We start from the raw sequence: 71,929 nt of genomic DNA, 5'->3' as shown, positions 1-71,929 counted from the left end.
GCTTTATATGTAAAAGGTTTGGCTGATAGGAAGCCGATGAACAAGATATTGGTGGACAGAGGTGCTTCTATCAATCTCATGCCTTACACCACTTTTTGTAAGCTTAGCAAGGGACCAGGAGATCTGATTGAGACTGACATGATGCTTAAAGACTTTGGGGGTAATGCGTCTAAGACCCGAGGGGCAATGAATGTCGAACTAACAATCGAGAGTAAGACTCTGCTCACCACATTCTTCATCATCGATGGAAAAGGGTTGAACAGTTTGCTCCTTGGTCGTGATTGGATTCATGCAAACTATTGTGTACCATCGACCATGCATCAGTGTTTGATTCAATGGCATGGAGATGATGTTGAATTGGTTTGCACTGATGAGTCTATAAGTATCGCAACAATCGATCCAGTCTTTTCGGAGCTAATAGACTTCGAATGCTTTTCTAGCAATAATGAAAGACAACAACCGATCTAAGTAGTCAGCTTTGAAAATTTGTTTTAATGGATAATCCAATAGATGGTACAGATGGCAAACTAGGACATGGCTTCATGTCGGCCGATGAATTAGAAGAAGTAGATATTGGTTCTAGAGATAGACCTAGGCCGACGTATGTAAGTGCCAAGTTGGATCCTAAGTATAAGCGAGAGTTAGTTGATTTATTAAAGAAATTTAAAGACTATTTTGCTTGGGAATATTATGAGATGCCTAGCCTAGATCGATCAATTGTTGAACATCGGTTGCCAATCAAACCTGGATATCGACCGTTTAAACAGGCTCAAAGGAGATTTAACCCGAACGTGCTTGATGATATAAAAAAGGAGAATGAAAGGTTACTGGAAGCAAAGTTTATCCGACCTTGCTGATATGCAGAGTGGATATGGAATGTTGTCCCTATGTATAAGAAGAATGGAAAATTAAGAGTTTGTATCGATTTCAGGGAACTGAACAAAGCCACACCCATGGATGGTTATCCGATGCCGATAGTTAATATGTTAGTAGATGCAGCAGCCGGGCGTAAGGTTATTAGCTTTATGGACAGCAATGCAAGGTATAACCAAATTTTCATGGCTGAGGAAGACATAGCAAAGATCGCTTTCAGGTGCCCCAGTGCAATTGGTTTATTCGAGTGGGTTGTGATGACCTTTGGTCTAAAGAATGCTGGTGCAACTTATCAAAGGACGATGAATTATATTTTTCATAAGTTGATCGGTAAGATTGTTGAAATCTATATCGATGATGTGATGATAAAATCCAAAGGGTACAAAGAGCATCTTGCTGATTTGTGGGAGACTCTGGAATGCACAAGAAAATAAGGTCTAAAGATGAATCCTAATAAATATGCTTTTGGAGTGTCAGCTGGATAATTCTTAGGTTTTATGGTCCATGAGAGAGGAATCAAAGTTGGTTAAAAAGCATAAAAGCAATTGATGAGGCAGTTCCCCTGACTACTAAAATAGAGTTACAATCTCTGCTTGGTAAGATTAATTTCATCAGAAGATTTATTTTGAATTTATCGAAAAGAATTCTGTCGTTTTCTCCCTTGTTGAAGTTGAAAAATTGTCAAGAATTCAAGTGGGGTCCCTTCTCAGCAAGGTAAGCCTTTTAAGTTGTACATATCGGCTGATGATAAGGCGATTGGATCGGCCTTGATGCAAAAGTTTGAAGAAAAAGAGCGAGTTGTTTTCTATCTGAGTAGAAGGCTCCTGGATCTAGAGACAAGATATTCTCGCACCAAAAAGTTATGCTTGTGCTTATATTTCTCTTGCACTAAGTTGCAACACTACTTATTATCGACTGAATGTACGGTTGTTTCCAAGGCTGATGTGATTAAGCACATGTTATCAATGCCAATACTGAATGGGAGAGTCGAAATAGCTGATTACCTTAGAAATCTGTCACAGAAAGTTTCTAGAAAGCTAAGATATAAATCGACTAAGTATGTTTTATTGGATGATCAGCTGTATTACAAAATAGTCGATAGAGTATTGCTCAAATGCCTAAATTGAGAGGAAGCTAAGGTGTTGATGGGTGAGGTGCATGAAGGGATATGTGGAGCTCATCAATCGGCTTATAAGATGAAGTGGATTATTCATAGAACTAGATATTTCTGGCCAACAATATTGGAAGACTGTTTTGAATATTACAAGGGGTGCCAGGACTGTCAACGTTTTGGTAATGTCCAGAAATCGCCTGCATCGGCCATGAATCCAATAATCAAGCCATGGCCGTTTCGAGGTTGGGGAATTGATTTAATTAGCCAGTTTTTTTCACCCTCAAGTAAAGGACATAAGTTCATATTGGTAGCAACAAATTACTTTACTAAATGGGTTGAGACAATTCCTTTGAAGACAGTAACCTCAAAGAACATGGTTGATTTTATCAAGGAGCACATTGTGTATCATTTTGGGATTCCTCAAACTATAACTACCGATCAAGGGACAATGTTCACATCAGAAGAGTTCAGAGATTTTGCTACCAGTATGGGAATCAAGCTACTAAATTCTTCTCCTTACTATACTTAGACTAATTGATAGGCAGAGGCGTCCAATCAGATTATAATTAAGCTGATCAAGAAAAAGATTGAGGAACAGCCAAGGAAGTGGCATTCAACGCTTAATGAGGCACTATGGGCATATAGGATGGCCTGTCATGGATCAATTAAAACATCACCTTATGAACTTGTGTATAGCCATAATGCAGTTCTTCCTTGGGAAGTTCAGATTGGATCAAGGCGTGTTATATTGCAAAATGATTTATCAGCCGAAGTCTACAAGAATCTTATGATAGATAACTTAGAGGACTTGAGTTGCCGTCGGCTGCGTGCTCTTGAAAATATCGAAGCCAATAAACTAAGGGTTGCAAAATATTACAATAAAAAAGTCAAGATTAAGCAATTTTCTGAAGGAGACTTGGTCTGAAAAGTGAAATTGCCGATCGGGTCAAAGGACAGTAAGTTTGGCAAATAGTCACCTAATTGGGAAGGACCTTATCGGATCAAACGTTGGGCGCCTGGTAATGCTTATATTTTGGAAACATTAAAAGGAGAGAAAGAATTTGGCAGAGCAATCAATGGGAAATATCTAGAGAAATATTACCCTAGCGTTTGGATTAATACTTGATAACCGATTTGTAAGGTCGTCAGCTCTAATAGCCGATATCAGAAAGGTATCGCCTCTAGTGCAAAAAATAAACCCAAAGGGGTAAAAGCCAGTATGATATGTATTGCCTATAGGAGCAAAGCAAACATAGACAAAGTGATGCATATAATATGAAGTACGAAGCAAAGGAAAATCACTCAAGATGGGGGAATTGTTTGCTAAATATCACCTATTACAAGCTACGGGCCGAAAAAACACTTTGCTTACTATATCATCGGCCTAGGTGTTGAAAGCTACATAGTTGGCAACGTTGAAGAAATCATCGACTAGGCGTTCATGATCCCCGGGGTGTTCGGTGGCTGGAAAACAATGGGGAAGAAGTCAAAGATCATGGCCAGAGCGGGCTTGTGCAGCAGCCAACGCCATGGCAACACCATGACGAACGCCACAAAGAGCGACCTCCTTGACACGGTTCGGGATGTCATGCAAGCGAACCACCGGAACGGCGCCCCTGGCATTGACAAATCTCGTTGCGTGCTCTGCAGCTGATCGAAGGCTTTTCAACTGAGCAGTTAGATCTAAAAGATTTAAGGAAGGAATGATCAGAAATCTTGAAAGCAAAATTAAGAAGAGACAGAAAATTGTGGTAGACGTCTCACCTATGATTCTGGCTTTAGCCCTGGCCAACCTTTCCCCCACTGGGTTGCCCTCAGGGGGTGATCAGCCTTGAATCATGGCCAGAGCCGATTCTGTAAGGGAGAGGTAGCTGGCTAGATTCTGATCAGTCCGATCGATGGAGGCCAGCAGATCATTATTGTTGATCTGCCTCCTCGGATAGTGGGGGAGCTAGCGGCGAATTGGTGTGGAAGATGACCCCAAAGGCTAAGCAGAGTTGGCCCTCTGCTCTGAAATGATTGGAGCATCTTGAGTTGCACCCTCTTGACGATGAAGGCACTGACGCGATGATGCAGATCCATTTAGGGCCTCCTCAGCAGACCACTTGTTATTCTCCATGATATCAAACCTACAGAAAAGCAAGAACTACACTAAAGATGCAAGAGATTTGAGACAAAGCGGGTTGTTTTTCGATCCATAGCCGTGGCCCGTATATATAGCCTGGGAAGGTGAGAAGATAGATTTCGCCGGGGGTATGGAATTGAAGTCAGATATGGAAACGGATCGACACTCTAGAAATTCAGGGGATGGATAACGAAGAAATAACAGAGTCGGACATATTGCTTCCCATAATCACAAAATATCGTGGGATGGATACGAAAGATTTACATTGACTAGCGATCAACCAACCATGTCTTCTTTGGATTGAAGTGACTCCGGATCCCCACAAGGCCAAAGGTCATCGTGAACTGAGTCACATCGACCCGTTGATAGACTTATGCTAGGAGAAGGGGAAAGACCACCCGCCTAACAGATGCCTAGCTGATTTCTCGGTGACTGAGAAATTGTGGGAAAGAAGCCTGTGGCTTTCCCGATGGGCGTTTGATGGAACAAACAAGGGGAAGGTGTCCACACATTTTATCCCTTGCAAACACTAGAACAGCTCTGCGAGCATGGAGAGAAGACTTAGGTGATATCACAAGAATTCTTCTAACCACAGTAGCTGATCCTCTTGCTCGACAGGGCGCTAAAATGAGCGACACAATCACCCTATGCACAAGAATTTTTCTAACCGCTCAAGATCTCTATGGCAAAAAGATAGACCATGGAGGGTCAGGCGGAGTCAGAGGCACTCGAGGAAGCAGATAGAAGAGAAACATAGCTGAATTATTGAATTACTCTTGCCAGAGTTGGATGGGCATTTTATAGTCAGACTAGAAAGATGGATCTAAGCGCCCGTGAAGCCATGATGCTCTCGTAAAAGTTTTTGAAGCATGGGCTCATGAGCTGACATAGACGGTGACAAACAGTAGACCCCAGATCAAGATTCTCTACCCGTGACTACGGACCTATCGGGGATACTAACGTGATAATTTTGGAATAAAATTACTTTTATCCCAAAATTGGGGGCATGTGTTTACACCAAAATTTGGAAGAAGAATAATAGGGACTCGAAGGCTTCCAAAATTGTGCCCATCAAGGAATTTATTGCATAAGGATCAATATCAGCTGATTTAGATACGACTCTAGAATCGGATCTCTTTGGATGACGTCAGCAGATAGCGGTGATGAGCTACGATTGGCGTCAGGAAACTACATATCGGACTCTATAAAAAGGGAAAGATTAGGGTCCAAGTTATCTTAAATTAGGAATATTTTCTTATATGCCAAAGATTGTAATGAGTCATGCTTGAGTAGGATTCATGCTTAGGCTCCGGGTATAAATATTGGACCCCGGCTATTATAAAGGACACACAATCAATCAAATACAAGTTTCTTACTTTTTTGGCTCCGGACACCCCTTAGGAGTAGGAGTAGAGTAGATCTCAGCGAGTTCTTTAGCGAACAGGGCTGCATCGGTTCGGCCGACCTCCGGCTTGTCTGTAAGTACCGTCATGGCTTATACTTCTATTCGTACGGCTGCATCGATCCTGTCGACCTCCACTGCGACTTTGGTATAAGCTAGTTATCAACTCTTGTTTAGTTCAAGTACGGCTGCCTCGACCCGGTCGACCTCCACTGCTCGAACTAGATCAAGGTCAAGTTATCGGCTCTATCTAAGGGTGGCATCCTTTGGATAGATTCATTAAGTTATCAATATTGCTTATTGCTTTCATTATTTATTCAATTATAGCAATATCACTTCGCTCGATTGGGATTGATCTAGATCGGCCTTATATCCTGTTTAACCCATCGTTTGTTAATCTAAACTGATCTAATCTGCATCTTAAACGATGAGTTACGTTTTATCGGCTGTTTTATATCAATCTTGATCGTGCATAGTGTGCGGTTAAGGCATGTCTGGTCTTGAATAGATCTATTGGCTAACAAAAACCGTTCCATAGCCCGTTATCATGGCCTGTGTGATTCTGCCTCATACCCCACTGTTAGCATCGTGGAGTGGGGATCGTTATTTGGTAGATCTGTTTCTGATAGGGTATGACTTTAACTGTGCGCTATGCCTGAATCGACTGTTTTAGCCGATATCAAGTGCTTTCACATATGCGGTTCACGCCACGAGACCGTTGAAGTAAAGATAGGTTGAAAGATGTGTTAGCCCCATGATCTAATTATTGTATTACGACCTGCATGATTCTACCTCATGCCCCACTGATATTAGTAATAAGTTAGGGTCGTCAAATCTATTATTGTTTCTATGGCCTGCATGATTCTGCCCCATGCCCCACTGGTCATAGCGATAGATGAGATCATGTTCATTAGATTCATCTTTATTAAATGGTTAAATGGTGATGAGTTGCTTCTTTATATAAAAGGGATTCGGTTACTTGCAGTCATTGGCTTAGCATAAACTGATTATTGTTGATATCTTACTGCCATTGACTAATATTTGTCTGAATAATGATATTCATCATGAATGATAACCGATTTTTCTTACACAACCGATTTATTCTTATGAGTACGCTGGAATCGACTATTTAGTCGATCTCCTTTCATATCGGCTCTCAGAGCCGCACATTCAGGACTGTCTGGCAACACCGGCACATTTTGCCTTAAATTACTGATTAGATTTCTCTCCTTGTCAATTGCATGGTCAAATTGACTAACACGTCTCGGGAGGAGTGCACAGGATCGACCATCCCTACGTTGAAGTTAGGCGGATCTCCAGCTCTATCGAGCAGACCCTTCCGGCTTGCTCGTGTGCCCTTGGCACGGAACGAAATTTCGTGCCGACAGATTCGTCAAGTTGTTTCATGTAGTTTAGTTGTTTTTGTGTGATTTCTTTTCAGTTGCTTGGTTGTTTTTCTTTTGAATGGCAAGGGGTTCTATTAAATTGAGAGAATAATTGCATAACTATTTATATCTAAGCCTCTAGACAATAAGAAAGATATACTGGAGTAAATCTAAATCCTCCTAGTGGCATTCTTCACCTCCAATGCATGTTTTTGGCGATTGCCAAGTTATGCTTTGTTGAAACTCAGCGATGTCAATGACCACAGTCGGAGCATCGCCCTCCAATCATCTACAACAACAGACTCTAAACCTTGGAAACACCACATGATCCAATGCCACAGGAACCTTCTGTGAGACTTCTAACACTTTGAAACGGCATAGGCCACCTCATCGTCGAAGATGATAATGGAACCATCAATCTAGCACCACTAGTACGAGCCATGCTAAAACTGAAAGTCTAGATAATTTTTTGGCCATCGCAAGGTCAGAATCCAACGATCCGGTGACACAAAGATGCAAACGAGAAACATGATCATCCCCACCAATCACATCAACCCTGTAAAAACAAAAACGCCATGAGAACACCCGGCTGGATGCCTAGATAGACATTCACACTAGAATTCTCTTCAAGAAACATGATCCAGCGAGGAAAATCGACGAAGATGATTCCATCCGGTAGCCCATGAGCCCGCTCCTCCTCACCACCAGCGAGGCTATCACACAGGAAGGAGGGGGAACCAGCGGTGGTGGTGCACAGGAGCCCAGGTTTCAACCCCTCATCACCGTTGGACGGTGATGGCCCTTTGGACACTTTTTTAGTTGCATGATTATGACTTTTTTTGGGACATAATCTTGTATTTTTCTTCTGGTATATCATAGAAACACACCTTTTGGGTGTTGTTAGCTTAAAATTTTGTTCTAAGTCAAACGTGGATAATTTGCCATGTTTATAGAAAAATGTACTAGCATCTAAAATATCAAATAAATGTGTTACTGAAATATATTTATGCTTTATCTAATGTATCCTCGTTCGTTTCGCTGAAAAAACAAGCCGAAATATTGTTCTAACTGATTTATTGTGAGAGAAAACACTATCCCTGCTAAAAAAACAAGCTGAAAAGTACGGATTATAAGAGAAACGAATAGGGTTGGAAAATGGGGGAAGTATTATATATATTTCATTAATATAAAATGCACATTGCGCTCCTGGAGTTACCATACTGATAGACGTGTAGTACAATAGTAGGAGTAGCTGATCACCTATACAGTATTGGTCCAACTCGATAGGACGATCCAGTATCCCAGTTCCCAGCTTGCCCATTTATGCCGCCTCCTCCTTTCCTCCATCATTTGATCAAGAGGTTTCTAGTAGAGAGCACAGCACCACAGAGCGAGCGAGCTAGAGAGAGAGAGAGATTATCTTTCGATTTCTCACCGGAGCTAGCTAGCTAGACCGATGGCGGTGAGCGGCGGAGGAGACGAGATGATGAGGGAGTCGTTGCTGGCTGCCGGCAACGGCAACGGGAACGGGAGCTTCAGCAAGGGCGAGGAGGACCTGGAGGAGATCCGGAGCGTGGGGTCGTTCCTGCGTCACGCGGCGGCGGAGAACCGGAAGCTCTGGTACCTGGCGGGCCCCGCCATCTTCACGTCCATCGCGCAGTACTCGCTCGGCGCCATCACCCTCGTCTTCGCCGGCCACCTCACCACGCTCGAGCTCGACGCCTTCTCCACCGAGAACAACGTCATCGCCGGCCTCGCCCTCGGCATCACGGTCTGTATACTTTCTACCCGCTGCAGATCCTCGCTCGATCCACCCATCCATCCAGTTCCAGACTGACTTACCAAAAGCCAAAACCACACACTCCTTCGACTCCAGAGTTGAGATACATCGATCGATGGTCAGTGGTCACCCGGCCCTATGGGCATCTGACACGATCGTCGGTGTGCCTCATCAATGCCAATCACATGCCGTCAAAAATACTTGCATTCAGGCAATATATTTGTGAAGTCAACGAAACAAGATCACTACTGCTAACCTAGAGCAGGCCAGGCACACAGCTACAACAAGGATAGTAAAAAAGACTCTGTTCAAAGAAATTTGCAAAGATGAAATTTTGTCATTAGATTTTTCTCCTATGCAAATCTCCTGAAAAGAGCATGCATGGCTGCTGCGCGTGTTGCGTTGGTGACGCAGCTGGGGATGGGGAGCGCGCTGGAGACGCTGTGCGGGCAGGCGTACGGCGCGAAGCAGCTGCACATGCTGGGCGTGTACCTGCAGCGGTCGTGGATCATCCTCAACGCCATGGCCGTGCTCATGCTCCCGCTCTACCTCTTCGCCACCCCGATCCTGCGCCTCTTCCACCAGGACGCCGAGATCGCCGACCTCGCGGGCCGCCTGGCGCTCTACATGATCCCGCAGCTCTTCGCCTACGCCTTCAACTTCCCCATCCAGAAGTTCCTGCAGGCGCAGAGCAAGGTGATGGCCATGGCGGCCGTGTCGGCGGTCGCGCTGGTGTTCCACGTCGCGCTCAGCTGGGTCCTCGTCGGGCCCATGCGGATGGGGCTCGTCGGCCTCGCCGTCGCGCTCAACGCGTCCTGGTGGCTCGTCGTGCTGGGCCAGCTCGCCTACATCCTCATGGGCTACTGCCCCGGCTCCTGGAACGGATTCGACTGGCTCGCCTTCTCCGACCTCTTCGGCTTCGCGCGCCTCTCCCTCGGCTCCGCCGTCATGCTCTGGTGCGTCGTACTACTCTACAAGATTATTGTCCTGCTTCTTTTCTTTTCTTTTCTTTTTAAAACGATGATATTGCTTCGAGCCTTTGACTGCTGACACGCACGTTTCTTCTCACGAACGCAGCCTGGAGTTCTGGTTCTACATGTTCCTGATCGTCATCGTCGGCAACCTGGAGAACGCTCAGGTGGCCGTTGCCGCAGTCTCCATCTGGTGAGTAGTTACGTGTTTCAGATGAAATGGTTGCTCTGCAGCTGCAGTTCTAACGCCTGCTCGGTCGCCGTGTTGCTTCTGCACTGCGTATATACGAATCACAGCACGAACCTGTTCGGGTGGCAGATCATGGTGTTCTTCGGATTCAACGCGGCCATCAGCGTGCGGGTGTCGAACGAGTTGGGTGCCGGGCGTCCCCGCGCGGCCAAGTTGGCGATCCTGGTGGTGCTCATGTCGTCGGTGGCCATCGGGCTGGCCTTCTTCATCCTCATCCTGGCCTTCCACGACGTGTACGGCGCGCCGTTCACGGAGAGCCCCGAGGTGGTGCGCGCCGTGGCCAGCCTCGGCGTCGTCTTCGCCTTCTCGCTGCTGCTCAACAGCGTGCAGCCGGTGCTGTCGGGCGTCGCCGTCGGCGCCGGCTGGCAGTGGCTGGTGGCGTACGTCAACCTCGGTTGCTACTACCTCGTCGGCATCCCCGTCGGGTACATGATCGCCTTCCCGCTGCGCGGCGGGGTGCAGGGGATGTGGGGCGGCATGCTCACGGGGGTCGGCCTGCAGACGCTCATCCTGGTCGCCATCACGCTGCGCACCAACTGGGACAAGGAGGCCAGCGAGGCGCACTCCAGGATACAGAAATGGGGTGGATCGTCGGCGGCGGCGGCAGCCAATGTTTCAGATGAGTGATAATGGAGGAAAGACGCGCGCCACATGTACAGCACGTATATCCAGATGCCATGCGAGCAGAATGGCATGGTTCAGTAAGCCTGAAGAATGCTTTGATTTTTGCTTGCTTGAGAGTTCGGGCACCTTCTTGGATTGTATGATTGTATTTGTATATCTCGTGCAGTGCAGGTGGTGGTTGTGCTTCGAGGTGATCTTGGATGTAATGCCAAAACCGACAGGTTGCTTGCGGCTCAAAGGAAAATGAATTAATCGGAGTACAAATTTGATATGATACCGAGGCAACACTTTTATTTTATTTTTTGTTTGTAAGTAAAGACGGATACCGTGACACTCCTACATTTTTATCATATTATTACTAGTAGCAAGTTAGCCCGTGCAATTTGCACCACTAGATACACTGCGCTATATTTTTTATACAAGTGTTATGCGTTAGTGTAAGATATTATTTCTCCATTCCCCTTTATTTTGTTTCTAACCGCTCCGCCTCAGGATTCGGTAATGTTTTGGTTCAGGTCGTCCGTTCGTCTGGACAGACCAACACCGCGTGCGTGCGACGGTCAAGAAAAAAAAAACGGTGCGCACCGTCACGGGTAGAAAGGGCCCACACTGGTCCTTTCTGCGGGCAGCGCATGGGAACGTGTGCGACCACTCTTTCACGCGTGGGGTGCATGCGGTGCGGGGCAGCGCATGGGAGCTTTTGCGGTTACACGTTCGGGGTGGGGTGCACGGGGCATGTGGGGGCCTTTGCATGTGCTGTGACCAGAGAGAGAAGGACCGACGGAGAGGAGTGCGGGGCCCACATACTCAGTGGCATTGAGCTCCATATGTTTCATGTGTTTAAATGTATATTTCATCTTGATGATACATGTATTTCATTTGGATATTGTATGTGTTTCATCTGGACGTTGCATATGTTGCAATGGCTATACATGCATGTAAGTATGTTGCAAGTGTATGTTTTCAAATTTTCATCTGTTTTAGACGTATGTTGCAAGTGTTTTATTTGGATGTTGCATATATTTCAGTGGCGATATACATATGTTGCAAGCGTCTATTTAAAATATTTTGTCTGTGTTCAGACGTATGTTGCAAGTATTTTATCTGGATGTTGCATATGTTGCAGTTGCTATACACATATGTTATTGCAAGCGTTATTGCAAATGTTTCACCTGCTTCAGACGTGTGTTGCAGAAGTGCTTCATGTTGCAATATTAGCAGACACAGAAAGTGAGAGCATGCTAAAGACGGTCCCCACGTGCGAGGCGAGTGAAGCGGGCGTGGGTGGTCCCCACCTGCATGTGCATCAACAGGCACGAGGCGGGCATTAGCTGGAACGAGGCACACAACCGCATTGTAGGCGCACCAGCATGCAGGGGTGGATGTGCAAGCGCAACAGTTACATGCAGGGGCGGATGTGCAGTGCAACAGTTGCATGCGGGGACGAACGTACATGCGGGGTAGGCGGGCAGGCTTAGTAGCATGCGTGACAGGCGGGACGGGTGCAGTAGTCGGGACAGGCGTGGGCGTCCGTACGGGGGCTAGCGTCCGGACGTCCGGGCGGTAGCCACGCTGTTTGGGATTGCTCTCCTCTAACTTTCGCAGCTCCGCTCCCAAACTACCAAGCCAAACAGGTCCAGCTCAAGAAACTCCGCTCTAAGAAAAGGTGGAGTTGAGGCCAACTCCACGTTTTGTTAGCTCCTCAAGGGGTAGTCCAGAAACCAGCCTTATGTATCTCTCTCGTGGAGTTAAGGGATAATTACCCACCACTGTCCTCCATTACACAACTGAAGCACACACCAGTTCGCTATTTTCATCCCTTCTGTTTCCGTCTCCCTCCTCCCGACGCTCGGTCCCCTCCCCCGTGGGACAGAGCTCGCGCGGCCCAGGAGCCGCGCCGCTCGCAACCTGACCGCCGGCGACCATCCTCCGTTGCCGATGATGGCCAGAGGAGGTAGACCCGGTCCTCCTCGACCTTCCCACCCCTTTCTTGCTCCATTCCTTCGGCGCTTCTGAAGGGTCGAGATGGCGACTAGAGGGGGGGTAAATAGTCTTTTCTAAAACTTAATTGCGTCGGCTAACCGATACAAATGCGGAATTAAAACTATCGGTCTAGCCAAGACTATACCCCCACTATATATGTTCACTAGCACCTTGCAAAGATAACAATTATGCAACAAAGGTGCCGGGCTAGCTAGAGCTCTCCTAAACAATTCTAGGAGCAAGGTTACACAAACCTAGGCCACTAGTACTTTAAGCGACAAGGGAGCTCCTACACATGCTAGTAAGCAAAAGCACAAAGCTAACGATGCTCACTAGCAATGCTCAATAACAAGGCAACCAATGCCTAATTAGAGAGCGCAAATACTTAGCTACACAAACTAAGCAATGTGACTAACAAGGTTACTAAAACCAAATTAGCCACGCAAGGGAGCTACTTCTATGCTACACAAGCAAGAAGGTAATTAGCAAGCTACACAAGCTATCTAATTACAAGAGCAACTACACAAGCTTAATATGTATAAAAGTAATTGCAAGCTTGTATAACGGGGATGCAAACCAACGGGAAGAATAAGGTTGACACGATGATTTTTCTCTCGAGGTTCACGTGTTTGCCAACACGCTAGTCCCCGTTGTGTCGACCACTCACTTGGTGGTTCGGCGGCTAATTAGCATCACCCGCTAAGCCCGCACGTCGGGCGCCGCAAGAACCTACCCCTTGAGTGAGGGTAGCTCAATGACACGCTTTACTAGAGTTGCTCTTCGCGGCTCCCGCGGGGCGAGCACAATGCCCCTCACAAAGCACTTCTCCAGAGCGCCGCACAAGCTTCTTGCGCGCTTCGACGGAGACCACCACCAAGCCGTCTAGAAGGTGGCAACCTCCAAGAGTAACAAGCACCACCGGCTTGCAACTCGATCACCTAGTGCCACTCGATGCAACCTCTCGATGCAATCGCACTAGAATCGCTCACTCACACAATCGAATGATCACTATCAAGTATATGTGTGATGGAGGGCTCCCAAGCACTCACAAGCATGGACACTAAGTCCCTTGAGGTGCTCCACACCAGCCATGGCCGAAGGCCACTTCTATTTATAGCCCCAGGGGCTAAACTAGCCGTTACCCCTTCACTGGGCAACGGTCGGGCCGACCGGGCGCTCCGGTCGAGTTGACCGGACGCTGGACCTCAGTGTCCGGTCGCTCGCAGACGACCATGTGTCCCGATTCCAACGGTCATTTGACTTGACCGGACGCAGCAGCACTCAACTGACCGGACGCTGGACCCTCAGCGTCCGGTCGTTTCCAGTAAGCTCCCGAGCATGACCGGACGCGTCCGGTCGAACGTGATCGGACGCAGCCAGCGTCCGGTCACTCTCCAGCTACTGCTACACTCCACGTCAGTGCGACCGGACGCAGCCTGCCAGCGTCCGGTGCATTCAGATCCAGCGTCCGGTCAGTTGACCGACACCGGCATCTTCATGACCAACTCGTTTTCACTTCTAACTTCTTCACCCTTGCACTAATGTGCTAACCACCAGAATTTGCATCCGGCGCAATAGAAAATAGACATTCCATTTTTTCGAAAGCGCCGAATCCCGCCTCGCAAGCTCGGCGGGAGGGAGAGAGGGACCCAAACCCATCTCACCCCTGCAAACACCACCTCCTTTGTAAATGTGCCAACACCACCAAGTGTACACCACCATGTATATGTGTGTTAGCATTTTCACAATCATTTCCCAAAGGATGTTAGCCACTCAACTTGCCACGCCACTCGATCCTAGCGACAATGCAAAGTTAGATCACTCGAGTGGCACTAGATGACCGATATGCAAACAAGTTTGCCCCTCTTGATAGTACGGCCATCTATCCTAAACCCGGTCATAAACTTCTCTACACACCTATGACCGGTGAAATGAAATGCCCTAGGTTATACCTTTGCCTTGCGCATTCCATTCCATCTCCTTCAATGTCGATGCAACACATGCACCAACACGATCAATAATGATATGATCCACTTCATATCATCACATGATCATATTGGTTCATCGATCTTGACTCTACTTGCTCTTCACCGTTGCCATCGTCCATCGGCGCCAAGTCTTGCTCAAGCTTCACCGCCACGCGGTCCATCACTCCAAAGCCTTCGACTTGCCCTTCACGCTTGCAACCGGTCCATCAAGCCAAGTCTTGTCTTGATCTTCTCCACCTTGATCACATGACTCAATGTCATGTCTCATGTGCATTTAAGCTCCTTCATCATCACATGTGTGAGCTTTGCAACCGGTCCAAGCCATTTTCACCTTCATGGCATATGTTGCTCACACACATGTACCTGTGGACTAATCACCTGTGTATCTCACATAAACACAATTAGTCCACCTAAGTTGTCACTCAATTACCAAAACCAAACAAGGACCTTTCAGCTTCTCTCTTCTCCGGGGGTGGTGGCGTGGCCTCCTAGACCAGTGCGAGTGGCGGCACGCTGGCCACCCTGCCCCCCGGCGTTCAAGCTAGCGTCACTGTGGGGGCCGGCCTCCTTGCCCGACGAGCTCGCACCGGCGCACAGAGGTTTCCTAGAGCATGCAACCTATTTGACCATATGGTTATTCTTTCCACTCCACTCGTTGGATTCAACTATCTATTTAGGTTTAAACATAAAGCAAAATGCATAACATGAGGTGTAAACTCAATCTTTCATGAGTCATCATATTCGATGACTTTACATTTCAAAATCAAAACATTAAAACCGTCCAAGAGCAAAAGGACACCGCCTATACGACCTACTAGGAAGGGACGCGCCCCGTCGCGCGTGGCTGAATAGCACGCTGAAAAGGCCGATAGCAACAGGTGATACGGTATACGCCCTAAGCATGTAAGAGGTAAATCCACCGAAACACCTAGCAGGCAAGGGCGGATCTAGCACTGGGGCGGGATGGGCTCAAGCCCCGGCTACGACTGCTCGGACCAAGGAGCCCCTCCTACCTATTTATACTTATTCAAGCTTGGAATGAGAGACTAACGATGAAAAAATATAAGATAAACTCCTCTTGACTTATTTTTCTAGACCCACCACTGCCAGCGGGTACTCGACGCACAAAGGGTAATTGGAATGTGGCCATGTGTCGAAGCAACATTGGACCAGGAGGGAAGATGGCTCTCGACGTCAATTCTTCCGCGAATATGGATTTTAATATTGATGAGTAAGGTTTAACATTTTTTTTTTTTGAAGGTCAAGTGGGGCGGGGGGAGGAGGATCCCCACCTGAATATATTATTGCTTGATCAGTGCCCTTAGGCAAAGGGTTTGTTGATTGCATTGTTTCGCACCTTTTGGCAAACACACTCAGATATTAAATTACATTACACTTGCAAAAGCACCAGCCCAGGAATCAGCAAGATTGGCGTCTCTCTTCGGCAGGCGCAGCTTCCATAGTTTAACTTAGGTTTAACATATTGTATCAATGTTTCTCACTTTTTCCAATAAATGATTGTGATGTATATGGAACTTAGCATCTTACTCAGCTACCTCTCTCCAAAGTAAGAGGGATGGATTCGGTGCGTGTGCTGGGATGCGAAGAGACAAGAGAGAAAAGATGCAAGGACTGCCACATGGTCCCAGACGTCCAGAGAAACAAGAGAGAGTTTGCTTGTGGGCTGGCATCTGACTATTTGTTGGCCAACCCAAACTGAAGGGAAGCGCGGCCCGCTCCTTCAGGGAAAGGAATCCCTCAGGGAAAAGGTAAACGAAATGGACGGAGTCCAGGAAGCAAATGATCTCGAGCCAGAGACAAAGTTTGCATCGGGAAACTAAAAAAAATAGAAGAACCTTTGTATTTTCTAAAACTTGAGAAAAACAAACAAACAAAAAGGTTCCTAACACAAAACAAAAACATGAAATTATTTTCTAAGCATACATACAGACATTTTAAATGTGTCATGATGCACCAAACAAATTTATAAACCTATGATTCTTTCATTTGACTTGAGAATTTGTTTCCTAAACGAAAATCAATTTTGTTTCCAAGCTCGTTATCAAAGGTTGGCAAAATTTTTAGAACTTCAGAAAAATATTGTTGTGTTTCCCAATCACGTCTCAGGATCCAAAAAAATTGAAGTGTAACAAATAATATGACTAATTCTTCTTCAAATGCAGTTCCACGATATTGAAAGTTAGATAGTATACTTTTTCAATGGAGTAGTACTAGAAGATATTGGTGCAATTGTGCCATCTTCCGGCAACCGGACGTAACTAACCGCGATTAGTTTGGCTGTCCACAACAATGAACATCAACATTTTTCACGGATGGAGCTACCCGTCCTGTTCGCTTGGTCGTAAATTTCCAGCCAGAACAGTATTCTTCTCTCACACTAAACCAGCCAGCAGTAATAATCCACGATAGTATACGATCGTTTCAGCCCAGCCGAACTGACCACTAAATTTTGCGTCTTGGAGCACCGTGTGGTGTGGGTGTGCAAACAACACATGCTTCTGTCACCAGCCGGTAGAGCACAGTATGTAGTCGTGTTATACACTAGTGATCATACAAAATCTCAATTCTACAACTATTACATTATTTACAACATTCACCTCTATAAATAAATATTTACATCCACATCGTGTGTGTGACAGTGTGAGCCACGTACTGTATCTGTACACGCGTGCCCAACACGAAGAAGAAGAAAAAAACAGAAAAAATCAAGGTATGCAAGAAAAGAACAACCAAGGTGTCCTGCTACTAGGCTAGTACACTCTGCTCCTGGTCCGGGACACGTGTGATGTGCAGGCGCACGGTCGCCGAAAGACACCCTGACGAAACGCGCGCGCCCGCAGCGGCCTAGACCGCGCGGCGACACAGCGGGCACGACGCGTGCCGGAGCAGCCAGACGTCGATGCACGGCAGGTGGAACGTGTGCCCGCACTCCGGCAGGCTCCGCGCCGTCTCGCCGGCCTCGAAGTCCTGAAGGCAGACGGAGCAGCCGATGGGCTCCCCGGAGGCGTCCGCGACGGTGCACTCGGTGAAGGCCGCGACGGGGAGCGCCGCGATGGCGGCGGGCCGGCATGCCCTTGGCGGCGGCGGCGGTGGCGCCGCCCGTCTCGAACATGTCCGCCAGTGTCGGCGACGCCATGTCGTCCCCCGAGTCCTCGGCGTTCATCTGCGCGGCCGATCGAGAACACGTTAGCTTGGGCTGGAGACCTGAGAGCCTTGTCGATCGACATGATGATACTGGACTGTGAGAAGATCGTTTGTGCTTACCTGGCTGTCGACGGCGCTCTGCACGGCGGGGTCCACCTTCTCGCGTACCAGGCGGCCAGTCAGTAGGCTCCAGAGGACATCAAGCTGAAACATTTAGCACAAATTGTTTACTAAGAGATTGGATTGGATATGAAATGGCGAAACTGATTGATTATTCGGGTGCTTATTGCGCTAGGTGGTCATCAGTGCAGTTACTTACCACGTATAGGACGCTCCAGATCCCGGACTCGTCGGAGCGCCAGATGGCGACGGAGGAGTCGACGACCTCCATGGACACGACGGCGCCGGAGATGGCCCCGATGCCGGCGCCGCGCACCAGGCCACTCTCCGTGGCGAGCCCGATCAGCGCGCCCGTGACGGCCCCGAGAACCATGCCCACTGCAACAAACCAACAAGGCAACAGAAGAATCAGTAGCGGTAACACGCGACGACGGAGGAAGGAGACGCAGTGAGCACATGAATCGAACCGAACCGATCGATCAAACGAAACAGAGGCAAGTCGAAAATCTATCCACCGACCTGACGCGAAGACGAAGGTGAGCAGGCTGCGGACCACCGCTCCGGCGACGCGCGCCGGCACGCGGGAGATGCCCCTGCCGCCGCGCGACCTGGACGACGACGGCGCGGGAGAGAACGACGCGCTGGCGGCGCCGAAGAACGAGGCCGCTTCCATGTCCATGACGATTGCTCGCTCGTTTGTCGGTGCGCGCGCAGGCAGAGGACACGAAAGGGGAAGAAGACCTGACGGTGGGAGCTCCGGCTTAGTCGTAGCAGAGCAGATGACACAGCAGCAGACGAGGACGACTTTGCGGACGGACTTTTTGTGACGCGCCGCGTTTGGAAATTTATAGGTTGTTCTGGTGGACGCGTTGTTCTTGCTGGAGACTTTGGTGCCCCCCGGCGACTGTGGACGTGGTGACCATTGGCTCGCGTCGCGTCGCCCACGGCTGCGCTCGGCTCGCCAGGTCAGCCGTGCGCCCGCGGCTGCTTTCGCAGGTGCGTCTGACGTGGAGAGCCTCGCTGTCGGTGGAACGCGCCCACGCACGCACGCAAAAGCGTCCGGGCGGGAGGCAGCAGCAACCAGGCAACAGCTGAACAGCATGCACCGCCAGGCTTCTCACCTGCGCTGTGCCGGGCACATAAATGCAAACCATCCGTCCGGCACGCGGCTGACGGCGACGGCGGCCCCGGCCCCCAGGTGGTTGGCGAAGGCTCCTCGCCGCGCGTGCCGCGCTTGGTTTCCTTGTTTCGCTCGCTCTCTTAACGGCTAAGCTTCCCTCTTCCCGCACACCACCACCAACCACGACGATGACGATGCGACGCGACGCGGCGCGATCCGTCCCGCTGCCCTGCCTGCCCTTGCGCTCGGTCTCGTCCGTCACCTCGCCTCACTCGTGGCGGGCTCCCCGGACGAGCGGATCGATCGGTCGCGCGTTGAAAGGGAGTTCCGAAGCATCGCATCTGCTGCATCTGCATGCGCGGGCGCGGTAGAGGAACAGTGGATGGACACGGAGCTCGCCGGCCGGTCAATTTCCGTGGACTGCTCACTGCAGCCTGCAGGCGGCCAGGCGTTTCTTTCAACGGCGGCTTGGCTGGCGCTTTTTTTTTTTTTTGGACCAACAAGTTTCTACGGGAATTAAAAACCTTTGGGACCGACATCTGACTTGCTCTCCTCTACTTGTGAAAATGACCGCGATGACTAATGACTTTTTTGAGACTCCAGCAGCTCTCGTTTTGAGGCTTTGTTTCCCGATCCAAGCACCTTAAACTGGCTCCCATAATACAAATTGGCTTTCTTTGATTACCTGTACAAGACTTTATGCAGCATAGCACTCTCCTCAAAGCAACCTGGAATTGCATCCCGTTATACGTTCAAAATTGGCGTATCCAGCTATGCAAGTAGCCCCAGCACCCGCTCTGCAGGCCACGTTCCATTCCTTGCAGCCGCTGTGCAAGCGCCTGCACCCGCTGTGCAGTGCCCCCACGCACCTTCTCTTAGCTCGTGCCAGCGACTGACCCGCACGCCGCCTTCGCGCACGGGCTGCTGAAGAGCATGCCGCCGCCGCATGGGAGCACGCCGTCGCCGCCCCGCCGCCTGGGAGCAAGCCGTCGCCGCCCCCGCCGCATGGGAGCACGTGGAGGAGCACGCTGCCACCACGACGTCGTCGTCACCGCACGGGCCGCCGAGGAGCACGCCGTCGCAGCCCCTGCCGCACGGAAGCACGTGAAGCAGCACGCCCCCAGCACACACACAGGCCACCGAGGAAGAGTAGCCTTGAAGATGTCGAGGAGGGTGGTCCAAGGTAGTCCATGGAACAGGCGCAGCTCAGCAGCTCAGCAGAGGATGAAGTCGTGAGACTCACGACCAGACCAACCATCGTTGCTCTGCTAATACTCCTATTACTACTACTGATCTGAATAACCGAAACCAAACCTCCTTCAGACAGGGGGAAGAAGAAGAAAAGGCAGTCTTTTTAACTACTGCCTTGATTGCAGGTGAAGAAGCGAACGAAAGTGGCTTGGCTAGGTTAGTCAAGCACTAGTAGTCTAGTAGCTAGCTCGAGTCGGTCCAAGGCTCTCTGATGTAGCGTAGGAGAACACAGGGATGATTCGTGAATTGGAGGCTCTCATGTAGAGTCAGAGAGATTCGGTGAGCGAGAGACTGCGAGAGGAAGAGCTAGGAGACGGTACGGTCGTGAAATGGTCAAAGGGTAACGTTACTGATATCATAAGAATGGATGCCCATATACATGTTATGCAATCAACTAAACACAGGCGATTATGCATTCCAACGTCTAATGCGGGCAACCAAACAGTGTTTTATGCTGTGCAAAATTGAAACGCAAGACAACCAAACACTGCTTTGAAGCATAAGACTATGCTGGATTAGATATCTAATACTAGACTCTTATGCTGGCTACCGCAATGCGAGCAACCAATCAGACCCTTACGTATCTTAGGTGAATTGGAATTTGGATGCTTGGCTGAGATAGATCCTCCAACTGACCACTTCCATCTGCCTGGCCTGCAACCGCAAAGCTACCAAATGGGCCAAAAGTCTTTGGCCCTTCTAGCTGAGCTGCCAGCCCAACCATTTCATCTGTTAGTCATACCATTTTTTCCCATCGCCGCTGCCATTGGATGTGTATGGGATGAGTACACTTGAGCAGAGAGAGACATAATTTGTAGTTTACAATATTTTCGTTTAAAGGCATCTTAAAACCTAAATAGTCAATTTAATGCTCAAATCAACAAATACAGATCTGAACATTGTAGCAATTTTGTTAGGTATCCAAACAAAGGAAAAACTATGTTGTAGGTCTCTTTTTTCTCTATATTTTTCATATAATTTTATTTTCATTTGAGTTCATATTTAAAAGTTATTATTTTTTAAGATGAGCCTGTACAAAAAAGAAATTCCACCAATTCAAATGGGTGGTAACCAAAATTTCGCTAGCTTAATTAGCGGCATGTATTTGCCATCACTTCAATCGACGGTAGTAGTATAGTTTTACAAATTTTGATTTAGACAAATATTTTTTTGCAAAAACAAACTTATTAATATTATAGAAAATCACCTCCCAAACTTATTGGCCTTATCTTCCTCAACTCCTGAGACACTGCCTAATGTCGCCACAACCTCTGCCACATCACCAATATGTCATCACCGCATCATTCTTCCCCTCTCTAACATCTCATCACTGCCTCCTCTTCCATAGCCATTCACGTTGCTACCTAGCCCTTCTCCTCCCTAGCCACCTTGTCCTCATTGATGTCCTTTGGCTTCAAGCTCATGTCTAGTAGCCACGAGCCCATGACACTAGAATTGGTGTCTCATCCTAGTCGCACTCTTCTTCTTCATGAGAAGGTGATGTGATACCGCCCACCTCCATCTCTTCCCCGCATCGTGGTCCTACCCCAAATCATTGGCTACCGTCCTCTTCGATTCGCTCCTGGTGACATAAAGTGGAGGGGAAATCAAAAGTGGGTGTTCGACAAATGCAAGCATGAGATGAGAAAAGTGATCGGGGTGGTAGCTCGCGTGTGGGCCAGTGTCAGGGCCCACGCAATTAGACTAGTGAGGTGTTGGTCGCTAGCATATTGTTTTTTTAGATTTCTCTCACTTCCACGTCACCTATAAATTGACATACGGAGTTGTTCCCTATTTTCAATGGAGAATCACCTCTTAGGAGTGAGGGTGTCTCCATAAATAATGAGGGAAGGTGGAAGATGTGCTATCTATTCTCAGTGGCGGAACCGAGGGTGGCTAGCAGGGGCCATGCCCCCCCCCCTAACGCAATGCAATAAATAGTACGGACATGCACTCAGTCTAGGCCACACTCTCCAAAGATCACTAACCTGTTGCTGGACCTCCTTGACACACAAGTGATCCACCATGCCCTGACTAACGGCTTCACGATTAACATGTGCGACATGTCCTTGGCACCACCATCCGGCTAGCTAGTTCGCGGGGTTTCGACCATGTTTAGCCGCCCTCTAATTAAAACTTCTTGTTCCGCCACTCTCTTCTTCAAAAGCCAGTTCAGATAGAGAATGTATTGTGAGAAGTTGGATCCGTGCTTTATTCATGCGCAAGAGATGTTGGACCGTTAAAAATCGTATATATGTGACCCACATAGTTTAAGCAATATGCTAGAGACAAACCATTAGAGGAGTAATCTTTTTTACTACTCCGTCCGTTATAAATTATAAGTTATTCTAGTTTTTTAGTTACATAGTAAAACTATGCATTTAGACAAAGCGTAATCGTGATTTATAATAAAATTATGTACCTAAAAAATCTAAGTTAACTTATAATTTGAAACAAATGGAGTATCTATTTATATGAGCTGGAGAAGCCCTTGTAGGCGACGCCAACTCCGGACATGGAGGTGCATATGTCCGTGTAACCTTATAAGTTAACTAATAATAATAGAGAAAAAACAAAATCCTTCCTAAATAAAAGCCCATCAAACAAAAATACACAAAAATGATAATTAAGGTGCCCAAATCAAAGTGTTGCATCCTCAAAAAAAAAAGAATCAAAGCATTCAAAACAAGAATGCTAAACAACACCCATGTGTTTTACACCCATCTCACACACGAATTTTTTGATGTTCCTATAGTATACCTGTGATGTTCGTATAGTATACATGTGATGTTCTATGATACTCGGTCAGTAATGTTCTATGATGTTTTTCGCGATGTTCGCATGGTGCACAAGTGATGTTCTACGAATTCGGGTGCTAGTTGGCCAAAAAAACACACGAATAATACCCGACTACCAAATAGATGCTCTGATGTTCTATTATGTATTGTGTAATGTTCTATTATGTATTATGTGATGTTTTACAAAATTCGTGTGCTAGGTGAAAAAAAAAAGAGTGTGTGATATAGACATTCTCGATACCGTTCAATTCAGGTGACACGCAAGCAAGCAAGCGCCGGTGGTTGCCTATTCGGCTATTTCAGAGCGTCTTCCGGGCCACGGCCACGAAAGTCATGGCCGTCCCTCCAATATGGACGGAAAATGCCCAGAACCAAGCTACCGCATGCAAGACCGCTGCATGCTCGCTCGCCGCAGTACGCCCGGAGTTGAATCCGTTTACACGACTGCCTGCCTGAGGAGACGAGCCTGCTTGCCGATCGCCGTACCTACTGGCGGAGAAGTTCCGTTCCGGAGCAAGCTGAGCTATCTAGCACTCGATCGGGGCCCTCGGCGGCGGCGGCCGACTGCCGGGGCTGCACAATGGCTAGATCTTTCAACATTTGCCCGCAGATCGACCCCTTGGTGACCACGCGCGTCCCCGGCGTCGCCCTTGACATGCTGTTCCTCGTTATCATCCAAGCGCTCGCCGTCATCTTCCTCGCCAAGTTCATCCACCTCTTCCTCCGACGCTACAACCAGCCGAGCGCAGTCTCTCAGATCCTCGTACGTACGCGCGTGTCTCCCCAATCTCGATCCGCGGCTACCTTCCAGGACGCTCGATCTGAAACTGCTGTGCATGGCGGATCTGCTTTAACAATTTCAGGCCGGCGTTGCCGTGGGCGGCATGGGCCTGCGCAACGCCATCCTGCACGTGGACGTGGACGACGTCGAGGACATGTACGGCGGCTACATCTGCGCGGCGCGCGTCGTGTACATGTTCCTCGTCGGCCTCGACCTGGACCTCGCCGCGCTGCGGAACGCCACGCACCGGTGCGTCGCCCTGGCCTACGCGACCGTGGCCGCTAGCCTGCTCGTGGCCGCCATCGTGTCCACCGGGATGTACGGCAGCATGATGCACTCCCCTGTGAAGACGCCCGAGCTTCTCGCCGCCACCCTCATGCTCGCGATCACCAACACCTCGTCCATCACCGTCGCGCGGGTCGCCGGCTGAGCTCAACCTCACGGTGACGGAGAACGGGCGGCTCCTCGTCGCCGCGGCTATCATCACGAACCTCATCTGCGTCGTCGGCGACGCCGTCCTGTCGTCCACGGCGCTGGCCAAGGAGAAGAGCCAGGACCTGTACCACATCCTCGCCCCAGATCAAGAAGGGCTTCCTGGCGCTCGCCGTGGCAGGCGTCGCCGTGTGGCAGGTGCGCCCCCTCGTGACGCGCATCAACCAGCGCAACGTCGGGCAGCACCACGTCAGGACCCGCCACCTGGTGGCCATACTCTTCGGCATCTGGTTCATCAGCAACATCCAGCAGCTGCTGGGGTTCGACGGGATGCCGACGAGCCTCGCGCTGGGGATGGCGTTCCCGAGGGAAGGCCCCGCCGCACGGTCCGTCGCCGACGCGCTTGTGGCCCCCCGTCAACGGCTTTGTCCTGCCCTTCTACTTCGCCACCATCGGGATGAGGCTCGACTACAACTCCATGTCCGGCGCCATCATCGTGCCCGGCCTGCTCCTGACGCTGCTCGGCCTGGTGGCCAAGGCCATCGGCGCCGCGTCCGCCTCCACGTACCTCAACATCCCAATCTCCGACGCGCTCCGCTACAGCGTCCTGCTCAACGTCAAGGGACACGTTGACACCATGAACATGAAGTTCGCCAAATCGGAAGGGGTTGGTAGCTAGTACTGTCCTAGTATAATCATGCTCCATATCCGTATACCAGGCGAGCTAGCACGGTTATCTATCTAATCGTGGTGGTCGATCGGGCGATGCAGGTGTGGGCGGAGCAGGCGCTGTACGCGATGATCATCGGCAACCTGATCAGCACCGTCATCGCCGGGCCAGCCGCCGCCGCGGTTCTGCGCAGGGAAAAGGAGGAGTACAGGACCAGGCACCAGGCCATGGAATCGTTGGGCGCAGAGCAGGAGCTGCCGCATGCTCGTCTGCGCCCACAGCGCGCACGCCGCGCCCGGCGTCCTAAGCCTGGTGGAGCTCCTGGTGATCACGCCCCAGGAGCAGCCGGCCGTCCCAGTCCTCCATTTCTTCGAGGCCCCCCGCGACCGATCCGCCCGGACGCCGTACCACCAGCAGGTGCGGGGCGACGAAGCCGCCGAGGGGAAAGGCGGCCCCGATCCCGTGACGCAGATGAACATGGTGGTCGACGTGTTCTCCAAGACGACGGGCATCTTCTTCCGCCAGATCGACGTGGTGAGCCTCGGCGCGTCTCGGGACGCGGCCGTCGCGTGCCGCGGCGCGGAGGAAGCGCACGCCGGTCCTGCTGCTCCTCCCCTGCTACAAGGAGCAGCGGTTCGACGGCAAGATGGCGTGCCGCCTCGAGGAGCGGTGGAAGCTGAACCACGACGTGCTGGAGCGGGCGCCCTGCACCGTGGGGCTCCTCGTGGACCGCCCGTACCGGTGCAGCGGCACCAGCTTCCAGACGCCCATCGGCATCGCCCCGGAGACCGGGAGGACACTGGTGCACCCGTGCAGCGACCGGACGGTGACGCACGTGATCGCGGCCGTGTTCCTGGGCGGGCCCGACGACCGCGAGGCGGTGTCGTTCGCGTGCCGGCTCGTGGAGCACCCGGCCATCGGGCTGACGGTGTTCCGGTTCGTGAAGCGCAGCACGTACGACACCGTCACGTCCTCCACCTCCCGCGCGCCGGCGGAGGCCGGCGGTGACGAGCTGGACGTGCCGTTCCAGGAGGGCGACGTGGACGAGCGGTTCCTGTGGCGGTTCTACGAGAACTACGCGTCGCGGGAAGCTGGCCATGTACGTGGAGAAGGTGGTGGAAAACCCAGCGGACGTGGTGGAGACGCTGGAAGGGATGGCCGGGATGTTCTCGCTGGTGGTGCTGGGGCGGGGCGGGCGGCAGCCGGTGGAGCTGATGGCCGGGCTGGAGCGGTGGGCGGAGGGCGGCAGCGAGATAGGGCCCGTGGGAGAGATCCTGGCGTCCAACGAGTCGCTGGAGATGGGCTCCGTGCTCGTCATGCAGCAGCACACGGTGCCGATCTCGCCGCCATGCCAATGAAGTCAGATTTCACAGGACAGCTGCAGAACAGCTTGTGTATACTTAGATTTCTGGAGTAGGAAAAACGGATTTTCTTCGGATGCCCTTTCTGGTCAGTTTCGTAGTGGATATCCTACAGAATTGGAATTTCTTGTATTGTGGACATTTGTATTAGAACACAGTTACTTGAGGGCTTGAAGCTGAACGGCTGATCTGACAATTATTGGTAACACATCATAAATATCCAAATCATATTCTGAACTCAGAACTCTGATAGCACAGCATATATTTCACCAATCGTATTCTGAAAATGTGTAAATACATATGGAATTGTCTACAACCCTGACAAACAGAAATGAATTATACAAGCAGAATGATCCCCACCTGAACTCTCTGAAGCAGATTTTGGAAACAGTAGCGCCACGAATTCGAATTGTACATGTACTAGCCTGCTCCCTAAACACTGAAGCTGACAAGTATCAAATATCAATCAGTCGGTGTTGAATTAAAAAAAAAACATCTGCATCAAAAGCATCCACGAAACTGGAATTGGCAGTTGATTGTCTAGTTGTTGAACTGCTAGTTCACTTTCAGCTGGAGACGCTATCAAGTTCCCATACTTTTGGCCCACATATAAGGCCCAAGTCGGCCTACTAGAGCAGAGACGCACGCAATGGCACGCAGCACAACATCACGCGAGTTCTAGTTCTGCTCCTGTCGTCGTCCACTGAATTTTGTACTGAAATTACTTGCACTCTTGTTGCTATACCATCTACACAGTCAAGAGGATCAAGACAGTAAGGGTTGTTTGGAATGCAGAAATTTCACAGGAATCAGTTTAATTTTACAGGGAAAACGTAGGAAGAGAAGAAAAAAAATTCCCGTGTACCGCACCAAGACCTCAGGCATCCTATTTCCGACGTGTTCCTGTTGCACTTGCACAATTGAATACCCCTTCACCTCAACTCCAAATCTTCATCAGGTATTTATTCTTACATGTCATATATGCTCCAAATCTTACACTATTGTATCACATCATTAAACATTGAACATTAAACATGTAGTTGATTCAATTTGAAAACTTTCCTTCACGTTAGCTATATACTCGTATATATCTTCCAGATCCACCAGCAGCAGCAGAGCAGTTTCAGTTTGTGAAAACTTTAGATTTTTCTGGATGCCCTTTCTGGTCAGTTTGAGAGCAGTGGACATCCTACATAACTGGGCTTTTGTATTGTGGATTTGAGCTGAAAATTAATTGTCGTGTCACATATATATACACTGACAGCACATCATAGATATCCAAGCATATTCTGAACAACCCGAAAGTAGAAAGATCCATCTGCCCTGCTCCCTAAATACTGAACCTGACAAGCATCAACCAAGTTAGTTGCAATCGATTATACAACTAGATCAAACTGGACACACAATCAAAAATTTAATATTGCTTTGGTAGGGGTGTGCCAGCTCAAGCAATAGTGCAGCGCTAGAGCGACACTTGAAGCCCCAGTAGCAAGCTACCATGATAGGTTTTTCCCTAGAAAAAATAAATTTAATATATCACTGTGAGACAGTGTCTCACATATCAGATATTAAACTGATAAGAACAGATACTGCACTTGATCTTAGCCAAAAGGACGAGAAAGGTATGAATTGTGCTGATGCGCTTTCCTTGCTTTTATTTCCACTTCTACTGTTACAGATGTTGTTCATCCATGATGTGGTACTAAGTGAGGCGTTTGTAATCTGTGATACAGAGAAGTACCCTGACTTATTGGACCGCCTAATATGACTGTCCTATTAACCGAGGAGTCCGGGAAGGCCCACCCGTTATTTTCGATTTCCGTTTCAGCTCAAGTTAGGTAGAACTTATTGCTGTCGTAATTGATTCGTATTGTGAAAGAAAAATATCCTTTCATGGCTGGAAAAGTAGACCGGTTCTGGCTCGCAGGCCTCGAGCGAACAGAGCCTAGATTCCCGGACCTGAAGCACCGTTGGAATTGGAAGAGGCGTACGGTACGCGGCGTCTGCGTCGGCGTCGGCGCCCGGTGATTGGCGTCTGCGGGTAGGGGAGGGCGAAGAGTCTTTGCGACTGTGCATACCGGTGCGAGGGCGCCCTTCCCTCCCTCTCTCCCTCCCTCCTTCCTTCATTGTAGGCTTTGAGTGGTACTATTCTCACATTTCCTTGGCTAAGAGTCTCCGCATTGTCTCTTCTAGGATGATGAGCTGATATCTGCACACATGGGCGTAGTTGTTTAGAAACCGAGATTTAGTAAGATAAAGTCAAATTAGGTATCCTCCATCAGTTATTTCTGATTCAGGTTTACTTTCTGAACATTCAGCAGTTAGCGCAGTGTGTTATGGTATGAACTAATTTCGTGTGTTAGGAATTGGGACTATCTAGCACCAAACTGAATCAGCCAGTCTGTGACAGTTAGCGTTTTCGTGTGCTGGAGCTGAATCTGAACAAAATTTCTTCATTACAGATTAGAACTCTGCGCGCTGTAGTAACCCATTTAAATAGACCCTTTTATTTACTGTTGCCATTACATGTAGAGGGCTAATGAAAAAGGAAAGCTGCTATTCGCTAGAGTACTAGACCATTTGCCAGCTCTGACTTTAGAGTGCAAACATCATAGTATCTTCTTTGGTAGGTTCTACATCAACACTACTTTATTGTCTCAATGGTGATCTTGATTCCTTCTTTTCTAATCACAGTGTGATTGTCTTTACATGCTTCCATCTGTACATCCTCAGTGTACCATTGGAAAAACATCGCACAAAAACCGTGCTCCAAGGTACTTTGGGAAAAAAAGATGGAAGGGAAAAAAGAGAGGAAACAAGCTCCAAGCCATGGATGTCTTCATCTTCAGGAGCTGCACACAGCAAAGTGCTGGTTCACTCCACTGGGTGGTTGCACCATCCTGCTTGTGTGGTGGCAAGGCATCACTATGGAACTCAGGAGCGCCTTCTCAACATCTTTAGAGGCTTCTCTCCCTAGCAAACACATCACATACTCCATCACTGCTGTATCGCAAGGCAGTGTGATCCTCCCATCACTTGTGAACCCAAACTCTTCCTGTGACAGCTTCAGGAGCTCTACAAAGACTGCCGTGTGGAGGTAAGAAAGGGGGATCTCAAACCGCTTCCCATCAGAAGAGTAGACTGATGCAGTTGCCCTTTCCTGCAACTATGCTGCTGCAAGATGGGTTGATTTCCTTTCTCACTGCTGTGACCCTTCTTCTCCCAACTGCACCCATTCCCTGCATCTTCTTGGACAACTGAGCTAGCTTCTTGGAGCTGATCATGTTGCTACCTGCCTTTGCCTAACAAGGAAATGAACCCCTGTCTTTGAGATGAAATGATGAGAAATGATCTGATTTGTGTGTGGTGATGGTTTGTGTCAGTGATCGTGTATTTATAGGGCACATATGTGGTAGGATTTGTGAGGGTTTGCATCTTGGTCTCAGCTACCACAAATGCCAAGCTGGCAAGGGACAAGCCCATGAGCTTCCTTGGTGAGATGTTCATATCAATTGTTGGAGATTCCATGCACAGCAGCACAGGACCATTGTTTCTCATGGTGGAGCCATCTTTACTGGCTTGGTATGTGATTGTTTCTGCCTACCAGGGTGGACCTGATTTTGACTTAATGGTGTTAGGATTATAGAGTGTTTTATGTATACATTAAAATTAGTAAAGTCCTTTTCTATACGCACTCATGTACTCCTATATATTGCCCCCATGGGACTATTATTCAATACAAGAGCTGTTCATAACAAACTCTACAAAATGCTGGGTCCAGTTTTTCCAGTTTGCTTTTTCTGAGATATTAAATGTGATAACAACTTATGTTCCCTTGTTATATAGGTTCAATTCACCCTATCCTGTGTTGTTTAATGAGGATTCCATTGTCAAATGAGGTAAATTTCTCTTCCATTTATGATTTTATTTGCAGAAACTATTTCATGCTGCCTTTGCTGATTTTCTCCCCTCTTTTCCAGCAATCGCAACATGATGGAAACAAGATAACAAGCTTGCAAATCAGCAAAAACATTCTCTTGAATTTGTTTACATCTATGTAGAATTTTACCGGCCAGCATTTATCTATATAAACTTCTTTCTTAAAGCTCCTGCTTAGACCAGAGCATATCTTTTGCTAATTTTCTGCCTAGATGACCAGTTTAAAACTGATGGCCTGTGGGTGAGGTATAAGGATACTATAATGGCTTTGGGTAATATGCATAGGTGACAGGAAAAAGGTCCATGTGGTTTCAATAAAATAAAATGGTTCATGGCATTTGCTGCAGTAGTTATTGATGTGTCTAGTTGGCAAGCTGCAAGGCCATAGATCTGTTAATGCAGTGTTTGCTACAATGAAGGCAATGCAATTATGAATCCAATATTTCTGGGTCAAATTTTGGTGCGCTGCGGTCCTTGCAGGGACCATAGTAGGGACTTGGTAGTTGGATAATTGAACCGGTATTCTGTTCTAGTGGCTCCACGTTCATATAAGCATTCAGCTAATCAGCAATCATCTCGGTCCCAGCTCTTGTGAACATAAGGGCATATTTATAAAAAGAATCATTTTGAGGACTGGCCACTGAAAAGGTTATCTAGGATGCTTCATGAGCCCTTCCTCAGCTGATGATGAGAGAGCTATACAATAGTCAAGAGACATGAGGGAAACATGTAGGGTCCTGAGTTTCAAGAAGTAGCCTCCTTTGTTAGTTGTGTAAGGAGAACTGGAGATGTCAATAGGCTACATGCTTTTGGCAACATTAATTCAGTTAGGACGGTGCTGGGTGGTTCAACTAACTTGCTCGACAATCTCTTATCTCCATTGTACGTTGTGTCCAGTTAGTCAACAGCATCTCACATGCCCTCATTTCTTTGTTTCTTCCTGCCATTCCTTGTAGGTCTCTTCAAGAAGACTGCAGTTATCTGAATACCATTTTGGCCATTTCTTTTCTAAATCGTATGTACTTTGACCAGTGTTGTATGATATACCTTATGAGTTATGACAATATTTTTGTGTTGAAATAAGCTTATCTCACGTGCATATGTAACTCCACTCCAGCTCTCAACTCATCTATGCCTTTTTTGTGATGTGAAAAAAACTATATTATTTTTTAGAGTTTTCAGATGATACTTTATAACATATTTTAATGTATAATTCTTTTCTCCAACATTTCAGGAGTTTTTTTCAGTAAATCTCAAGTGGAATAGTATTATCAAGGGATCAAGATGGCTAGCTTCTCTGGATCATATGTTAGAATGGTCAGTACAAGAACACAGGAAACCTACCAACTTACATGTTGGAATTGTATGCACAGGTAATGAACACATACAGTTGTAACTTGCACACAAATGTTCATTTATACAATGTTGCATTGGATTTCACTCTTTGTAATTGTGCAATAAGGCAACTAAGCCATTGGTATAGTCCTAGTCCAATACTATGTATTGTTGTATCCATTAGGATGTAGTAACTTGAGTCAAGAAAAACGACACTTGCTACTAGTTAACTCTGATTTACATTTATTACAGCAAATATAAATTTGGTTAGGACTTAGAATGGTGCTGCTTGGTTCAAATAACTAGAGTCAAGAAAGTTTTGTTACAGTGAACGCATTTTTGGGTAGGATGAGTCTGGTTGATTTGAATAAATTGAGTCAAGAAAAAGGACTTCCGCTAGATCTTTGGTTAACTGGAGTCAGTATTTATTCAATGCAAGCTTGATTCCTCCTTTTCTAATCACGATGTAATTATTTTTACATTCCATTTGTACAACCACAGCATATCATGGAAAAACGTTACACAAAAACCGTGCTCCATGGTACAGCTGGGCAAAAAAGATGGAATGGGAGAAAATAAAAGGAGAGAAAACAAGCTGAAAGCCCTGGTGTCTTCATCTTCAGGAGGTAGACAGAGCAAATTGGTGGTTAAATCCACTGGATGGTTGCACCATTCTGCTTTGATGGTGGCAAGGTATCACTATGGAACTGAGTGCCTTCTCGACATCTTCGGGGGCTTCTCTCCTCAGCAAACACATCACATACTCCATGACGGCTGTATCACAAGGAAGTGTGATCCTCTCATCACTCGTGTACCCAAACTCTTCCTGTGACAGCTTGAGGAGCTCTGCAAAGACTCTTGTGTGGAGGTAAGTGAGGGGGATCTCAAACCGCTTCCCATCAGAAGAGTAGACAACGCAGTTGCCCTTCCCTGCAACTACGCTGCTGCAAGATGGATCCTTGTCCACTGTTGTGACCCTTCTTCGTGCAACCACACCCATTCCCTGCTACTTCTTGGACAGTTGAGCTAGTTTCTTGGAGCTGATCATGGTGGCTACTTGCCTTTCTATCAAGGAAACAGACTCCTGTCTTTGCAATGAAATGATCAGAATCAGTTCGATTTGTGTGTGGTGATGGTTTGTTTCAGTGATCATGTATTTATACAGGCACATATGTGGTAGAACATGGGAGGGTTTGCATCTTGATCTCAGGGTCTCAGCTATCACAAATGGCAAGCTGGCAAGGGACAAGCCCATGAGCTTCCCTGGTGAGATGTTCCTATCTATGGTTGGGTAATTCAATGCACTGGACCATAGTTTTGCACATGGTGGAGCCATCTTTACTGGCTTGGTATGCGATCGCTTCAGCCTACTGGAGTGGGCCTAATTTTGACTCGATGGTACAAATTCTTAGTTCCAGTTTTTCACGAAAAGGTCCAGTTTTTCCATTTTGCCTTTTTTTTCTGAGATATAAACATGACTACTGACTTACTCACCCCTGTTATACAGGTTCAGTTCACCCAATCCTATGTTGTTCGATGAGGATTAAATATTAAAGATGTACATTCCTCTGCCCCTTGTGATTTTATTTGCAGATTATTTTGCATTTGCAGAATTCCATCTTGTCCCTTTTCCAGTGTGTTCAATGCAACGGAAACAAGATAAAATGGTTAGACACTTAGACCAGAGTGTATCTTTTGCTTATTTGCTTCTAGATGACCAGTTTAAGAATACAGGTCTACGTATAATTTTGGGAACCCTTGATAGTCAATAGTCATTATTTTGTTAAAGGGCGTACCCAGTGCAGAGAGCTCCTGCTCTGTGCGGGGTTTGGGGAAGGGTGTCAGTGGCAAGCCTTACCCTCGCCTGTGCAATGCGAGGAGACCGCGACTCGAACCCGGGACCTTCCGGTCACAGGCGGTAAGACTCTACCGCTTGCACCAGGCCCGCCCTTCAATAGTCATTATTTTGTTGAATAAATAAATATGTAGGGGTGACAACAAATATGTCATGTTTTAATGAAATAAAATAAAATAAAATAAAGTAAAATAGTCCACGGCTTTTGCATAGTAGTTATTGATGTGCCTAGTTGGCAAGCAGCAAGACTTAATTCAATGTTCTCTACAATGAAGGCAGTGTGGTTATGTATCTGATGTTGCTGGCCCAAATGTAGGTGCACCGCGGTCCTTGCAGAGGCCATAGTGGTGACTTGGTAGTTGGATGATTGGATCTGTATTGTAGCAGTGGCTCCGCGTTGAATGTACGCACTTGGCAATAATCTTAGTCCCAGCGCTTGTTAACATAAGGGCAGATTTATGATAGGAATCAGTTGGAGAGAGATCATAAAAAAGATTATGTATGATGTTTCGTGAGTCCTTCCTCAGCTGATGGCACAAGAGCCGTACATTGGCCGAGAGACATGAGGGAAGCATGTAGGGTCCTGAGTTTTAAGAAGTAGCTTCCTTTGTTAGTTGTGGAAGGAGACTGGACATGTCGATAGGCTACATCCTTTTGCCAACATTAATTTCAGTTAGGACGGTGCTTGTTGGCTGAAACAAATTGCTCGACAATTTCTTATCGGCATTGTGCATTGTGGTCCAGCAAATTAGTCCCCTGACATCTCTAGTGTCCCATTTCGTTATTTCTTTGGGCCATTCCTGATAGTGATAGCTCTCTACAACTACATCAAGGCTGCAGCTATGAGAGCTGTCTGAATTCATTTGGTTGAATTATTTTAGAAATTGTCATACTGTGACCTATGTTTTGTATGGAGAACCTTAGAAACATATTTTCACGTTGAAATAAGATTACCTCATGTGCATATCTGACTCCACTAGGTGTTAATCACATTCTGGCATTCTGTTGAGCTGTATTTCAGGCTTTCAACTGATCCATATCCATGCCATTCTCTGAAGAAAAGATATCACATCGCCGTGGTCAGGTTTGTTCCTTTCATAGGTGAGTATGTGTACTTTGCTTCATTTATTTTGTCTGGACCCTTTTGTTCTTGGTGTTACTGTAGTGGACCTTATGCATCCTTGCATCTTCTACAAAGTCAGATGAGTTTTGTGTGTTCCAGAAATAAAGGGAACACTTAGGGATGCAAGTGGGTTGGCCCGTGAACTCGCATATAGGCTTAGAGCCCGTTTGGTGGGGCTCCGGGCGGCTCCGGCTCCGGCTCCGGTACTGTAGCGCACTGTAGCGCGGAGCCGGAGAAGCTCGAAATCGTGGCTTCACCGGCTCCTCCAGGAGCTGCGCCAAACGAGCCCTTAGTTTTGCGGCTTGTCGCGGGCAACCTGCTGAATTAAGCCTGTATGCGGGTTTGTAGGCCAAGTGGCCAACCCACTTGTCTCTCCCTAGGAACAATAGGCCTATTCTGCCTGGAGAGTCTTCAGGCCATAACTGAAAACAAATCTTAACTGTGTAATTGGGCTTCGTTTATCCAACATTTCAGGTGTTATTTTTCATGAGTCGGAAGTGGAATAGCATGGTCTATGGATCAGGATGGCCAGCTATTCTGGAGCATATGTTACAAAGGTCAGTACGAGAACACAAGAAACCTGCCAACTTTACATGTTGGGACCGTATCTTTCTTTCTTTCTTTTTAGCATGGTTCATGGTTAGGAGTTGGGACCATATGGTAACTTGCATGCAAATCTTCTTTTATACGATGATGCTGATGCTGTTGGTTTCACTTTTTTTATTTTACTAGGTGATTGCCCGTGCGTTGCAACGGGAAAAAACTATACCATGATAATTCAAATTTGAACATGTGTTGTATCATTAAAAAACGACCAACATTCTGTTTATAGGTAATCATCAATATTACATGAGTTCTCACTTAGCATGAACAGTTAGAATATAAAATTTCAAGTTTTAATGTGAACAAACAGAAACATCGAGTCTTGATTGATACAATGAAATTATAGTATAGATAATCATTGGATTAAAGATAATCACATAATCAGACCACTATTGCCATGTAACACCACTGTTTTACAATAAATTGATTGTCGAATCTGACATCCATGGCTCCTTTGATCAGGCTGTCAGATGTCTACAATTTTTTGGATAAGAAATGTTGGTTTCTTCAACTATATATTCACAAATGTAAATTCACCTTCCAATGAATCAATCTTAAGTTCAGTCTTTTCAATCTCCTTGAAAATGTTTTCCTTTAGTGGCAGCAACTTACATGTACCGGTCGGGCCATTTGAATCCTCAGATCAATAATCATCATGTTGGATAAGTTCAACAAGCATGTTCGCAAGGAAATTAACAGGATCATCACCGAGCTGATCTAACTTGATGGCAAATTCATTTTTGAAAGCTTTATCACCAACAAGTATATGAATTTACCCCCTGTACAGCCCATGGTGTAATTGAAAAATTATAAAGCTGCTGAAAAATTCTTTTGCACCACTCCTTTGTACCTCCACAAGGGCCCCAAGTGGATCTGCTTCAAGAGAGCACAAATGGTTCAGCTATGTAATGCAGCAAGTTCGAGCAGCAGGAGGAGCGTGCGCCGCCGTGGCAAGGGCCACGCTAGTCTGCTCGGTTGCTGCACGAAGCTTCCGCAGCCGCCAGGAGAGGAAGGATGTCGGCGCCAGGCAGCCAGGCGGGGCAGCGTTGCGTCCGCACGGCCTAGCTGGGATGCACGGAACGATGGCGACTCCGCACGGCCTAGCAGGGATGCACGGAACGATGGCGACTGGCGCCACAGGGAACCCGGCCTCGTGGACGCGGTCTAGCCGGGCCAATAGCGTCTGCCCTGAGAAGGGAGCACGCCTGTGAAGGGAGAAGTAGTGAGGCTCTCGATGCTCACGGTCGGCTCGGTCTGGCGGATCCGGGAGGCGGCGGCCGGCGGGATCAACGGGTAGGGCTCGCGTTATGATCGTGCGTTTCCTTTTTTTTTCTTTTTTTATTAGAGCGAGCGGCTTTGGTGTCGCACCCGGGGATGCATGGAGCGAGCAGCTTTGGTGTCGCACCTGTAGACGGAATAGTATTGATACAATGAAATTATAGTATAGATAATCATTGGATTAAAGATAATCACATAATCAGACCACTATTGCCATGTAACACCACTGTTTTACAATAAATTGATTGTCGAATCTGACGTCCAAGGCTCCTTTGATCAGGCTGTTAGAAGTCTACAATTTTTTGGATAAGAAATGTTGGTTTCTTCAAATATATATTCACAAATATAAATTCACCTTCCAATGAATCAATCTCAAGTTCAGTCTTTTCAATCTCCTTGAAAATGTTTTCCTTTCAATGGCAGCAACTTACATGGTATGGTCGGGCCGTTTGAATCCCCAGATCAATAATCATCATGTTGGATAAGTTCAACAAGCATGTTCGCAAGGAAATTAACAGGATCATCACTGAGCTAATCTAACTTGATGGCAAATTCATTTTTGAAAGCTTTATCACCAACAAGTATATGAATTTACCCCCTGTACAGCCCATGGTGTAATTGAAAAATTATACGGCTGCTGAAAAATTCTTTTGCACCATTCCTTTGTACCTCCACAAGGGCCCCAAGTGGATCTGCTTCAAGAGAGCACAAATGGTTCAGCTATGTAATGGAGCACGTTCGAACTGAAGATTTATCTTATGGTCAAACTGAACATGTTCCTGCATAAAATTAAAGTGAGACTGAAATTATGAATGTCTGAAGTTGAACAGACTGAACACAAATAAATCAATATAAAGATTGGTTGGTGGACAAACTGATTGTGTACAGGAAGATGAAAATTCTATACAGCAGAACCATAGAGGTCATCCCATTATTTATATTTATATTCTTATAGTATAGTGCTCGTGCTAACGCTACGAACCATATTAAGTCAAAAGTTAATTGTAGAACAATATTGATCTTGCGCCGTGCTAACGTTAGAATTGTGCCATGCTAATGTTGAAACAACTTTGTTTCGGCCTAATCATAGCATCTCTAGTCAATGCCATGTCTAACAGAAGCGTGGCATTAGGCCCGAAATTTCATTTCATTGCAGTTTTTTTTTGTCTGTAGCATATCATTACAGTTCATAAACTAAAATACGTTAATAAATTAACAGGTAGTTATTATAACCCCTCAGGGACCGATTTAAATCACACCACAGTTGAATTAAACAACTACAGATGGGGCTCCATCCCAGATCAGACTAGAGGTTATGGTCGAAGGATAGACACTTGCAGCAGAAAGAAGCAGCTGCTGTTTACATTGTCAAACAGCACTTCCTATCGGTAGGTCTTGAGATCCTCATTGGGACTACAACTATGTCTATATAATCAGATTAAACTAACATGAGTACATGACCAAAACAGGAAATGTATAATACGTGTAGTCACATAAGCCATAGCAAGTCAGACAATTTTTGGCATAAGTAATTTGACGGTAATTCTAGATTGACATACCACAGATCACATGACAGTATAAGTTTGTAAAGATACCTACCTAGAGCAAACAATTTTAAAGACCAAAAGATACCCAAAAACAAAAATAAAAGGCAAAATTAAGAGCACTTGCATTATCATCAGAAAAGAATTGCCTTCTCACTCACAGAGCTACCAGCACTGTGTCAGAAGGTGTCCTAAGATTGTTTCGAGGTTTCATCATCTGATACAAAGAAAAGACAGAGATACAGATCAACAACGTCAAACACCGAGAGATACAGTTAAGGATGTTAAGGATTCAGATGCAGAGATGTCTGTGTATCACTCACTCGGCAGAAGCCGGCCTTGGATCAAGTGTTGGATTATGCATGAGGATACAATTTTTTTTTAAAAAAAAATAACAAACAGCAATAAGCTCAAGTATTGTTGTAACACGCCTGTTGTGAGGTAGGGGGCTATGGCAAGGGCAGGGGGTAGCGGCTATGGAGGAGGAGTTGTTCATGCTAAGCTGCTGGAGATTCTCAAGCAAGCTAGCAACATTAGTAAGTTCATTGTTCTTGGACTGCATAGCGACCTCTGTTGGCTTCGTCATCTGCAAGTTCATTGTTGCCTTTGAACAATACAAATTTTCAATGAAAAATCCATTCCTCCTACCTAGTGAAAAATATCAAATGGAAGTTAAGAGTTCTTGCAGTTACGTAGCTCCAGCAGTGTGATAACAGCACTATCAGCATTTCTTAGTAGTCAAATATGTTGCTATTTAAATCCAAACAAAAAAATAATTGAGATGTGAGGCAAATACTAAATCCTTCGTTGAGATAAGCCTTAGATCATTGAGACATTTGGTCAAGCAGATCATGTGCGTGGTTATCATTGCATTCAGCCTATTATGTCGAGTGCCCTCACCTTGATTTGTTGTAGACTTTGGAAATTAGGGAGTCTCGCCATCCAGCAGTGTAATGGCAAGAACGCAACCAGCACCAAGAAGGTCTGATGTGTGTGCACTGGAGTTCGACCTCAGGACACATTGACCGAGCTTGTTGTGCCGGAGAAGTGCAACGTCTGGGCGTCAGGCTTGGCTTTGATGCGCCTATGATTTTTTGTGCCCTGCAAATGCATAACCCAGTACCAACTCAATTTGCAGTAAACATTAGCAAGACTTGATGTGATTTCCATCCGTCCCAAAACCAGAGAACTGAAACGGGCATCGAATAGATCACATCTGAAAATATATCCACACCAACACGAATGAAGACTGAAACATGAAACACGCATTGTTTCTGATTCGTGCTGCGTTTTCGCAGACAAATACCACAACGGACTGGATGACAAATACAAACTCAAGAACACGGATCCGATCATTGAGGCAACAGAGGACCAGCAATCTGCAGGAAAGCACAGGAATAGGCCATCAGACATCGAGAAGGCAGGAATACAATCCAGAAGGCAGTAAACCATACCTCTCGTCAATCCTTGGTGGAGATTCAGATTTCGGAGATGCAAGCGAGACGGTGGTAGAAGTAGGTTGGCAATCGATGGCTCCCCTTGCCGCCACCGCCGCCGAGCGGAGGAGCAGCTGCCTGGTCTCTCTCCCTCCACAAATCTCACGTGTGCAGACATCGCCCTGGAGGCTCTCGACTGCGCTAAGATGCCGCCGCCGCCCTGCGCAACCCTAGCCCCGCGGCCGGGCGGGCTGCGGCGACAACGGCAAGCAGCAGGAGGAGCGTGCGCCGTCGCCGCGAGGGCCACGCTAGTCTGCTCGGTTGCTGCACGAAGCTTCCGCAGCCGCCAGGAGAGGAAGGATGTCGGTGCCAGGCAGCCAGGTGGGGCAGCGTCGCGTCCGCACGGCCTAGCTGGGATGCACGGAACGATGGCGACTGGCGCCTCAGGGAACCGGGCCTCGTGGACGCGGTCTAGCCGGCCCAATAGCGGCTGCCCTGAGAAGGGAGCACGCCTGTGAAGGGATACGCGGCGAGGCTCTCGACGCTCACGGTCGGCTCGGTCTGGCGGATCCAGGAGGCAGCGGCCGGCGGGATCAACTGGTAGGGCTCGTGTTATGATCGTGCGTTTCCTTTTTTTTCTTTTTTTATTAGAGCGAGCGGCTTTGGTGTCGCACCCGGGGATGCATGGGAGCGAGCGGCTTTGGTGTCGCACCTGTGGATGAAATAATTATGAATATTTTAGTTGTAGAGACTAGAAAAAAATACCCGTGCATTACAACGGGAGAAAAACTATCCTATATTTAGCCGATTCAACAGGGAGCAGAGAAAATAGGTTACCTGCATTGTGCCACTGTGCTAGCAGTTCTCTCCGCGCCCGCTTGCTCCGGCGTTCCGATATGAGATTCGGGTGGGCGCCCGCTCCGTGCCGGCAAGTGGTTTGGCAGACTTAATGTAGAGCCCCGTGGTGGTGCACGCCGAGCCCGATTGGCATGGATGCCGAGCCTTGAAACAATGCACAACACACGCCAAGTCTCAGGCCCCGCGGCGACAGATGCTGAGTCCCGCACCTTGCGGCGACACGCCGAGCCCTGCGTCCCGGTCATGCACGAATCCGGCCCGTCTTCACATAGACGTCGCCCGTCACTCGGTCGCCGGTCCTCGGTCGTCAATCTTCGCGTAGATGTCGCTCTTTACTCATCACTCCGCCATCGCATTACCTGGTTTTCCATGGCTGGAGTCCTCGCCAAGACGGGCGTTTGGCATAGGGACACCTTCGTTCTCCTTTCGGATGAGCAAATCATGGAGATTCTCAGACGCCGACACCGACAGCTGCCGCGGGTCGCACCAGCGGGATGTTGGTTTCACGGGACACACGACAATGTACGCCATCCTCCATGTCTTTTTTTTGAACTCTCCAGGCCTTTTTGTTGATCGGCTCGATCACGTCCATCCAACACCGGCGAGGCTCGTAGAACCTGCCGTCGCGAGCTGGATACACGGCGCGAAGTCGCCAGCGACCTGCGCCGCTGCACGTCCTTATACAGCCGCGGCGCTGCACGGCACGCCGTCGTACAATGAAGAAAATAGAAAAGAGATATACTAATGTAAAGAACGAAGAACAATCCTGCCATGGTACGGCACACCAACGAGTCCTCGTTGGAGGCTCAGGGTCAAACAAAATCAAAATTGTATTCGGCAATATTACGAGCAACAGTAAATGAAACAAAATCAAAATCTTATTCGGCAATATTACGAGCGACAGTAAATAGATTTGTATCGTATTAGAACTCATTTATGAACGTAGTTGCTTTGGGAAAGGTATCTGTACCCTATTATGACTTATTTCTTAGTATTATTTTTTCTTTACTTATTTTTTTACTGTTATACTCCGTATGTATTAAAAAGTAGTCTGTTTAATAGAACTCGTGTTGGAGTTCTATTCTATTTTGTATTGATGCCAGCCAGTTGGACTCGGTCAGAAGACTCGGCAATGGTATTTGTACGGAGGAGCGTTGACAAGAAAATATCTATTTAGATTAGGATTTCTAGCCGTAGATAGAGACAATTTCTATATTTACGAAGTTAGTTAGAGAAGACGGACCAAAAAATAGATGAATAGAAAAAATAGGTTAAAATTTTACTTTTTTATTATTAGGTACACATAGAGATAGACTCTCTGACTGTGGAGCAAGCACGTTGGACAGGGTTACTGCTTCCAACTTGGTTGCTCTGAAAGAGAGTTCGGTCCAGCTGTTTGCTGTCGAGCTGGGCTAACAAGGCCGCAAGTAATCTACGGCCCAGCCTGTCTTGTTGATCTGCTCAAGTCAAAACTGCTATGGAACAGGCTGATCTGTGAATCCGTCGTCACCGCAGTCAGGCACCGGGAGTAGATGATGCTCTGCAGTAGCACAGCCGCACAGGCACTGAGGAACATGGTGCACTGCCAGAACAGTCGAAGAAGCTTTACTGAGCTGTGAGCTCTTGCCAAGCTTCAGCTTTTCCTGAACAGACGAACCAATTTCATCTCGTTTGTGTATGGATACGTATCGTTGAATTCATACGGCTCCCCCTCCCATCGCCCTCGCTCTGGTTCCGGTGGGCTCTAATACAGCCGATGCAGCTGCTGTCTCAGATCATATATAGAGGAGGCAAGCGAGTGGTCGCTCGTCGGGCACAGGAAGCTGATTGTGCTGCTGGCGCTATTGTAGTCGCAAGGACCGGACCGAAGCCAGGATAAATCGCCACTGGGTCAAGTGGCAATATAAAATTATAGTTAATAAAATAACAAATTCACAATGTATTTTACTTGCTTTTTAAATTATTAGCTGCCTAATTAAACACTAACGTCTAATAGTTTTTTTTTTACATTTACAATTCGGGACGTCCGTCCGACCTATCTCGCGCCGCGCGCCCCTGCGCCTCTCGCCTCGCGTCGTGCGCCCTGCACCTCGTGCCTCGCATGGTCGCACCGAACCCGCCCGTGCCGTGTGCGCCTCGTGCCGCGCACACCGCCGGTGCCTCACAACATCTACGCCTCGCGCAGCGCGCTGCTCGTGTCTCATGCCTCGCGCTACGCTCCCCGCGCCCGCGTCAACCTTCATTGGGCAGCAGCAAGTAGATGAGCACGTGTTGGACCCATATGTTTCATGCGTTTCATATGTACGTTGCAAAAGTAGATTTGGTGTTGTATACGTTGCAATGGCTATACACAAGTGTTGCAAGTGTATGTTTCAAATGTTTCAGCTGTTTCAAACGTATGTTGCAAGTGTTTCATCGGGATGTTGCATATGTTGCAGTGGCTATACACATATGTTGCAAATGTGTTTCCAAATATTTCAGTTGTTTCATCTGGATGTTGCATATGTTGCAGTGACTATACACGTATATTGCAAGTGTATGTTCCAAATGTTTCACCTATTTTAGACGTATGTTACAAGTGTTTTATCTGGATATTGTTATGCGTTGCAGTGTTTATACACATATGTTGTAAACGTATGTTTCAATTGTTTCACATAGTTTCAATGTGTTGCAGCAGGTGTTGCTCCCCACGCGCTCTAACTCGTGGGCATGCACGTGCTGCGCACACCCATCCATCGCTGCTTATCTCTGTCATGCGGGCGCAGACCCAACAACAGCAGTAGGCGCGAGGCGCGAAGCATCACAGGCAGGAATAGCAGCACGCGGGTGCGCGCCGACGTCTTAGGCGCTAGCACGGCCCTTTACAATTTGCAAGCAGCCATACATAAAAAAAACTACTAATTTTCTTCACAATTTTGCTGGAGTAAAAAATAGGAGAAGGTACCTTAATCCGATGCAAGCAACAAAATGACATATTTGCACGATTATATATTTGGGGAAAAAAAAGATCTTAAACTCGATATTGGTCAACCTAAAAGTGATCCACGTGGTTCAAAAGTTTGGCGATTTTTCTTGTGAATGAATGAACTGCACTATATACGTGTGTCTACATATTGGCCTGATGCGAATAGTGGAGAGCTTCGCGGCCCTCACCCGCCAGTCGGTAGCTGCCACTTCGCCAAGACGTGTGGCGCACGGCCACACAGACGCGTGAAGTCAAGAACGACGTCACTACATCACAAGTTCACAACGAAGGGGAAAGGCCGAAAAGGCCGAGTTGGAGCGTTGGTCCGTTGGACAAGCGGAGCAACCAGGGTACAAGGGGATCAAGTTGGACTGCAACTGGGCCTGCTGCGCTTTTGACTTGATCATTAGTTTGTCGGATGGGCTCTTGGTCTGTCGGGGTCTTGTATATTTTTGACCGGGGTCATAACTGGTGAAAAATCCTAGTGTACACGAGGGTACCGTAAGGTCGTGGGGGTCGGTCGACCCCGACGACACAACGTAATATACTATAGCCTAGTAAGTTTCTGTTGTGTGGCTCCAGGTGGTAATCCTCATTATAATTACCAGCCTGGTTGCCGAGTATTAGGTTTGTATTGCACTTTATACTGCCTCTTAATGAAATACGTGCTTTAGCACAGTCGCGAAAAAAATAAAAAGCACGGTGCCCACATTGTTTACCGATATTTTCCCCCAAACTTTAGCTTTGATCACAAGGTCTCGTACTCCCAAAAGGTTTGGAGTATGTGCGTATACCAGGGCAGTTCGATCCAAAAGAAGAGAAAGATGCTAAATACACTTTTAGTGGTAGGCACAGATACAGCTGATATTCTAGAGTGGAAGACAAAGGAATCGACATTTGTTGTCCCAATGTAAACGTAGTTTGTTTGAAACACGGGGATTTCATGCATGCATGGTACCCTCTGAAATTCTTTTGAGAAGAATTGTAATGGTGGGAGGGCATAAACGAGATAGTAAGGGCATATATATTTAGTTGGCTACTGTGTACTCTGCCAAACTTGGCTAAACTTCCTCTCGCAGCTTTGCCACACTTTTTTTCTTCTTCTGTAGGTCTCACGTGTCCTTAGCTCACTCCTCACTAGGCACTGTTTTACATTGAGGTATGGCATGTTGTGTCCCCAACTAAACATTCGATAATATAGTGCTTTACACTGAGAACTCGGTTATATTCTGCCACGGTAACACCAGTAAGGTCGACCACTCGTCCTTCTGTATCAATAATAACCAAATAAAACAATAAAAATGTAGACAGGAAACCACTATTCTTTTTGTTTTATCGTGAGAGTCGTGTTAAACGGCGTTCGAGAAGATGGACCGAGGAGCTGCTGCATCGTATTTGGACTAGAACCCTGAATCGAAAGGGACGAGCTGTCATCTCCGTTGCATATTAGCTACTCTCTCCTGTTAGAAATTTAGGCAATTTCAGTACTAGTTTAATTCAGAAAAATATTATCAAAATATTGGTGACATTAGACACGTAGATGTGTGATCTAAGTATCAAGAACATGTAGACGATACTAATTATCATGATTTTAATCGCTGAAAATAGGGGATGAACTACAACATACCCCGCGGCACTAGAGCCGGTTATGCAGTGCAGAGAGGTTGCAGTGCTGATCTCCAGTTGCCGCCACGAACACTGGGAAGAAGATGAGGTTGTTGTATGATCGAGCAGTCGCATAGTGGCTCCCAAAAACCTGATTGCCGGTCTTGTTGTATGGTCGAGCAGTCGAGTAGCCACGAACACCACTGAAGATGAGGTTGATAAACTCATGAACGACGCCGGTTTCGGAGGCCTGCTCTCCCTATTCCCGTGCTCGTAGCAACCGGGACAGGGAAGACTTGGCTGCAGCGGAAGCGTTGATGTCTAGCGCACATAAGAGACACAAGAGACTAAATGCTGTCTTTGCTTTTATCTTGTAGCCAAAAAGCAGAGCGGGCATAGCCATCCGCAGAAGAAAGAGTTAGAAACATAAGAGACGCTCATAGAAGAAACTCCTGTCATCATGAGCGAAAACTCCCGTAACTCTCGTCATTAGGAGTAGAAACTCCCGTAACTCCTGCCATGCCATTAGGAGCAGAAACTCCTGTAACTCCCACATTTAGGAATAGAAACTCCTTCCCATAATTGGCTTGAATGATAAAACCAATTCATGCACCGCATGCTCATGTGGCTCATTCTTTTCCTAGCTTCTCAATGTAGACAGACATGATCCGCATATATTAGTCGAGTCAACGTTCAATCAAATATCTCGTATATGACTAAATCATATAGCGTATAATATTTAATACGGGCCTTAGAATTATTCGATTTAATTAGATAAAATATTGGATTTGGCCCACTTTAAATTTAACACCTCCGTCCGAAATATTTGTATTTCTAGATTTCAGCAGTTGCACGCAAACCAAGACAGATGTAAAATGACGCTTCTGCCCTTATCTTGGACATCCTGTCAGCTCAGCTTTATGGTTGCTCGAAGCAGCGTTCAAATAGCACCTTCGGGAAGTGTCGACACAGAATTTTCGTCCCGTGTCAAGAACACACGCAGCAAGCCGGAAGGGTCTGCTCGATGGAGCAGATCCGCCTAGCTTCAGCGCAGGGATGGTCGATCCTGCATGATCCTCCCGAGACGTGCCAGTCAATTTGACCCTGCAATTGACAAGGAGAGAAAGTTCATCAGTAATTATGGGCGGAACTTACCGGTGTTGCCAGACAGTCCCGAATATACGGCTATGAGAGGCGATATGAAAGGAGATCGACTAAATAGTCGATTCCAGTATATTCATGAGAGTAAATCAGTTAAAGCTTATGGGGTTATGTAAGAAGAATCGGTTATCATTCAGGATAAATATCATTAATCGAACAGATATTAACCAATGGCAATAAGATGTCAACAATGATCGGTTTGTGCTGAGCCAATGATTATAAGTAACCGAACCCCTTTTTATATAAAGAGACAATTCAACACCACTTAACCGTTTAATAAAGATAAATCTAATGGACATGTTAGATCTCATCTATCATCATGACCAGTGGGGCATGAGGCAGAATCATGTAGGCCGTAGAAATAACAATAGACTCGACGACCCTAACTCATTACTAATATCAGTGGGATATGAGGCAAAATCATGCAGGCCGTAATACACTAATAAGATCATGGGGCTAACATATCTTTCAACCTATCTTTACTTCAACGATCTCGTGATGCGAACTGTTCGTGAAAGTACTCGATATCGGCTAAAACAGTCGATTCAGACATAACGCACAGTTAAAGTCATGCCTTACCAGGAATAGATCTACTAAATAACGATCTCCACTCCACGGTGCTAACAGTAGGGTGTGAGGCAGAATCACACAGGCCGTGATAACGGGCCATGGAACGGTTCTCGTTAACCAATAGATCTACTCAAGACGCAACATGCCTTAACCGCACGTTATGCACGATTAAGATTGATGTAAAACAGCCGATAAAATGTAACTCATCGTTTAAGGTGTAGATTAGATCAGTTTTATGTTAGCAAACGATAGGTCAAATAAGATATAAGGCCGATCTAAATCAATCTCAACCGGGCAGAGTGATATTGCTGTAATTAGATAAATAATGAAAGCAATAAGCAATATCGGTAACTTAATGAATCTACCAAAGACTGCCATTCTAAGGTAGAGCCGATAACTTGACCTTGATTTAATTCAAGCAGTGGGGTGTGAGGCAGAATTACACATGCCATACTTGAATTAAACAAGAGTCGATAACTAGCTTATACCAGGGCCGCAGTGGGGGTCAACCGGATCGATACAACCATACGAATAGAGGTATAAACCATGACGGTACTTACAACAAGCAGTGGAGGTCGATCGGATCGATGCAGCCGTACTTGCTGAAGAACTCGCCGAAATCTACTCTACTCCTACTCCTAAAGGTGACCAAAGCTGAAAAAGTAAATAACTTGTATGTTGGATTGATTGGTTGTCCTACAATAGGCCATAACCCTTTATATTTATAGGGTCGCTAGTCTTTCAAGTACAAGGTATAGAATTGCCGAAAGCATCCAATCTATCTCGGCAAAATCTAACATGCACGAGTCCTGAAGCCGTACTACATACCAAATAAATGACTTCCGTTGTAGCCGGTCTCTTTATTTCCTTAATCGCCGCATGCGTGTAAAGTACATATGTACTGGCCAACGTATATTCCTGATATTGTATTCGTCTCGGACTCAAGCTGGTTGGAAGCCGTCAAACATGCCCTCTTCAGTTTTATCGTGCTGCACCCAAACTTTCAAGCGGACACGCCTGTGGCCTCATGCATGTCTTGGTTGATAGAAATTCCTGCACATATCTTCACCACGTGTATACGTAAAAACATGTCAGCTTAATTCCTTGTGTAGCTTAGCCGGCCAGGTAACATAAAATATTTCCCATCTCAAGCGCTCTTCCTTTCGTTCCGTCCAAGTCCATATACATTCCATAAATCATGCTGAGAATCCACGTACACGATGCCATGTCACATGTATATAGATGTGCACCCCAAGTGTAATTGTCGACCAAACCAAATATTGATCGGCTAAGTTATTAAAATAATCACGGTAATCATCCCTTCCGTGATCTTGTCTTCTCAATTAAATCACCGGATTAGATGACCTCTTTTAATTTATCTCCTTTGCTTAGCCCGATCTTATATTCTAGCTGGACTCCGGCCTGGCTAGTTACCATGATCAAAGCTGAGTACGGGGCTATGCTTCTCCCAAAATATATTAAATAATATTTTTTGATCGGCTCCTAAATATCCCTTAATTAGAAGATTTTCTTGTTTTTGACATCATCGGCCTGCCTTTTCCTTCTCAGAGTAAGGTTACCAAATTTTGGAACGTGTGGTTACCAGACTGAGATGTTTTTTTTTTCTTTTTCATCTTTGACACAAGTCGATTGTTTTTTTAGTCCCATCGGACTGTCAGTCTAGGAGTGTGTGCCTCTGGTGTCTATATGTGCAAGTATTATGGGAAAAATTTTGAAAGACAGATGCGTAAATATTACGGGACGGAGGGAGCAGCTCCGTGTGCTCTCACGGTTGCTACAGATGTTCCTATGAAACCCCATCCGCAATTTCCAAATAACAATAGATGTAAAGGAAAAAAACAAAGCTTTTGCCGATTTCGTAACACAACAAAAATGCACTACTAGTACGGACCAAAGAAAAAAGTTTTATCTCCCAAGCCCGGAAAACAGCGGTTCAATAAGTCTCGGTCACATCGGATGTTTAGATGCTAATAAAAGAACTAAACATGAGCTAATTATAAAACTAATTGCATAAGTTATGGCTAATTCATGAGACATATCTATTAAGCTTAATTAGGTCCCGTTTGGCAGAGCTTCACTTCACTAGTGAAGCTATTTTTTTTGCTTCAGCTCCACGAACAGTTCCACTGGTGGAGCTGAAGCGGTTTTGATAAACCGTTTGGTAAAATGACTTTTCTGTGAAAGCATGTTTTTAGGGGCCTGGAGGAGGAGCCGGGAGAAGCCACTTTTTTTTTGGCTCCATCCCACCCCAAATCACTGTGAGAGCATATTTTTAGGGGCTTCACAAGTGAAGCTATTTTACTTTACCCCGTTTGGTAGAAAACGGCTCCAAACGGTTTCTGAAGCCGGTGGAGAAGCCCTGCCAAACGGGGCTTTAATCTATGGTTAGCTCATGTGATGCTACAGTAAACATACGCTGCTCATGGATTAATTAGTCTTAATATATTCGTCTCACAAATTAGCCATAACTGATGTAATTAGTTTTATAATTAGCTCATATGTAGTCTTCTTAACTAACATATAAACATCCGATGTGACGGGAACTAAAGTTTAGTCCTAGATCCAAACACCCCGCATGTGCATGCGCATCGATGAGCAACCCTGCAGACTGCCAGCGCATTGCAGCCCCTTTGGATCATATGTTAGATTAGAATCAGGTTGTAACTTGTAAGTGAGCTTGAGAGGATGTCTTTGACTTGTGAAAAAGGCTGTAACTGAAATTAGCAAGTCTCTACAACTAGACATACCTTGTTTCAATTTGTTTGGTGTTATGGGTTCAATCACAACTTGTTTCATATATGTTAGATTAGAATATTACTTTGATTTTAGCACTCGACATGTGAGACAACCATTTATATTAGAGATGTTTACACTTTCACAAAGAAATCATTAAGACTCAAAGCAATTTTGTTTGAAGGGGAAACCTAAAATTTTATTGCAAACATAGCTGCACTGGACAAAGTGTTGCGTCCGTCGACCTTTACTTTGGCTACCGCTCGGCGCACACTAAAGTGGTCAGATATTTTTCCTCTCGTTGCAACGCACGGACATGATTCTAGTTAAAAAAAATGCCACATGAGTCTTTTTTAGGGAGAAGAGCCAGACAATTAACATGCAATTGTGCGGCTAGACTTAAACTAATAGATCCAAATCGGCTGTCACAACACAACAAATTACGCTACTGAGCATGGTAGCATTATGGTCTTATCGAGTAGTGTGCATATGATTGTTGTCACTTCTAGGGGTGTGTGTGCCGGGGAGAGAGGGCAGACACTGCTAGGGGTGAAGGAGCCGATCTAGGAGACTTTAGTGGGTTTGAGATTAAACCATCAAACCCAAAGTGTGGACTTAATTTCAACAATCTTAAGGTGGGCCGGATGCACTTAATTTCAACAATCTCCTTCATCATTCTATTCTAGACAGGAAGCATGCCAACTGAATTTACTAGGTGAGAATGGATATGGATAGAAAGCTTACAGGTTTGGGTCGAGAGGGTTGTGGATGTAGTCACCTCTCTCTGTCCCGGCGAGTGCTGCCAGCAAGGCAGCAACCACCGCGAAGCGTGGAGTTGTTGCCATGGCGCCCCTGTTCCGCTAGCCGCGGGTGGTGCGTGCCAGGGATGAAGCTGCCTTGTGTATAGGGGGCACATGCACCCCCAAAAAATTATAAAAATAGTGAGTTTGATTAGAATTTCATCATATATACACCCTATATAAGACATGTCTATGCAACCACAATGCAAGTGCACCCTCTAATTTTCTCTACCTTCACCATTGGTGCACGCGTTGGATGGAGGAGCGTGGCACGTGGTAGTGGAGTCGAGAGGAATGAGAGTGCTCTGCTTTGCTCCGGCCTATATATAGTGATTAGTGGCTGTCTGGCTGAGCTGTGATCTTGGCAAAAGGCTCGAGGGTTTAATCCCTTTGCTTCGTCATGCAAGAAACCTAGATGAAGTTTGTTGAGGGACAGGTAAGATTTTCCTCTTTAGAACACACAAGCAGAGAGACAAACCAGGAAGTTTATTGAGGGGTAACGTGGAGTACTGTGAAAAGGCCCTCGTCAAGAATGAGTCTCCATGTTTCCTCTCAACAAGTAACTTGGTATGAAATGTGTATGCGAAATAGCTTCATGGTCACCTCTGAAGAAGTAACTCCTACATTTTGACAACAGCTAGAATATTCCATCGCATGGATAGTCGATGGGTACTCCAGACTAAGCTTCATTTTGAACTAATTGCATGCAGCTTCTCATCAACTCTGTTCATCATTAAAGAAAAGCAATTAAATTCTTGTTACTTCTGCTTTTCTTTTTTGCAATGTTTAACACACATGTCTAAGTGTTGTGCATTTGGATAGGAAAAAAGACTAGAAATCTCATTCTTATGGACATATAAGATTTTCCTTTTTACAACCGAGAGAGAGGGACTGACACTGCTAGGGGTGAAGGAGCCGATCTAGGAGACTTTAGTGGGTTCATCAAACCCAAAGTGTGGACTTAATTTCAACGATCTTAAGGTGGTCCGGATGCACTTAATTTCAACAATCTCTTCATCATTCTATTCTAGACAGTTAGCATGCCAACTGAATTTACTAGGTGAGAATGGATATGGATGGAACGCTTACAGGTTTGGGTCGAGAGGGTTGTGGATGTAGTCACCTCTCTCTGTCCCGGCGAGTGCTGCCAGCAAGGCAGCGACCATACCAGCAGCACCACCGCGAAGCGTAGAGTTGTTGCCATGGCGCCCCTGTTTCGCCGGCCACGGGCGGTGCACGCTAGGGACGAAGCTGCCTTGTCTATAGGGGGCACATGCACCCCAAAAAAATATAAAAAAGTGAGTTTGATTAGAATTTCACCATATATACACCCTATATAAGACATGTCTATGCAACCACAATGCAAGTGCACCCTCTAATTTTCTCTACCTTCACCACTGGTGCGCGCGTTGGATGGAGGAGCGTGGCACGTGGTAGTGGAGTGGAGAGGAATGGGAGTGCTCTGCTTTGCTCCGGCCTATATATAGTGATTAGTGGCTGTCTGGCTGAGCTGTGATCTTGGCAAAAGGCTCGAGGGTTTAATCCCTTTGCTTCGTCATGCAAGAAACCTAGATGAAGTTTGTTGAGGGACAGTAAGATTTTCCTCTTTAGAACACACAAGCAGAGAGACAAACCAGGAGTTTATTGAGGGGTAACATGGAGTACTGTGAAAAGGCCCTCATCAAGAATGAGTCTCCATGTTTCCTCTCAACAAGTAACTTGGTATGAAATGTGTATGCGAAATAGCTTCATGGTCACCTCTGAAGAAGTAACTCCTACATTTTGACAACAGCTAGAATATTCCATCGCATGGATAGTCGATGGGTACTCCAGACTAAGCTTCATTTCGAACTAATTGCATGCAGCTTCTCATCAACTCTGTTCATCATTAAAGAAAAGCAATTAAATTCTTGTTACTTCTGCTTTTCTTTTTTGCAATGTTTAACACACATGTCTAAGTGTTGTGCATTTGGACAGGAAAAAAGACTAGAAATCTCATTCTTATGGACATATAAGATTTTCCTTTTTACAACCGAGAGAGAGGGCTGACACTGCTAGGGGTGAAGGAGCCGATCTAGGAGACTTTAGTGGGTTTGAGATTAACCATCAAACCCAAAGTGTGGACTTAATTTCAACAATCTTAAGGTGGGCCGGATGCACTTAATTTCAACAATCTCCTTCATCATTCTATTCTAGACAGGTAGCATGCCAACTAAATTTACTAGGTGAGAATGGATATGGATGGAAAGCTTACAGGTTTGGGTCGAGAGGGTTGTGGATGTAGTCACCTCTCTCTGTCCCGGCGAGTGCTGCTAGCAAGGCAGCGACCAGACCAGCAGCACCACTGCGAAGCGTGGAGTTGTTGCCATGGCGCCCCTGTTCCGCCTACCGCGGGTGGTGCACGCCAGGGATGAAGCTGCCTTGTGTATAGGGGGCACATGCACCCCAAAAAATTATAAAAATAGTGAGTATGATTAGAATTTCACCATATATACACCCTATATAAGACATGTCTATGCAACCACAATGCAAGTGCACCCTCTAATTTTCTCTACCTTCACCACTGGTGCGCGCGTTGGATGGAGGAGCGTGGCACGTGGTAGTGGAGTGGAGAGGAATGGGAGTGCTCTGCTTTGCTCCGGCCTATATATAGTGATTAGTGGCTGTCTGGCTTGAGCTGTGATCTTGGCAAAAGGCTCGAGGGTTTAATCCCTTTGCTTCGTCATGCAAGAAACCTAGATGAAGTTTGTTGAGGGACAGATAACATTTTCCTTTTTAGAACACACAAATAGAGAGACAAAGCAGGAAGTTTATTGAGGGGTAACGTGGAGTACTATGAAAAGGGCCCTCGTCAAGAATGAGTCTCCATGTTTCCTCTCAACAAGTAACTTGGTATGAAATGTGTATGCGAAATAGCTTCATGGTCACCTCTGAAGAAGTAACTCCTACATTTTGACAACAGCTAGAATATTCCATCGCATGGATAGTCGATGGGTACTCCAGACTAAGCTTAATTCTAACTAATTGCATGCAGCTTCTCATCAACTCTGTTCATCATTAAGAAAAGCAATTAAATTCTTGTTACTTCTGCTTTTCTTTTTTGCAATGTTTAACACACATGTCTAAGTGTTGTGCATTTGGACAGGAAAAAAAGACTAGAAATCTCATTCTTATGGACATATAAGATTTTTCTTTTTACAACCGAGAGAGAGGGCTGACACTGCTAGGGGTGAAGGAGCCGATCTAGGAGACTTTAGTGGGTTCATCAAACCCAAAGTGTGGACTTAATTTAAACAATCTTAAGGTGGGCTCGGATGCACTTAATTTCAACAATCTCCTTCATCATTCTATTCTAGACAGGTAGCATGCCAACTAAATTTACTAGGTGAGAATGGATATGTATGGAAAGCTTACAGGTTTGGGTCGAGAGGGTTGTGGATGTAGTCACCTCTCTCTGTCCCGGCGAGTGCTGCCAGCTAAGGCAGCGACCAGACCAGCAGCACCACCGCGAAGCATGGAGTTGTTGCCATGGCGCCCCTGTTTGCCAGCCGCGGGCGGTGCGCGCTAGGGACGAAGCTACCTTGTCTATAGGGGGCACATGCACCCCCAAAAAATTATAAAAATAGTGAGTTTGATTAGAATTTCACCATATATACACCCTATATAAGACATGTCTATGCAACCACAATGCAAGTGCACCCTCTAATTTTCTCTACCTTCACCACTGGTGCGCGCGTTGGATGGAGGAGCGTGGCACGTGGTAGTGGAGTGGAGAGAAATGGGAGTGCTCTGCTTTGCTCTGGCCTATATATAGTGATTAGTGGCTGTCTGGCTGAGCTGTGATCTTGGCAAAAGGCTCGTGGGTTTAATCCCTTTGCTTCGTCATTCAAGAAACCTAGATGTTTGTTGAGGGACAGGTAAGATTTTCCTCTTTAGAACACACAAGTAGAGAGACAAACCAGGAAGTTTATTGAGGGGTAACGTGGAGTACTGTGAAAAGGCCCTCGTCAAGAATGAGTCTCCATGTTTCCTCTCAACAAGTAACTTGGTATGAAATGTGTATGCGAAATAGCTTCATGGTCACCTCTGAAGAAGTAACTCCTACATTTTGACAACAGCTAGAATATTCCATCGCATGGATAGTCGATGGGTACTCCAGACTAAGCTTAATTTCGAACTAATTGCATGCAGCTTCTCATCAACTCTGTTCATCATTAAAGAAAAGCAATTAAATTCTTGTTACTTCTGCTTTTCTTTTTTGCAATGTTTAACACACATGTCTAAGTGTTGTGCATTTGGACAGGAAAAAAAGACTAGAAATCTCATTCTTATGGACATATAAGATTTTCCTTTTTACAACCGAGAGAGAGGGCTGACACTGCTAGGGGTGAAGGAGCCATCTAGGAGACTTTAGTGGGTTTGAGATTAAACCATCAAACCCAAAGTTTGGACTTAATTTCAACAATCTTAAGGTGGGCCAGGATGCACTTAATTTCAACAATCTCCTTCATCATTCTATTCTAGACAGGTAGCATGCCAACTAAATTTACTAGGTGAGAATGGATATGGATGGAAAGCTTACAGGTTGGGTCGAGAGGGTTGTGGATGTAGTCACCTCTCTCTGTCCCGGCGAGTGCTGCTAGCAAGGCAGCGACCAGACCAGCAGCACCACCATGAAGCGTGGAGTTGTTGCCATGGTGCCCCGTGTTCCACCGACCGTGGGTGGTGCGCGCAAGGGACGAAGCTGCCTTGTGTATTGGGGGGCACATGCACCCCTAAAAAATTATAAAAATAGTGAGTTTGATTAGAATTTCACCATATATACACCCTATATAAGACATGTCTATGCAACCACAATGCAAGTGCACCCTCTAATTTTCTCTACCTTCACCACTGGTGCGCGCGTTGGATGGAGGAGCGTGGCACGTGGTAGTGGAGTGGAGAGAAATGGGAGTGCTCTGCTTTGCTCCTAGCCTATATATAGTGATTAGTGGCTGTCTGGCTGAGCTGTGATCTTGACAAAAGGCTCGAGGGTTTAATCCCTTTGCTTCGTCATGCAAGAAACCTAGATGAAGTTTGTTGAGGGACAGGTAAGATTTTCCTTTTTAGAACACACAAGTAGAGAGACAAACCAGGAAGTTTATTGAGGGGTAACGTGGAGTACTAGTGAAAAGGCCCTCGTCAAGAATGAGTCTCCATGTTTCCTCTCAACAAGTAACTTGGTATGAAATGTGTATGCGAAATAGCTTCATGGTCACCTCTGAAGAAGTAACTCCTACATTTTGACAACAGCTAGAATATTCCATCGCATGGATAGTCGATGGGTACTCCAGACTAAGCTTAATTTCGAACTAATTGCATGCAGCTTCTCATCAACTCTGTTCATCATTAAAGAAAAGCAATTAAATTCTTGTTACTTCTGCTTTTCTTTTTTGCAATGTTTAACACACATGTCTAAGTGTTGTGCATTTGGACTAGGAAAAAAAGACTAGAAATCTCATTCTTATGGACATATAAGATTTTCCTTTTTACAACCGAGAGAGAGGGCTGACACTGCTAGGGGTGAAGGAGCCGATCTAGGAGACTTTAGTGGGTTCATCAAACCCAAAGTGTGGACTTAATTTAAACAATCTTAAGGTGGGCCGGATGCACTTAATTTCAACAATCTCCTTCATCATTCTATTCTAGACAGGTAGTATGCCAACTGAATTTACTAGGTGAGAATGGATATGGATGGAAAGCTTATAGGTTTGGGTCGAGAGGGTTGTGGATGTAGTCACCTCTCTCTGTCTCGGCGAGTGCTGCTAGCAAGGCAGCGACCAGACCAGCAGCACCACCGCGAAGCGTGGAGTTGTTGCCATGGCGCCCCTGTTCCACCGACCGTGGGTGGTGCGCGCTGGGGACGAAGCTGCCTTGTGTATTGGGGGGCACATGCACCCCAAAAAATTATAAAAATAGTGAGTTTGATTAGAATTTCACCATATATACACCCTATATAAGACATGTCTATGCAACCACAATGCAAGTGCACCCTCTAATTTTCTCTACCTTCACCACTGGTGCGCGCGTTGGATGGAGGAGCGTGGCACGTGGTAGTGGAGTGGAGAGAAATGGGAGTGCTCTGCTTTGCTCCAGCCTATATATAGTGATTAGTGGCTGTCTGGATGAGCTGTGATCTTGACAAAAGGCTCGAGGGTTTAATCCCTTTGCTTCGTCATGCAAGAAACCTAGATGAAGTTTGTTGAGGGATAGGTAAGATTTTCCACTTTAGAACACACAAGCAGAGAGACAAACCAGGAAGTTTATTGAGGGGTAACGTGGAGTACTGTGAAAAGGCCCTCGTCAAGAATGAGTCTCCATGTTTCCTCTCAACAAGTAACTTGTTATGAAATGTATATGCGAAATAGCTTCATGGTCACCTCTGAAGAAGTAACTCCTACATTTTGACAACAGCTAGAATATTTCATCGCATGGATAGTCGATGGGTACTCCAGACTAAGCTTCATTTCAAGCTAATTGCTTGTAACTTCTCATCAACTCTGTTCATCATTAAAGAAAAGCAATTAAATTCTTGTTACTTCTGCTTTTCTTTTTTGCAATGTTTAACACACATGTCTAAGTGTTGTGCATTTGGACAGGAAGAAAAGACTAGAAATCTCATTCTTATGGACATATAAGATTTTCCTTTTTATAACCGAGAGAGAGGGCTGACACTGCTAGGGTTGAAGGAGCCGATCTAGGAGACTTTAGTGGGTTCATCAAACCCAAAGTGTGGACTTAATTTCAACAATCTTAAGGTGGGCCGGATGCACTTAATTTCAACAATCTCCTTCATCATTCTATTCTAGACAGGTAGCATGCAACTGAATTTACTAGGTGAGAATGGATATGGGAAGCTTACAGGTTGGGTCGAGAGGGTTGTGGATGTAGTCACCTCTCTCTGTCCTGGCGAGTGCTGCTAGCAAGGCAGCGACCAGACCAGCAAGCACCACCGCGAAGCGTGGAGTTGTTGCCATGGCGCCCCTGTTCCACCGACCGTGGGTGGTGCGCACTGGGGACGAAGCTGCCTTGTGTATTGGGGGGCACATGCACCCCAAAAAATTATAAAAATAGTGAGTTTGATTAGAATTTCACCATATATACACCCTATATAAGACATGTCTATGCAACCACAATGCAAGTGCACCCTCTAATTTTCTCTACCTTCACCACTGGTGCGCGCGTTGGATGGAGGAGCGTGGCACTGTGGTAGTGGAGTGGAGAGAAATGGGAGTGCTCTGCTTTGCTCCAGCCTATATATAGGGATTAGTGGCTATCGGGCTGAGCTGTGATCTTGACAAAAGGCTCGAGGGTTTAATCCCTTTGCTTCGTCATGCAAGAAACCTAGATGAAGTTTGTTGAGGGATAGGTAAGATTTTCCTCTTTAGAACACACAAGCAGAGAGACAAACCAGGAAGTTTATTGAGGGGTAACGTGGAGTACTGTGAAAAGGCCCTCATCAAGAATGAGTCTCCATGTTTCCTCTCAATAAGTAACTTGGTATGAAATGTATATGTGAAATAGCTTCATGGTCACCTCAGAAGACGTAACTCCTACATTTTGACAACAGCTAGAATATTTCATCGCATGGATAGTCGATGGGTACTCCAGACTAAGCTTCATTTTAAGCTAATTGCTTGCACCTTCTCATCAACTCTGTTCATGATTAAAGAAAAGCAATTAAATTCTTGTTACTTCTGCTTTTCTTTTTTGCAATGTTTAACAAACATGTCTAAGTGTTGTGCATTTGGACAGGAAGAAAAGACTACAAATCTCATTCTTATGGACATATAAGATTTTCGTTTTTACAACCGAGAGAGAGGGCTGACACTGCTAGGGGTGAAGGAGCCGATCTAGGAGACTTTAGTGGGTTCATCAAACCCAAAGTGTGGACTTAATTTCAACAATCTTAAGGTGGGCCGGATGCACTTAATTTCAACAATCTCCTTCATCATTCTATTCTAGATAGGTAGCATGCCAACTGAATTTACTAGGTGAGAATGAATATGGATGGAAAGCTTACAGGTTTGGGTCGAGAGGGTTGTGGATGTGTTGACACAAAATGTGACACACTGTGCCTCACACACAGCAAGCCGGAAAGCGTGGCTTCAATCGGGTCCCCGGGTGCTTCGTGATCCAGAAACGTGCCAGTCAGTTTGACCTGAAAAAAAAACTAACAAGGGATAAAACAGTTAAATGCCAAACCGGAACATGTCGGGTGAGACCAGACAGTTCCATATATACGGCCCTGAAGCCACTTACAATGACATACAACTATAGGAAGCTGTCTGCCAACAAGTTTATAAACCATTCAACTAATCGTAAGATGAACACACATAAAGATCCGATTGTCGAATGCATGTGCATGGGAAGACATGTTTGAAAAAGTGAAATTAATTATGAGTTAATGCATAACCAAGCTCAGCAGTCCAGCCAAGTTGGGGTCCATGAAGAAGGAACATGCAAATAAACACGACTAAACTAATCTAAAACCTGCATCTGCCGCACGACACCTAGTTTCGTTAAAGCTTAAACGTAATTAACATGCATGAACCCACGACATGTGATAATCTAGATTAAAATAATCCAGCCATTATGAGCATGTTATCTACTTGCAAAGGTAATATGAAAAGCAATGATCATTGAAGCACGAATAAAACCATAAGAGAGGGCCGAACAATATCAATCTAGATTGGGCAGAAGTGTGTTACAAATATATAAAATATTTAAAACATGCAACACAGGATAACTTAATGAATCTATTTAGATTTTGCCGTATCTAATAGAGCCGATAACTGTCTTGCTTTCACTAAGCATATTGAGCAAACGCCTGCCGCACGGTATCTACTCATAAACAAAGCATAAGCAAAGACTTCTTGATTGTCAAGCAAAGATCCGCCGCACAATCATTGAAAACAAACAAGACTACTTGCATCACGTCTAAATCCACCGCATGATACTAAACATGATAACAAGGTTGTCGGAACTTACGGAGGTCGACGGATCGATGACTCCTCTCGAAGAACTCGACGACACGACAAAAGGACTCGAAAGTTGGCATGGGGCTGGTTGTATTGATTTGGTTGTGAACCCCTATTACAATGGTCGAGGGTCAATATTTATACCCTAGACAAAACACGAGTCCTAAAAGACTACGATTTACAAAGGAACTCTTAAATAAACTTGGAAACTACGATTCCTTGCCCTAAACTCTCAGAGTCCTTTATTATTACAACTTTCATCTTTTCGATCGGCTTTGCCTGCCATCTTCTGCTTTCCCAAATGGAGTCACCACCTTCTGAAGTAACCGACTGCACAAGCATTTAGCCGACCGCTCGTTTTGTTTGCCGAATATCCTTCTTCCCGCATGCGGGTCCACCTATCATCCTCCAGAGTCAACCAAAATCCAGTGTTAACACATGCCCCCTCAATTTCGGGATAAAAGTTATTTTATTCTGAAATTGACCACAAGCTCCTTCTTCCTCCTAGGTCAGCACCGTTCAATACCGCAGCCGCTGTCCAAAAATTCAAGCTTTCAACGCAACCTCGGACCCACTTTGAATCTTCAATGACGACCCAGGATGAAATTCCAGAGGTAAACTTTACTTATATTCGGCAATTTCCACTTGATCTTCCCATTCTTCTTTTGGCTTATTCCTCTTTGATTTCAATCACCCTTTAAAGGAATACAAGAATCAGATTTTGATCCCCTATGCTGCCAACCCCGATTCCTATTTCCTCGGCCCCAATGGGAAATCCTGACCCTTTTGAAATTATCGAGAAGGAAACCCAAAGAATCCCTTTCAAATCTGGGATCACCTTGCCAAACCGATGGCCAAACACGTTCAAGAATTGGCCATTTCCCCCAATCGCTAGATGGCGGAATTGGTACAGGAGAATGCTGGAGAAAAGCAGCAGCCACTGGGAAAGTCAAGACATCAGTCATTGTCTAGAATTATCCTTAGCAGAAACACCCAGAAATGATTCCCTTTTGATAGCAGCTTCCCATTTTTGGTCTGACACCATTAATGCCTTCATTTTTGGCCATGGTATGATGACCATCACTCTAGCCGACGTGTTCATGATGACTGGCTTGAACGTGTCACTACCAGTATACCCTTATAAGTATAAGAGCAAAAGTAATCAAAGAGCCGTCAGCTCTGGATGTGGATGGGTCAAATACATCTAGAACTACATGAATGCATCTGGCACCATCTCTGACAAAGAGTTGAAAGCCTTCATGAATATGTGGCTATGTAGATTCATCTTCTGTGAAAAATCCAATGAACCAACCCTGAATCACATGGTGATGGCTGAAGACTTAGCTGCAGGCACTCAGATCCCACTAGGCAAATATCTCTTAGGGTCTATTTATCATATGATGCATCAGATTACTCTTCAGATGCGCCAAGGTGGAGAAATCTCTTGTGTGAATGGTCCCTGGTGGCTAATTCAAATGTGGCTCCAGCTATACATGCATCAGATAATCTCTGTGAGCCTCTTCAATCTAAGTTTTCCTTCAGTTAACTATGCTGAAGGTAGTACAGCAAAGGTTAAGGCTTGTCAGACTTATGGGGAAGCAGCATCATCTATCAGCATTGACATAGACATCGGTCATTTCTTCAAGCTATTTTTCAAAGGATTCGGCAATGTGCTCTGGTTTCCTTATAGAGAAAATGAAAATTTGACTTTGCCCTGCAAGTTTAGCTATGAAATTGGTTGTTCAGGTTAAGAATCCACGGAGATCTTCAACTCCTTTATCAAACCTTGCACTCTGCCAGCCGAATTTCATCATGGGAGGTTAGTGCAGTCCACCTATGAATTCTACTATCCAAATATGGTGGCCAGACAATTAGGATGTGGCCAGCTGCCCCCAAGATTCCTCTTCTCAACAATCATAAAGTCAAGGGAAGTAATAACTGAAAGAATGGAAGCCAAGAAAATCTTTGAATTAGGATGGGAATTGCCAACATACGAACCATCTCCATTTGGGCTAATAGATGTTGCTCATCCCTTCTTTGTCTCTTGGTGGCAAGAATGGCATGCTCATATCTTCAATATATCAGTTCATCCTTTATGCAAAAACTTGCAGCCCGATTTTACTTCTGATAGTGAGGTAATTTCATTATGCTCATCATTTCCTGTTCTTGAATTCACTTCTTATTTTAACATCTGGTTATGCACAGGATCTTGAGTCTACTCCCCCAGCCAAAGCAATCCAGTACTATTCGGCCGGTCCCAAGCCTGCTCTGGGGTTTGATGCCCCAAAATTAAAGGAATTCATGAAAATTCCTGCAACTTTGGATTCAGTACCTTTAAAGGCACTCATAAGAACTCCTGCTACTTCAGCTGCTGCGTCTTCAAGAGGAAAAAGCAAAAGGAAAACACCTGAAAGTTTTCTCTTACCAAGAAACCAAGGACCAAGAAAGCCAAATTATCTCTTAAGGTATGAACCTTTTATTCTCTATCAGGTTAACAACCCCACTTAGCAGTAAACCTGACCACCTCTACATTTATTACTTCCATTGTAGCCACAAATTGAAATTCCCAGACTAGGCAGTACCTCAGCAGCTGTAAAACCAACCCCTGAAGTTTCTACCAAACATGAAGAAATCCATGACAGTGAAGCTTCAGAGACTCATGAAGCTGAGGGTTCAAAGGCTCATAAATCTGATGAGACTATAGGTAACATCGTTCAACCAATTCTCTTTTTTCTCTCTTTTTTTTAAATAACATCTATCCCTTATGCTCATTATCATTTACTTTATTGAGAATAGATGAAATCTTAGATGAACTGGTAAGGGAAACTTCTTCTGATCAAACTCCAAACCCGTCCCTTCTGAACATTCAGCCAAGTCCTCTAGCAAGCCAGGGTATAACCCATCCTGATGATCAATCAGTTCAGCAGGTAATGCCTTGTCTTACACTATATTTTAGCAAATTCACCCAATCGGTTAACACCTCCTTTCTTCTCTTTTCTTTTAGAAGAACATCACTAAACTGACCACCAGCTACTCCTTCTCTATTGAGGACTACATCATTGAGAAAGGTGAAGAGATTACTTCTCAACAAACCTTATCGCTGGAAAATCAGGCTCGGCTAAAAGAGGTGATCATTCTGCTGAACAAGGATACCATTAGTCTGGTTCAGGATGCAGATCAGATAAGAGACCTCCTTGAACTCATTGATCAAGATATCCCTTCTTCTCTTAAGGCCCCCTAGAATCTGCAGCCCATCTTGATGACCACTTTGCCATGGTGAGAAGGGCAACCAAGAACATATCTTCGAGGGCTGCTTTGCAGAAGGATAGATCTTTGAAGAAGCTGAAGATTAAAGATCTTCACTCTCATATCCAGACTACAAGAAATTCCTTGACAACCTTGGAGCCTGAACTGAAAGCCATGGAGGATGAAAAAAGCAGACTAGAAGCTCAACTAGCTGAACTAAATGCCACAATTCAGTCTCACAGGGCCCATATAGCTAATTTGCCGAAGAACATAGAAGCAGCTTCACTAAAGATAACTTTGACCATCAAAGAAGATCAGCAAATCAAAACTAAGTTATCCAGCATCCAGAGTTCTGAAGATGAGGATCAGAAAGTGCTAGATAATGTTAGCCGAATCAGGACTGAAGCCATAGAGACAATCAATCAGCTTCTGAACAAGTAGACATTGGGCTTGTAATAAACTTAAGTGTGATATCCTCTGTCCCTTGATTAATCAACTTTATGTTTACATATTTTTATTCGTTTGAAAAAGCAATCGGCCATTTTCCCTTAAATTATTCAATTAGAATGTAGCCGATTGTCTCCATTCTTCCAATAGCCGAACGAATCCTAATTTAAATGTTGTGAGGGTATAGCCGAATAATGCTGGCTCCAACAAATCAGGGAGATAGTCGAACAACGTCCGACTTAATCCATGCCTGGCCCAGCCCAGTAGCGGCCCAGCTGAAAGGGAAAAACCCTACTCCATCGTTCGGTATTCTCGCCCCATGACTCCGTGGAATTTGCCACGATTCTTCGCTTCGGCTTATAAATAGACCCTTCCGTTAGCCTTCATCGCTATCTCCGTTTTAGCGTTCTCACATCTATCTCCTCCACTTCCTTTGTTCGATTCATTCTAGAAGAAAACCCTAACCTCCACCAAAGCAAATGGCAAACAGTGGCAACCGTGGCAAGCGACCTGCTGACGGAGAGGTGGAAGGAAGCAGAGCATCGCGCTGCCGGCGCCGTGGGTACGATTCGGCTTTTTGCCCCCTTGCGATTTTCTTGTTCATCTCTTAGTTTCGATTTTTTCTTCCTCATTCATCAGGATAAGGGTCATCAGCTCCAGCCAATATCATCTCCTTCCTCCGGCGATAGCAGCTCAACCGGGAACTCCATCATCCGGCTCTTCCGGATCCTCTAGCTCTTCAAGCTCCTATCATCCCAATCCTTGGGGCCCAGCGGAACCAACAGATGCACACCATCCATACTCTCACGAGGAAGCGCTCAAGTTTCGCCAGGAGAGGGACGAGGCCTAGGAGGAGCTAGGCGACGTCTCCAAGAAATTCAGCATCGAGCAAGCCGAATGGGAGGACCAGCGGAAGCAACTCTGCGATGCCATCACCGGTTTGATATCTTCATTTGGTTTTATCATTCTGGCTTCCCCCGCTTGCTGACCCATTTTTTTCTTTTCTGCCCAGCTCTTTCTGCGGAGAATGACTGCCTGAAGGCGGCGACGAACAAGGTTGCCGACAAGGTGAATGCCCAGGGGAGACATCCGAGGCACGCCTTGATGCTATGGACGGCCGTATTGATCAGGCCATCATCCAAGGTGTGCACCTTGGTGTTTCTCTTGAGCTGGCAGCAATGACCTCCCGAACCAATGAAGACTACTCCTTCCAGCCAGTCGGCTTCGCTGGAGGACGCCCGGACGAGATCGACGACATCGATGAGCGTCTAGAGGTCTACGATGATCATGCCGTCGCCCTTGCCGAATCCACAAACCCCCAGTCCATCCTCAACAAGTTATTTGAGGAATAGTTTGTATTAGGATGGACTTCTATAAATAATCTTGTCTTTTGGAAGAATACTTATTTCTTTGATTCTTTTCGGTAAAATTCTGCCTGCGACCGTCAGAAAAATGCTGAAAACACCCCGGTCTTGCATAAACATTCTTGTGCTAGAGGCGATACAAACTGCATCGGCTATTTTGTGCTAAAGGCGATATGAACAATATCGGCTATTCCCAGTCTTATTTTTTTTAGGCTAAAGGCGATTTTCCCTTTATCGGCTTTTTTGATCTACATTCATGAACCAACCTCAACACTGGGGTAATATTTCTTAAGAAATCTTCCATTGATAACTCTGGTAAACTCCTCCCCAAATAAAGTCTTCAATATGTATGCATTGCCAGGTACACATTCTACTATTCGGAAAGGACCTTCCCAATTTGGAGACCATTTGCCGAACGCTCTATCCTTTGTTCCAACTGGCAATATAGTTTTCCAAACCAAGTCTCCTTCTGCGAATTGCTTCAGCCTAACCCTTTTGTTATAATACTTGGCAACGCGTATTTTATTTTTCTCAATATTTTCCAATGCCTTGAGACGAATCAAATGTAAATCTTCCAATTCATCCATCATCAGATTCTTATAATCTTCTTCTACTAATTCTTTCTGTAACACAACTCGCCTTGAACCTGACCGTAATTCCCATGGTAATACAGCATGATGCCCATAAACCAGTTCATAGGGAGACATTTGAGTGGACCCATGACAAGCCATTCGGTAAGCCCACAATGCTTCATTAAGAACCAAGTGCCATCTCCTTGTTTTTTCATCAATCTTCTTCTGGATGATTTTAATCATAATCTTATTTGATGCTTCTGCCTGACCATTAGCTTATGCATAGTAAGGAGAAGAATTATACAACTTAATCCCCATATTTTTGGCAAAATCATAGAATTCTGAAGAAGTAAACTGAGTTCCTTGATCAGTTGTTATAGTTTGAGGAATCCCAAATCTATGAATTATATGTTCCTTAACAAAACTGATCATATTTTCTAACATTACCTTCTTCAAAGGGATAGCCTCAACCCACTTGGTGAAATAATCCATGGCCAAGAGTACAAATTTGTGTCCCTTACTAGAAGGAGGATTGATCTGACCAATTAAATCTATACCCCATCCTCTGAACGGCCAAGGCTTGATTATGGGATTCATAGCAGATGCTGGAACTTTTTGAATATTACCGAATTTTTGACAATTGTGACACCCTTTGTAATATTCAAAATAATCCTCCAACATAGTCGGCCAAAAATAACCAGTTCTCCTAATTATCCTCTTCATCTGATAAGCTGACTAGTGTGCACCACACAATCCTTCGTGAACCTCATACATCACTTTCTTGGCCTCTTCTTGACTTAAACATTTGAGCAATACTTCATCGATGGACTTGTAATATAACTGATCATCAAGGAACACAAATTTGAGAGCTTTGTACCTGAGTTTTCGGGAAACTTTTTGAGATGGACCTTTCAGATAATTGGTAATTTCATATCTCCAATCACCATCTACTTGATCAGTATTTAAAACACCTTCTTCTATAGCAAAAACTTCCCGACTCTCTCGATATCCAGAAGCAGCTTGAGCTAACTTATTTGCTTCTTCATTGTACTCTCTAGGGATATGATGCAAGGTTACTACCAGAAAATTCTTCAAAAGTTCTCTACACTCCTCATAATATTCTCTTAACACATTGTTCTTGCATTCATACTGACCACTCAGTTGATTAATCACCAACTCAGAATCCCCAAAGATTTCAACAACAACAGCCTTTACTTCTATAAGAAGCTGAAGCCCTCTAAGCAATGCTTCATACTCTGCCTGATTATTAGTAACATGAAATTCAATAGGAACCGCATACTCAAAAGTTTTTCCTTGTGGGGAAATCAAGAGAATACCAGCACCACCACCTTTGTTACAAGATGATCCATCGAAGAATAAGGCCCAAGGCACAATGCTTATTGCCTCAACAGAAAGATCCCGATGTTGGGTAATAAAATCGGCAATAATTTGACCCTTTACCGCCTTTGCCGATTCGTACCTTAAATTAAATTCTGACAATGCTAAAATCCATTTGCCAATTCTTCCATTCAAAATTGGCATTGATAGCATATGTTTGATTACATCAAAACTAGAAACTACCACGCATTTGGCATTCAACAAATAGTGCCAAAATTTGGTACATGAGTAATACACACACAAGCAAAGTTTTTCTGCAGCCGAATACCTTGTTTCCGGGTCTAGTAGCTTTCAGCTAAGATAAGCTATGACTCTTTCTTTTCCTTCAAATTCTTGCATAAGCGCCGATCCTATTGTTAGGCTATCGGCCGCCACATACAACTTAAAAGGCTTGTCAAGTTGTGGAGGTACCAGCACAGGTGGTGCCTTCATATATTGCTTGATCTCATCAAAAGCCTTTTGTTGTATGTCACCCATACAAATTTTTGATCCTTCTTGAGCTTTAATAAAGGAGAAAAGGGTAAAACTCTCTCTGATAGATTGGATATGAATCTTCTTACAAAGTTGATTTTGCCTAACAATGATTATAATTCTGTGAGATTGGTTGGCGGCACAACTTTGTCTATTGCTTCCATGCTCTTTTTTCCAACTTCAATTTCTCCTTTATGAACTAAAAATCCCAAAAACTCACCAGCCGAAACTCCAAAGGCACATTTGTTTGGATTCATCTTCAAGCCATGATTTCTTGTGCACTCTAGAGTCTTTCTTAAATCGGCTAAATATCCTTCATGATTTCTAGACTTGACCACTACATCATCGATGTAGATCTCTACAATCTTGCCGATTAGCTCGTGAAAAATATAATTCATAGCTCTTTGATAAGTTGCACCGGCATTCTTTAACCCAAATGTCATGACTATCCATTCAAACAAACCAATATGACCAGGACATCTGAAGGCTGTTTTTGAAATATCTTCCATTGCCATAAAAATTTGATTATAGCCAGCATTATCATCCATAAAACTAATGACTTCATAACCTGCTGCTGCATCTACTAGTAAATCGGCAACTAGCATTGGGTAACCATCCATGGGAGTGGCCTTATTAAGATTTCTAAAATCTATGCAAACCCTCATTTTTCCATTTTTCTTGTATACCGGTACTATATTTGAAATCCACTCTGCATACTTGCATGGCCGAATGAAGTTTGCTTCTATTAATCTTTCAACCTCCTTCTTCACATCGGCCAATACCTCCTCTTTGTATATCTTCTGTGGAGGTTGTTTGTAAGGATGAAATCCAGGTTTAATGGGTAATCGATGCTCAACAATGGAACAATCCAATCCAGGCATTTCCGTGTAATCCCAAGCAAAACAATCTTTAAACTCTTTCAACAGATCTATCAACTTTGATTTATATTCTGGGTCTAACTTTGCACTAATATACATCGGCCTTGGCTTAGAACCATCACCAACATCAATTTCTTCCAACTTATCAGCCAACATAAAACCACGTCCCAACTTTCCTTTGTTGCCATCGATAGGATTTCCCATTAAAAATTACTATGAGAGCCGACTGCTTGGATCGGCTGTTGGCCCTCGCTGAAAACATTTACAGGACCTTCTTTCCACACTTTTCTAGAGAAACAATCGACGCCTTCATATTCGCAGTAGGTAGATTCTGTGGCAGCAACACTTACCGAATCATCAGCATGTACAACTTCAACGTCATCTCCAATCCATTGAATGAGAATTTGATGCATGGTTGAAGGAATGCAGCAATTAGCATGGATCCAATCTCTGCCCAAGAGTAGACTATATGCCCCCTTGCCATCAATGACAAAAAAGGTAGTAATCAGAGTTTTCGACCCAATAGTCAGCTCGACATGGATAGCACCTTGGGTATCGAAAGGGTTGCCAGCAAAGTCCCTAAGCACCATGTCAGTTTTCAACAATTCTTCATTAGTCATCCCAAGCTTTCTGAAGGTAGTATAAGGCATGATATTGATAGCAGCCCCTCCATCAACAAACATCTTAGTTAAAGGCTTGCCATTGACATATCCCTTTAAATAGAGTGGTCTCAAGTGATGATTCTTGATTGGTTTGTCAAAAACAGCCTGCTGTGTTAATATAAGCTGAGCCATCAAATCTTGACATTCACTTTCATCAAAATCAGAGTACACCTTTTCTTGGACATCTTGGCTTTCGGGAGCTATAAACTCTGATGGGAGGAAGAAAGCCATGCAAGCATCAGCCGAAGGACCACATCCATCAGGCTTCTTCTTAGTACGCCATATTTACTTTGTTTTGGTAACTTCCTGTTTCAACTCCCTATTCCTCAACCGTTGAACTCTTCTTTTCTGACTTTTCCTCAGGCCTGGAGGACACCACTGTCCTTTTTGCCATACATATCTATAGGAATCAGCTTCTTCATTATGCACCCTATCATGAATCCAACCTTGACCTGCAAATCTTTTCCTTTGCTGATTCTCAAAATCATCTATTTTTAAGCGCCGATCATCTTCAGGAACCTTCGTTCCAAGTCTTTCATAGACGGGACGGCGGTTGACTCGAGATTGCCTATACTCGGAGTACTGAGCACTACACTCCGGACAATTATTTCTAGCAGGCAACCTCAAGCCTTCATTCCAACAATGCCTAAAGAATGAACAACCCTAATGAGATTGCTCCTGTTCTGTCATGTATTCTTCTTGCTCCCTTCGGTATACCTCTTCCTCATACCTCCAGCATTCTTCCATAAACCATTGCTTCTTATAGTATTCCTTCTCTTGTTCTCTCTGCCACTTGTTTAGCAAAATACGTGATGTAACTCTGGGTTTGGAAGTTTGACCTTTCTCGGTTCGGCTATTCTGAAACCGAACTCGTTGCTGCAGCTCTCTACTGGTGACTTGCTGATCCGGGTCAACAGCACCACTTTTCTTTGCTCTATCAGAAGTCAACACCTTCATCTTGCCTTTACCTTTGAGATCATTGGCAGAGACCATATTCACAGAGAAAGAAATCATATTTTGTGGAAAAGGCTGATCATCAATTCTCATCTTGCCATCAAACTTCAAATGTCCCTCTTGGATAGCTTTCTGGATTCATATTCTAAACACTCGGCAATCATTGATAGAGTGAGAATTAGTGTTATGGAAGCCACAATACTTTTTGTCTTTCACTCCTTCAGGACGTAGCATGGGATGTCCTTCTGGCAGCTTGATGCGTCCTTCCTTCATCAATAATGCAAAAACCCTATCTACCTTAGTAACATCAAAATCATAGGTTCCCTTTTGTTGTTTCAACCAGCGTTGACTAATTTGAGTAGGCTCCTTTGCCCAATTCAACTCAGCTGCAGCTATCTCATCTTCATCAATATACTCAGTCGCTTCCTCTAGAAAACCTTGATACACCTCATTAGTGGCATTGTTCTTCTGAAAGTGATTATCTCTCCTGAATCCTTGGGCCTGATTACTCATAGCTGCTAAACGCTGTGCAAGTTGGCCAAGATCATCAAACTCCATGCCAAACAACTTCTCCTTGATATTCGGCAACATTCCTGCTATAGCTATTCCAGGTAGTTGATCATCTGGTAAATTCAGAGAATAACACATATTCTTGGTCTCCCTAAATCTACAAAGATATTCCAATGGTGTCTCATTTGTTCTCATCCTCAGACTCATGAGATCGACCAACTTCTTCTCATTAGTACCCGTGTAGAAATATGAATGAAACTTCTGCTCTAGCTCTGCCCACGTACCAATGGAATGAGCTGGTAAAGACGTAAACCACGTGAAAGCTGGTCCTGTAAGAGACAAAGGAAAATATTGAATCCTCCAAGCTTCATCTGAAGCAGCTTCTCCAAGCTGCATTAAGTACCGACTGACGTGCTCTATGGTACTAGTATCATCTTGACCAGAAAACTTGGTCAAATCTGTTGGAGGCTTCACCCTTGGAGGTAACGCCACTCTGTTGTACCACTGTGGATAAGGAGACTTGTATGAATAGGATTGATTTTTTGGCTTCAAGCCGAACTGATTTTGCATCATATCAGCCATCCTGTGCATCAAAACATCAATGCCTGAATCCTGATTTCCTTGTACTTGCACTCCAGAAGGCAATCCTGAAACACTCCTATACCCTAGATCTGGCACAGCATTGATAGCATTGTAATCAGTAAATTCTTGATACTCATCTCCATACATATTCTTCTACAATCTGTTTGATGCTGGAGAAACTCTATAAGCTGAAGGTGGCACTTCTCCTGTGGTACCAAATGTCACCTGGCCATAGGTGGGATGTGATTGCTTTTCAGTGTGAGTCAATCCACCTATATTTGAAGTCGATGCTACTTCTTTTCCAACAGGCTTCTCTTGATGCTTTGGAACATTGAAAAGTGTCGGTCCACTGAGTGGGCCAACATTTTCTTCAAAGTATTTATCAACCATTGGACCAAAAGTACTGATCATGATTGCCCAAAAGGTATTCAGAAAAGCTATGTGATGGTTTGTCATGGTTTCTCCCATAGCTTTATAAACCAGGGCTGCCATCTTCTGAGCATCCTCCTCTTCAGTGTAATCAGTTTGATGTGGAAGAAGAACCCTTGGCATTGACTGCTTTTGAAACACTTTGTTGCTCTTGTTTTTGGAAAAAGACATCAAACACTTCCGTTGGTATTGCTCACATACTTGTAGCACTAAATCCCTGTAATTATCTGGCAATTCTGCCATGCTCACATCCAGAACATGATCATTGTTGATCTCAGACGCCATCTTGAACTAACAGATGGTCCCACCGGGCGTGCCAAAAAGTGTGTTGACACAAAATGTGACACACTGTGCCTCACACACAGCAAGCCAGAAAGCGTGGCTTCAATCGGGTCCCCGAGTGCTTCGTGATCCAGAAACATGCTAGTCAGTTTGACCTGAAAAAAACTAACAAGGGATAAAACAGTTAAATGCCAAACCGGAACATGTTGGGTGAGACCAGACAGTTCCATATATACGGCCCTGAAGCCACTTACAACGACATACAGCTATAGGAAGCTGTCTGCCAACAAGTTTATAAACCATTCAACTAATCGTAAGATGAACACACGTAAAGATCCGATTGTCGAATGCATGTGCGTGGGAAGACATGTTTGAAAAAGTGAAATTAATTATGAGTTAATGCATAACCAAGCTCAGCAGTCCAGCCGAGTTGGGGTCCATGAAGAAGGAACATGCAAATAAACACGACTAAACTAATCTAAAACCTGCATCTGCCGCACGACACCTAGTTTCGTTAAAGCTTAAACGTAATTAACATGCATGAACCCACGACATGTGACAATCTAGATTAAAATAATTCAGCCATTATGAGCATGTTATCTATTTGCAAAGGTAATATGAAAAGTAATGATCATTGAAGCATGAATAAAACCATAAGAGAGGGCCGAACAATATCAATCTAGATTGGGCAGAAGTGTATTACAAATATATAAAATATTTAAAACATGCAACACAGGATAACTTAATAAATCTATTTAGATTTTGCTGTATCTAATAGAGCCAATAACTGTCTTGCTTTCACTAAGCATATTGAGCAAACGCCTGCCGCACGGTATCTACTCATAAACAAAGCATAAGCAATGACTTCTTGATTGTCAAGCAAAGATCCGCCGCACGATCATTGAAAACAAACAAGACTACTTGCATCACGTCTAAATCCACCGCATGATACTAAACATGATAACAAGGTTGTCGGAACTTACGGAGGTCGACGGATCGATGACTCCTCACAAAGAACTCGACGACACGACAAAAGGACTCGAAAGTTGGCATGGGGCCGGTTGTATTGATTTGGTTGTGAACCCCTATTACAAT

At 45.4% G+C, this 71,929-nt stretch overlaps 1 protein-coding gene, 2 long non-coding RNA genes, 2 other non-coding genes and 4 pseudogenes across 6 annotated transcripts; 4 read left to right on the top strand and 5 right to left on the bottom strand.

The window, feature by feature from the left end:
- The first annotated feature begins 8,117 nt into the window (after nt 1–8,117).
- On the top strand, nt 8,118–10,795 carry LOC136500522 (protein DETOXIFICATION 33-like). 2 transcript variants are annotated; one of them, XR_010770054.1, is made up of 5 exons: nt 8,118–8,670; nt 9,094–9,635; nt 9,757–9,843; nt 9,948–10,601; nt 10,691–10,795. XR_010770054.1 is itself a non-coding variant. In XM_066495892.1 (4 exons), exons 1-4 carry the CDS (start codon nt 8,356–8,358, stop codon nt 10,525–10,527), a joined length of 1,524 nt encoding a protein of 507 aa, XP_066351989.1. In that variant the 5' UTR covers nt 8,119–8,355; the 3' UTR covers nt 10,528–10,795. The 2 variants fall into 2 exon arrangements, 1 of the variants encoding a protein (XP_066351989.1); XM_066495892.1 differs by having other exon boundaries at nt 8,119–8,670; nt 9,948–10,795.
- A 6,423-nt stretch (nt 10,796–17,218) lies between these two features.
- LOC136500733 (NEP1-interacting protein 2-like) lies at nt 17,219–19,464 on the bottom strand (annotated as a pseudogene).
- Nucleotides 19,465–23,241: 3,777 nt separating this feature from the next.
- Nucleotides 23,242–26,335, top strand: LOC136500732 (cation/H(+) antiporter 15-like; annotated as a pseudogene).
- Nucleotides 26,336–27,622: 1,287 nt separating this feature from the next.
- Nucleotides 27,623–27,819, bottom strand: LOC136502448 (U2 spliceosomal RNA). The gene has a single exon (XR_010770585.1). It is a non-coding gene; the product is annotated as a U2 spliceosomal RNA (small nuclear RNA).
- Nucleotides 27,820–29,489: 1,670 nt separating this feature from the next.
- Nucleotides 29,490–32,103, top strand: LOC136501026 (uncharacterized). The gene is made up of 5 exons (XR_010770152.1): nt 29,490–29,775; nt 30,040–30,092; nt 30,174–31,147; nt 31,367–31,505; nt 31,969–32,103. It is a non-coding gene; the product is annotated as an uncharacterized lncRNA (long non-coding RNA).
- A 363-nt stretch (nt 32,104–32,466) lies between these two features.
- Nucleotides 32,467–36,121, top strand: LOC136501027 (uncharacterized). Its single transcript, XR_010770153.1, has 5 exons — nt 32,467–32,865; nt 32,975–33,025; nt 34,344–34,423; nt 34,920–35,002; nt 35,647–36,121. It is a non-coding gene; the product is annotated as an uncharacterized lncRNA (long non-coding RNA).
- Nucleotides 36,122–37,380: 1,259 nt separating this feature from the next.
- Nucleotides 37,381–37,461, bottom strand: LOC136502427 (small nucleolar RNA snoR2/U65; annotated as a pseudogene).
- Nucleotides 37,462–37,557: 96 nt separating this feature from the next.
- On the bottom strand, nt 37,558–37,740 carry LOC136502410 (small nucleolar RNA Z112). The gene has a single exon (XR_010770555.1). It is a non-coding gene; the product is annotated as a small nucleolar RNA Z112 (small nucleolar RNA).
- Nucleotides 37,741–37,997: 257 nt separating this feature from the next.
- Nucleotides 37,998–38,095, bottom strand: LOC136502413 (small nucleolar RNA snoR31/Z110/Z27; annotated as a pseudogene).
- Nucleotides 38,096–71,929: the final 33,834 nt, after the last annotated feature.

The sequence above is a fragment of the Miscanthus floridulus genome, chromosome 13 (assembly GCF_019320115.1).
Source record: "Miscanthus floridulus cultivar M001 chromosome 13, ASM1932011v1, whole genome shotgun sequence".
NCBI lineage: Eukaryota > Viridiplantae > Streptophyta > Magnoliopsida > Poales > Poaceae > Miscanthus > Miscanthus floridulus.
Note: the sequence above shows the minus strand (reverse complement) of the source record. Positions and strands in the feature narration are given on the sequence as shown.

Coding starts and splice junctions, on each gene's coding strand:
- LOC136500522 (XM_066495892.1), top strand. CDS start 8,356: ATGGCGGTGAGCGGCGGAGGAGACGAGATGATGAGGGAGTCGTTGCTG. Junction 9,636..9,756: donor GGCTCCGCCGTCATGCTCTG/GTGCGTCGTACT, acceptor TCACGAACGCAG/CCTGGAGTTCTGGTTCTACA. Junction 9,844..9,947: donor GTTGCCGCAGTCTCCATCTG/GTGAGTAGTTAC, acceptor TACGAATCACAG/CACGAACCTGTTCGGGTGGC.